Here is a 72,089-nt window from a genome sequence, read left to right as displayed (position 1 = left end):
TTTCAAAATTCCATGTCTAATGCGAATAGGTCTTCTCTTTCCATTGTAGACACTATTCTTTGCAGTACCAATGGCTGCCTGTGAATCACAATGCATCGAAATGGGTGCAGAAGAATTCCCCCACAACGGAACATCTGCTGCTAGAGCTCTCAACCATTCTGCTTCTTGACTAGCCAGTTCAAGGGCTATAAATTCAGATTCCATGGTTGATCGAGCAATACAGGTTTGCTTAGATGATTTCCAAGATACTGCACCACCACCTAAAACAAAAACATACCCACTGGTGGAACTCACCTTATCATTGTTAGATACCCAATTTGCATCAGTATATCCTTCTAAAACAGTAGGAAATTTAGTAAAGTGCAAACAATAATTCATGGTACCTCTTAAGTATTTCAATAAGCGATGAAGTGCACTCCAGTGTTCATTATTTGGACAGTGAGTATATCTACTCAATCTACTAACAGCATAGGCTATGTCTGGTCTGGTGTGATTCATTAGGAACATTACACTGCCTATGATCTTAGCATATTCCTCTTGGGAGATACTATTTCCTCCCTTATTACATGTTAAATTTACACTAGGATCATAAGGAGTTCTAGCTGGAACTACATCAAAACTGTTAAACTTTTTCAACAGTTTTTCAACATAATGTGACTGTCCTAATGAGAACCCATTTTCTGTCTTAGTAATTTTGATGCCGAGAATTACATCCGCTTCTCCCATGTCTTTCATGTCAAAGTGAGAAGAGAGAAAGGATTTTGTGTCATTAACCATATCTAGGCTTGTCCCTAAGATAAGCATGTCATCCACATATAGGCATATAATCACATAATTCGAATCACAAGACTTAGAATAGACACATGTATCTGATCCATTAACCATATACCCATTGGAAAGTAAAACACTGTTAAATTTTTCATACCATTGCTTGGGTGCTTGTTTCAACCCATAGAGTGATTTTTTCAATTTGCACACTTTGTCCTCGTGTCTAGGTATGACGTGTCCTTCTGGTTGCTGTACATAGATCTCCTCTTCTAAATCCCCATTTAGAAAAGCCGTCTTTACATCCATTTGATGTATCACCAAGTTATGAATTGCTGCAATTGCAATAAGAACTCTAATAGTAGAGATTTTAGTAACAGGAGCATAAGTATCAAAATAGTCAATTCCTTTCTTTTGACTATAACCCACTACAACTAATCTAGCCTTAAATTTTTCAATGGATCCATCAGGCCTCAATTTTCGTTTAAATATCCATTTACACCTTATCGGTCTAGAGCCTTTTGGCAGATCAACTAATTCCCATGTATGGTTGGCCATAATGGAATCTATTTCACTCTTAATAGCTTCTTTCCAAAAATCAGCATCTATGGAAGTAACAGCTTCTTTATATGTTTTTGGGTCTTCTTCTATTAGGTAGGCAGACATAATTTCATCAGTAATGTTATCTGGGTTTTCTAATAGAAACGCTGAAATGAAATCTGGTCCAAAGCTGTTTTCTATTCTTCTTCTTCTTTTGCTTCTCCTAGGTTCTAAAGCAACATCATTTTCATTCTCATCCTGAGGTAGAGATGAAGCATGCACAGTTGGAGTAGGAATAGGTAATGAAGTAGAAGCACTAGTTGCATCACATTGTTTGTCTTTCCTTAGGGGAAAGGTGTTTTCAAAGAACACTACATCTCTAGATTCACAAATGCTATAGTCGTTCAGATTCATGAACCTATAAGCAGCACTATTTGAGGCATAACCAATGAAAACACAATCAAAGGTCTTGGGTCCTATGTTTGGTTTTTTAAAGGATGGAAAAGCAACTTTAGCAAGGCAACCCCAAACTCTCAAAAAATTCAAATTGGGTGCAAACCCCTTCCACAATTCATAAGGAGTTTTATCTAATTTTTTATGAGGAACCCTATTCAGAATATAACATGCAGATAAGATAGCTTCCCCCCACATGTTATCAGATAACCCAGAACTAATTAACATGGCATTCATCATCTTTTTGAGAGTTCTATTTTTCCTTTCAGCTATACCGTTTTGTTGAGGTGTATACGGTGCACTAGTCTCATGTACAATCCCATTATTCTCACAAAGGGACTTAAGGAAAAAGGTTCCATACTCTCCTCCCCTATCGGACCTAAGCCTTTTTATTTTCTTGTCTAATTGATTCTCTACCTCTGATTTAAATTTAATAAACATATGCTCAGCCTCATCTTTTGATTTTAATAAATATACTTTGGTATATCTAGAGAAGTCATCAGCAAATGTAATGTAATATCTTTTGCCACCTTTGCTACCAGAGTTTTTAAAATCAGCCAAATCAGAGTGAATTAAACCAAGCAGTTCTGTACTTCTACTCTCAACAGGTAAGAAAGGTTTCTTTGCAAATTTTGCTTCCACACATATAGAACATTTTGGAATTAATTTCAGAGTTAGTGACATTTATAACATGCATATTTCCCAATTTTTTAATGGAAGTAAAATTTACATGTCCTAATCTACCATGCCACAAATTAATGGATTCACTCAAGTAAACAGAAGCAGATGTAGTTGCATTAATTCCAACAGAATTCACATGGACAGTGTTCAAAATAAAGAGGCCATCAGCTAGGTACCCTTTTCCCACAAAAGTCCCATTCCTAGTGAGAATAACCTTATCAGGCTCAAAAATAATTTTTAAACCAGCTGTTAGACGAGGTGCCGCGGCCTAATCTCCCGGGCGGACCGGGGGGTGGACAACCTCATGGCGACATAAGCGGTGATTGGCGCCGAAAGCAACCAATCGCGGAATCAAGCTGCTCGGCAGGACCGGAGCTCAGAGATATGGAAGAGTCGCCACCCACGAATGGGAAAATGAACACCGATCCCTTACGGAAGACCGGTGTGGGTTCGGGAAACTTAGGTACGAGCCGAGAAGGCTAGCTCCTTTCAGGAGAAAGGCTACTAGGCACCCCGACATCGCCCGATTATGAACCACCGGTCTCCTACTCAGCATGTTAGGCGATAACGGACTAATCGTATACTTCTTTAAGTTTAAAATTCATTTGAAACCCTTTTCTTTCTCTTTTTGGAAACCATTTTGAGCGTATGATATTGAAAAGCCACATCAGTAAAGAATCACCCATTTATGTTTATACATACACAGAGATGTTTATTACATGGTTCGCACCTTAATCGCCGTTGGAACGATTTAGGTGCGTTTTAAAACCCCGTTTGATGAAGCTTACCCGAATCGCCGTTGGAACGACTCGAGTAATTGAAAACGTTAAAGTAAAAGCCTTTTAATAAGAAAACGTGGTTAAACATACAAGTCAATTTTATTTTGTACAAATTCATTAAGAAAGCGATTCAAAATCTCCATTATTAACAAAGAAAACGATTTTGATTACAATGTTCGCTTAATCCGTCGTTGGAACGGACTAAGGTTTTAAAACGTGGTGTTTTGAAGACGATTTGAAATATCAACCAAAATGACTCTATTTATCTACATTAGAGATCTAAGAAAGCTCATTAGCTTAAATAATTTAATTGAAAACTCTCTTTTTGTGACTTATTCTCCCCACTTATTTAAAGGACTCTCTAACTATTATAATTACATCAATAAACACATTTAGGCCCAAAAATTAATTTTTCCAAGTGAAGCCCATTTGAAACATGGACTTATAAATGACCAAAAGAAATAAAGAAAATAATATAGATATATATTTATACATTTTAGCCCAAAAGACATAAAATAAGAGTAAAAGAAAATATACTATCTAATACATATATAAGAAAGAATAATGAAAATAATATATTTATACTTTAAACATAAGAAAATAGTGAATGAAATTCATAAATAAGAAAATAGCATTTATCACTCAAAATAATTTTATTTAACAATAATTAAGATAACCCAAATATACCCCAAAACTATATATATACATAACTAATATAATCCTAATGTCAAAAAGACTATATGTTCATCCCCCCAATATCTACTAATTATCTCCCAAAATGCCCAAGTAAATAACATTTAAAATAGAATTTAATGTGATTTAAATGAATAATAATAAAAAAGAAAGCAATATGTACATATATAAAAAAATTAGAATAAAAATAGAATACCAATCTCCTAAAATAATTATATATGTTAAAGTTTTAAAACAATTTGAAAAGAATATATTACATAATTACATATATATATACTAAGGATTAAAAGTCTAAAAGTTAAGAAAAAGGGACCGAAATGGCATTTTTTAAATTTTGGTAGATTTACCGACGGAAAATCCGTCGGTAAACAGCATTTAGTGACAGATTGGCAAATTACAACAGCACTCCAATATTTTCCAGATTTATTCAAAAGCTTTAAATTAAATCTAATTCAATCGTTTTGGACTTCCGAACTACCAAAGATGGATCATAGTCGAACACGGAAGTTCCTAAAACGATGTTTTTATTTCAAAACGTTATTTGGAAACCTCTTTTAAATAAAAAAACTTATAATTACAACATTTTCGATACCCGAACTACCTTTTTATTGGATCACGGTTCGTATTGGGATATCCAAAACGAGGTTTTTATTTTAAAACAAAACCGAGTTTTATTTAACACGAAACGAAAATTAAATAAATACGTTAATTAAATAAAACGTGACAAAATAAATAATTAACTAAAGGAATAAAAACTATAGCATAAAAAAAAATAAATAGAAGGAGAGAATAAATTAAATAAAATAAAGAGTCTAGTCCTCGGATAATACCTTTAATTCGGTATCTGACAGTCGAAGCCGATTGATTCCACGAACCGCGAGCTCCCGTTTTTTATGAAAAATTTAGTAAAAATTGAACTTAGGAAATTTAGAGATTTTCAATTTTAGGAAAAAAAAATGTTTTTTTCCCAAAAAATCCACTTCCTCTCTCTAGAAAAATATCTAGTGTGAGAAAGCTCTCCTCCCAAAATCCTCCTCTTTTCACCTTGGGATCCGTGCCCTTATATAGGGAAACGGATCCCGGAACAATGGGCGACGCCCAAAAAAAATTGGGCGTCGCCCATTGTGGTTGGGCGGCCGCCCGGCGACCCTCGGGGCGTGCCCCGCGCCGTCGGACGCTCGCACGTCGCGGCCGCCGAACGCGCTCCCCACGCTGCCAGGCACGTGTGCTCAACGGCCCACGAGGGCGCGCATCGCCAGCGGTCCCAGGCATTGCTCGGGCGTCGAGAGCGTGCCGCTCGCGGTGCGTCCGACGGACGCCGCGCGCCCGTCTCGAGCCGTCAAGCGGGCATTCGACCATCGTCGTCCGCGTGCGGGATGCCGTTGTGTGCCCGCGCCGTGCCGTTAATTTTCCTCAGCTTATTATTCTTTATATATTTTTCAAAACTTCCGGAATCAATCGCTTCGACCGTCTTGTTTCAGGTTTTCGTCACAGGTCCTCCGACTCGGTGTCTACAGTTGCCCCTACTTTTCTATTTTGACAGTGATGTGTGTGGTTCGAAAACGTTTTTGCTAACGTAACACATGCAATGTAAAACATATAAAAGTAAAAGACACGTAAGGAGTAGGAGGAAACATACCTGACCTTTGCGCTGCGCGCTCCGGCGTTGCTCTCTGACTGCATCAGACTCTGCTTCGGGCTGCACCCTAGTTCACGACCGCGGGTATAATGGCTAAATAGCTACCCTAGTTTACGACCACGGGGATAATGGCTAAACAGCTACCCTATTTCAAGATTGCGGGGATAATGGCTAAATAGCTACCCTGATTTACGACTGCTGGGATAATGGCTAAACAGCTACCCTATTTCAAGATCGCGGGGATAATGGCTAAAAAACTACCCTATTTCAAGATCGCGGGGATGATGGCTAAACAGCTACCCTGGTTTACGACTGCGGGGATGATGGCTAAACAGCTACCCTGGTTTACGACTGCGGGGATAATGGCTAAACAGCTACCCTATTTCAAGATTGCGGGGATAATGGCTAAATAGCTACCCTGATTTACGACTGCGGGGATAATGGCTAAATAGCTACCCCATTTCAAGGTTGCGGGGATAATGGCTAAACAGCTACCCTATTTCAAGATCACGGGGATAATGGCTAAACAGCTACCCTATTTCAAGATCGCGGGGATAATGGCTAAACAGCTACCCTATTTTAAGATCGCGGGGATGATGGCTAAACAGCTACCCTGGTTTACGACTGCGGGGATGATGGCTAAACAGCTACCCTGGTTTACGACTGCGGGGATAATGGCTAAATAGCTACCCCATTTCAAGGTTGCGGGGATAATGGCTAAACAGCTACCCTATTTCAAGATTGCGGGGATAATGGCTAAACAGCTACCCTATTTCAAGATTGCGGGGATAATGGCTAAACAGCTACCCCATTTCAAGATCGCGGGGATAATGGCTAAACAGCTACCCTAGTCTACGATCTTAGGTAAATATGGCTCAAAAGCAACTCCGGTCTGCGACCATGAGTCAGATGGCTCAAAAGCAACTCCGATCTGCGACCGTGAGTCAGATGGCTCAAAAGCAACTCCGGTCTGCGACCATGAGTCAAATGGCTCAAAAGCAACTCCGGTCTGCGACCGTGAGTCAGATGGCTCAAAAGCAACTCCGGTCTGCGACCGTGAGTCAGATGGCTCAAAAGCAACTCCGGTCTGCGACCGAGAGTCAAATGGCTCAAAAGCAACTCCGGTCTGCGACCGTGAGTCAAATGGCTAAAAAGCAACTTCGGTCTGCGACCGTGAGTCAAATGGCAAAAAAGCGGGTTCTGTTTCTGGATTTTCTTACCACACTATTGTCTGTATTTTCTCACTGGAGTTATCATCTTGACGATTCAATGGGCACATGTCTTAGTCCGAAATGACATAGACTACTGATTGTTTTTCTGTTGACTGTCATCTGTATTTTGACTGGTGTCACTGTTCTGTAAAAATTAGCTGTTGTCTGGAATTGATGTTTTGACAATGTTAATCACTGTCTGGGAGAAATGCAGGCTGAAACGTACTGCAAATCGGAGGTCTGTGCACCTGGTAATTAATTATTTACTTTTTACCTTTATGTCAAATCGTACTTTTTTCACTATTTACGGGAATGCCATTCCCTTTTCCTATATAAGGTGGTGGGGTTTCATTTCAACCCCACACCTTCTCTCTCATCTTTCTCTCACTAGACTTCAATTTGGATTATTCTCGGGATGGATTTAGACGAATGAGATGGCACCCGAGGCATGGACGAGGTTTATGTAAACCTGGATAGAGTGGATACCTTCCACGACCCTACGACTCACTTGAGCAGGACACGCTGCAACGAGGTAAGTGGTTTCTCACTTTTATTTGATTTGAACTCTAGGATTTAGCACTCCTATACGAACATGATTTGCATGCTAACTCTTAGACTACCTTAGCTAGAAAACGTGAATTCCTTTATTTACACGTAACACCTGTTTGTTTTTGTAAGAATGCGCGCTATATGCATGTGAATAGTACACTACGAATTTATGCATGTTAACAGTAAAAACGATGTGAATAGTAAAAACGTGAATAGTGCACGTGAATAGTAAAACGTGAATAGTGCACGTGAATAGTAAAAACTTAGCTAACACATGTGAATAGTAAAAACGTTAATAGTACACGTGAATAGTAAAAACTTAGCTAATGCACGTGAATAGTAAAACGTGAATAGTGACAACGTGAATAGTAAAAACTTAGCTAATGCACGTGAATAGTAAAAATGTGAATAGTGCACGTTAATAGTGACAACGTGAATAGTGCACGTGAATAGTAAAAACGTGAATAGTAAAAACTTAGCTAATGCACATAAATAGTGAAAACGACGTGAATAGTAAAAACTTACCTAATGCCCGTTAACGTACGTGAATAGTAAAACCTAATCTACGCTCCTCGTCACCGCAGACGAGAGTGGATCAAAGAATTGACTCAACCTTACGTGAAGGATCCTACATGAGAGATTTTTTTTACAGCAAATTGGTCCTAACTGACCGGATGCCTCTAGGTTAGATAATGAAAGAATACCTGTTCTTGATGCGTTCTTATCAAATGCATGCTTTAGGAGCCGTATTTAAATTTTCTTGTCTTGTTCTTTTTAGTTCATTGAGATTTCGGGGACCACCGCCGAGATTCACTCATGGTACGATAGGCTAGGCGCCGCGGCGAGAGCCCGCGTGCGCGAGTTGGGCTTCAAGCCCTTTATTGCAGCGCTGCCCCGCACCAACGGGGTATGCGATCCTTTTGGCCTACGGGCCTTATGCGAGTGGTGGGCTGACTCGACCCACACCTTCCACATTTCCTTTGGGGAGATGACCATCTCGCCTCGAGATTTTTCGCTGTTGACAGGATTGCGAGGGAGCAACACTCCCGTCCCTTTCCACTTTGGCATGATGCGACCACGGGTCGACCCTGCTAGGCTTGCTACTTTGATTGGACCGGGAGTTCGTCTATGCGCCAAGTCTACTCCGGCGAAGTTTGTCTCTACCGCGAGCCTCTTGAGTAGACGTGATTTCTGCGAGACTGACGCTACCGACCTAGCGGTTCGTAGTTTCTTAGTATATGCTCTGAGTGAGACGATTTTCCGCATGAAAGGCGGGAAGGTACACGCAGGTCTCATTCAGGCACTTAGCGATCTGGATGCAGCGGCTTCTTATGATTGGGCAAGGGCAGGCTTAGCCTTTCTTTACAAGTTCTTGGATCTGACTTGCCGGAAGCGCAAGGACTTCGGCGGTTATACCTTTGCCCTGCTGGTACGTGACGCCTTCTTGACTTATCCGTCTTATCTTTTTCGCATTTTTCACACTCCTAGTCCTTGTTTTTACCGCAGGTGTGGGTATACGAGAGACACATCCTTCCTAGCCGGTCTCGACCTCGACCGAGAGTGCCGAGGCCGCCATTTATGACTCGATGGAGGGACTTCGACTTGAGCGCTGAGAGGAGTCGGACAGTGTCGCGGCTTCTGGATCGGATCGACTCGCTGACCCTGAGTCAGGTAGATTTTGCCCCATCGTGCCAGATTTTGGTTTGAGCCATTCTGACTTTCTCTTTGTGTATTTCGCTTTAGATTCAGTTCAGGTGGGATGACCTCGACTTCGGCCCTGAGTATGCATACGTGTCGATGATCCAGGAGCAGCAGTGTGTGCTCACCGGCCCCTGCGTGCGGGCGTGGTATCTAGGGGATCGAGGCATTACCGGGGTTAGAGACGCTCATTGGACGCCGGGTGAGATCCCCATCTCTATGTTCGCGGTACGGACTCTGCCCTTATCGACCATTCGTCGAGATCTGACCCGTCATTTTGTCGGTAGAGTGGTCTGGATTCATGCCGGGGGCCGCGAGCCTTATTTGTCTACTTTACTGAGCGCGAGGGATGCCCCGGCGGCAGCGATGGAGGTAGATCCGGTGGCGGACGTGTTTTCGAGAGAGGCGGTCGAGGCCGTCTTTGGTCAGGCGGAGGTTCCGGTAAGTGATTCCGCCCTCGTTTCATTTTATTCATGATATGCTCGGAGGTTTTATTGTGTGTTTTTTTTTGCAGGAGGGATCTTGGAGGAGTGCCCACTTATCTGATTTTTTTGATGGCACTCAGACTCAGACACCAGCGCGCGAGCAGCCCTACTTCATCGGTGAGTCCTCCAGCGCAGCCCGACCGGAGAGATCGTCCATAGGCGTGCCTATACCAGGCTACGGGAGGGATTATGCTACGATCCGCTATGACGAGTCTGGGACACCTTATGCGGGATTTGAGGCGGCCCCTCCTATCTTCTCCTCGAGGGTCCCGTTTGATCCTTCGGACGCTTCACTGACCACTAGGGAGACCTGTACCGACTACGTGGATCTATCCGGCTTCCTACGAGATTGCCTTAGCTTGCGCTGCACCGACCACCTGGTATGTATCATTACTGTACTTTAGTGTAGTGAAATGTATGCATGTATGTATGATTTATGTTTTTGCCTATGCTGCCTCTTATCTGTTTTTTTTTCTTTTTTTTTGTAGAGTGATCTTCATGCCCATGAGCGGAGTCAGAGTGAGCTAGTGCGGGAAGCTGATGCCCGAGTTGGTCATGTGTATCAAGAGAGGAACGACCACTGGTCGGGGGTGATGCGGCGGGAGACTGAGGGTCGCCTTGCCGTCGAGGAGAGGGCGCGTGATGAGTCGATCAGACGCCTTGCTGCAGAGGAGAGAGCACGAGCTGCTGATGAGAGAGCACGAGTTTCTGATGAGAGAGCACGAGTTTCTGATGAGAGAGCGCGTGCTGCCGAGGAGACACTATCTGCGGAGCGGGCATCTCACCTGAGAGATTTTGAGAAGTATTGGGACTTCCCTCCGTATTAGGCTCATCATGTATTGCTTTGTAGCTTTCATTATTGCTTTGTAGCTTTTAGTAGGGTTTCTCCGATGTATAGCTGATGTATAGGGAGTGGGGTGGATAGTAGGTAGGCTTTTTGTGAAAAGTGGGATAGGAAATGTATAACTCGCGATTCATATTACCATGCATTCAGTAGATTATGATGATTCCAATCATTCTCGTCAAATATATTCATGCCTTTATTTATTTACAAACAACAGAAATACTTAGTCTCTTATACATTGTTTTTGTAATTGCTCAAGTTATAACTATTGTTACCAGGACCCGCCTTTCGGTTTTCGGATCCCGGCGATTTTTCTCCTCTCCTTTTACTATCCCGGAATTTTAAATGAGTGCCCTTTCGGGTTTTCACCCATTGGGATTTCCCTTATTGTTGCATAGGTCTCCCTTTGCGGGTTTTCAACCTATCGGGAATTTTCTTTATTTTTTTTTTTTTTTTTTTTTTTACGAAAAGTATTTCTTAAGCCTATCCAGATTGGTAGGTTCGGAGAATTCCATGCCGTCCATTGTGGTTAACTTCACCGCTCCTTTGCTTAGTATCTTCTTCACGACGAATGGTCCTTCCCAGTTAGGCCTGAACTCCCCCTCGGGTCGGTGTGCGTCACACAGATCTGTTTCAGCACCAAATCTCCTTCTTTGATAGGGCTGGTCTTGACTTTTTTTATTGAAAGCCCGAGCCATCCTTCTTTGATATAACTGTACATGGTAAAGGGCTTCCATCCTTTTCTCATCAACTAAAGCCAACTGCTCGCATCGCCTCTTTACCCATTCCGCCTCGGGAATTTCTGCTTCCACTGCGATTCTCAACGATCGCTTTTCAATCTCAATCGACAAAACTGCTTCTGTGCCATACACCAAAGAGAATGGTGTTGCCCCAGTCGAGGTTCTGACTGTCGTGCGATAAGCCCACAACGCGAGAGGGAGGTGCTCATGCCAGTTCCGATGTGATTCTACCATCTTTACGAGGATCCTTTTAAGGTTCTTATTAGCTGCTTCTACTGCCCCATTAGCCTGCGGACGGTACGGAGAAGACCTGTGATGTTCAATGCCATATTCTCGGAAAAGATTCCTTACTTCCCCCTGAAACTGGACTCCATTATCCGTGATCATGTGATGAGGCACTCCGAACCTGGTGATCAAGTGTTTTTCAATGAACTTTCTCATCTGCTTGGATCCCAGTTTGCTAAACGACTCTGCTTCTACCCACTTGGTGAAATAATCGATGGCGACTGCAATAAACTTATGTCCATTTGAAGCATTAGGCCTTACTTCGCCAATGATGTCAATGCCCCAAGCAGCGAATGGCCAAATAGGTGCTAGCACGTGTAATTCCATGGCCGGAAGATGACTGCAATCGCCGTGGATTTGACAATCGTGACATTTCTTCGCATACTCGTTACAATCCCTTTCCATGGTGAGCCAATAGAAGCCTTGCCTAATAATTTTCTTAGCGAGTACTGCTCCTCCCATATGGGCTCCACAAATTCCCGAATGTACTGATTCCATCGCTTCGCGGGCTTCACCCGCATCCAAGCATCTTAGTTGTAATCCGTCAATGTGCCTTTTGTAAAGCAAGTCGTTGTGGATGACGAACTGACGAGCTAGCCTTCTAATCACAGCTTGATCCCTAGGTTCTGACTCTGCCGGATATGTTCCATTTTTCATGAAGTTCTTGATATCGAAATACCACGGTTTTTCATCTGCCCATAACAGCATTACGTCTTCGTAGCACGGTTTGTGAGATCTTCTCAATACCAATGGTTTCGAAGCAAGGTTCCGGGGGTTGTCCCAAACTGACACCAAAGTGGCCAAGGCATCCGCGGCCTGATTCTGAGCTCGAGGAATGTGATAGAAGCGACATTCTTGGAATCTCAATGCCAACCCTTCTAGCTGATCTAGATACGGATGTAGCCTTTCTTCTCTCACTTCCCAGTTTCCTTGTGCCTGTTCGATGATCAACTTGGAGTCACCCCAAATTTCGACATATGACGCTCCCAGTGCTGCTAATGACTCCAAACCATAAATGCATGCCTCGTATTCGGCCATATTGTTGGTAAGGGGGAAAGATAACTTCTTCGCCATCGGGATTCTTTCTCCTTCCGGGGAGATAAGTAGTACTCCTACTCCGGCTCCATTCGAATTAACTGCTCCATCGAAGAACATTTTCCATGGTATAACTTCGATTGCATTCAAATGTTCATCGGGGAAATCATAGCTTATCTCTTCTTCTTTTGTATTCAGGGGTTGATTAGCCAAAAATTCTGCCACGGCTCTTCCTTTGATAACCTTCTTCGTCACATATTCAATGTCAAACTCGGACAAAAGCAACAACCATCTGGCTAACTTCCCCGTCAAGGATGGAGTTCGGTATAGATACTTCACGGGATCCATCCGAGAAATAATGATCACTTTATACGATTGGAAATAGTGCCGCAGTTTCTTCGTCAACCACACCACTGCCACACATGTCTTTTCGATCATGTTGTATTTGAGCTCATACTCTAGGAACTTCTTACTCAAATAATACACCGCGTGTTCCACACCGGTGTCTCCCTCTTGAGCTAACATTGCTCCGATAGATCGCTCCTCAATTGCTACATAGAGGAGAAGTGGCTTTCCCAGTTTAGGCGGTCTCAACACTGGCGGATTAGACAAGTAGCTCCGGACGCTCTCCAACGCTTGCTGACATTTATCGTTCCAAACAGCGGGTTGGTCTTTCCTTAACAACTTAAAGATTGGCTCGCAGATTGTGGTAAGTCTTGCTATGAACCGACTGATATACTGAACTTGCCCCAGAAACCCCCTCACTTCCTTCTCATTTCTCGGCGCTGGCATTTCCTTTATAGCCTTCACTTTATCGGGATCCACCTCAATTCCCTTATTTCCGATTACATAGCCTAAGATTTTCCCCGACGAAACGCCGAAAAAGCACTTCTTCGGGTTTAACCTTAGCTTGAATTCTGCAATTCGGGCCAAAAACTTCTCGAGTGCGGCAAAATGCCCTTCTCTTGTCTCTGATTTGACCATCATGTCATCCACGTAGACTTCTACTTCCTTGTGTATCATGTCATGGAACAGGGCTGTGGCCATTCGCTGGTAGGTTGCCCCGGCATTTTTCAAACCAAATGGCATCACTCTGTAACTGTATGTTCCCCACTCTGTTGTGAACGAGGTTTTCGCTTTGTGCTTTTCGGCCATCTGAACTTGCATGTAGCCCATGAAACCATCCACATTTGTGTGTAAGACGCTTGATGCTGCGCTGTCGATCAATACATCGATATGAGGCAAGGCGAACTCATCCTTAGGGCATGCCTTGTTAAGATCTCTGTAATCCACGCACATCCTCACTTTGCCATCCTTTTTCGCGATGGGCACTACATTTGCGACCCAAGGGGGATAGTCGATCACTTCGATGAATCCTACTTCTAACTGCTTCTTCACCTCCTCTCTGATCTTATCTGCCCATTCGGGTCTCATACGTCGGAGCTTCTGCTTTACGGGCCTCGCCTCGGGATATGTTGGAATACGGTGAGTTACGATTGAGTAATCGATTCCAGGCATGTCTTCGTATGTCCACGCGAATACAATTTCGTATTTTTTAATTATTCTCTCAAATTCTTTTCTCTCTTCAATAGTTAATTCTTGAGCAATTTGTATAAGTTTAGGATTTTCATCCGTACCAAGATTGAAAGTTGACATTTCTATTGTATTGATTTCAAATGTAGGCATGTTATATGAATGAGAATGCATGGAATGATCATGATCAACATCAAGCAAGTAAGCAAAATCAGAATTCATTTCATTGATAGCGTGGGTGATTACATCATCAGACTCAAACAAAGCAGTAATACAATTTTCATCCTCAATATCTTCGGACTTCTCATATACTCTCGAGGTACTAGGCTCAATTTCAGCTCCTGTAGCCGCTTCAATGGTAATGACCTGCTCCTCGGCATTCAAATCCAGCATCATAATCTCCTCGACAAAGCAGCTTGCCTTTCCTTTGCCCCAGTCGGCGACATCATTGAAGATTTCAAACCCTGGCAGAATCTTTCCTTCCGTGCTAGTCCACGACTCGGAGGTTCCCGAATATGGCTTTCCATGCCCCTCGCTTACAAAATGCTTCCTCAAGCCTATTTTTCCTTCTGCACTCATGTTGGATGGACTCCCCTGCTCATATCCCAAACCCCTCCGGGTTTTCTGACTTTTAAAATCCGGAAACTCCGACAACCCTTAATGGTGTGCTCCTAATCCCATTCCCGGGATGAAACCTCCTTTCATCATCTTCACCACATCGGTGGTCATGCTCGACTCGTAAATCCCAGAGACTTGGAATCCGGAGAAGAGTTGAGGCTCAATTCCCAATGCTGCCACCGAGCTCAGTTTCTCAGCTCTAATTGTTACTATCTCCTCCCCGAAGGGGAACTTAATCATTTGGTGGAGCGTGGAGGGCACACCTCCCAGCTTGTGGAACCAGGGGCGTCCCAACAACACAGTAAAAGTTACCGGGATGTCCAACACTGTGAATTCAGTCTCTTCCTCATGCGGCCCTACTTTCAATTTGGCCTTGAAGACTCCTTCGATATGCCTACGGCTGTCATCGTATGCTCTGATCACTGTTTCAGAAGCTGTCAAGTCTCCTCTCTCCACTCCCAACTTCGACAAGAGTTTCAACGGACAAACATTAATGGCCGATCCATCATCGACCATCACACAGCTAGTCTTCTTCCCGTTAATTTCCGCTCGGATATACAATGGCTTGTTGTGAGCCTTCCCCTCTTCTGGGAGATCCTCGTCGGTAAACGTGATCTCAGTCTTCTTTCGGGCCATTATTGCCCCTACTAGCGCTGCCGTCTCAGTGTCGGTGGAGATCACCAAATTCTGCAACTCCTTCATCAGGTTCTCACGATGGTACTTAGAGTGGCATAAAACTTCCCAGACCGTAGACTTAGCTTGCGTCTTCTTCAACTGTTCAAGAACTTGGTCATCGGGCTTAGGAGCCGAACCTTCTCCAATCTCAGTCTCTACCATTGGTGCCTTTCCCTCGGCCACACGACCTGATCTCGTCATCACCGCAACTTTCGGCTCGTCATCCGACTCGTCCCAGATGTTAATAGGAACCCTTCGATTAGCATCCTCCTCGTCTGAGGAACTCGCCCAAATGTCTACGACCATTCAATCCATGACGTGAGGAACACTCGGATTCAGGAAAAAGGGATCCACCGATCCATACAAGGCCCAACCTATCAACTCATCATAGTCACGGAGGGACACTCTACTCATCCTTCTTGCGACCAACGGAATAGCGCCTCGTTGTATGCACGTAAGCTGCACCTTATCGCTCATTGTCTCATTACACTGCTCATAACGGTGCCTCCACCTTCTAGCATAATCCACAAAATGTTCCTCGGGGAATTGCCTAATCCTGTCCAGATCATCCAGGGATCCCGTCCATGGAATGTACATTTCATATCTCGCCACAAAGGCATTTCGGAGCGGTATCCAATGGCACATCTCTTCCTCTGACAGACCCTGATGCCACAATAAGGCTTCTCCCATCAAGGTTTCCGAAAAATGTTCATGCAACTCACACTGTGGGAATCCAGCGTTATACATATGATCGCGGAATATCCTCGCATGCTCTACAGGATCCTGGTATCCACCATACCTAGGCATCGCTAACACCGCATCAGGTGTTTGGTAAGACGGGGAATCAGGAGTTTGCTCTGCTAGCATCCATACCGTATATTCCTTGATAAATCTCTTCGTCATAGCTGCCCAATCGGTCTTAACATACATCGGCAGCGACATGTACCACATCAGCGGTTCACCCATCAATGAATTACAAAACAAGCTAGTGATCTCTTCCTCTTTGAAACCCAAGGCTGTCATAGCCGACAAATAGAAGTGAAGGTGCTCCATAGGGTCCTTATTGTCGTTATACTTGCTCACCCTTGGCAATGGACGCTTGATGGGTCCAATCTGCATTGCAAAGTGCTCCGCGGTTCTATCCTTAGCTCTCTGATATTTTTCAAGAAACAAATCCGACAACCGATCCCAATCGTGCTTGCAAGAGTCGGGCAATGAATGGAACCATTGCAAAGGCTCACCTACCAGTGAATGGTGGAACCACTGAGCAATTTCATCTACCCCGAAGGATTCAATAAACATGTCGTGCATATACTCACGCAAGTGCACTTCGGGATCCCTTCCTCCACTGAACAAACCCAAATTTGGCACGATAGTCCGAGACGCCCCTTCACCGGTTTCTTCGGCACTATCCTCGTCATATGGTGCTCCACCATCTGATCCTTCCTCCATTGGTTCATCCTCTTGTTCCTCACCCAAGAAGGACACATACAGACCATTTCCTACATTGCTTCTTTCGACGGAGTCCAACAACTCCTCTACATCTTCCTCAAAAGATTCCATCACTACAGTTTCCGTCAAACCGACTCCGATCATGCTCACCCTATGATTAGGCAATGGATTGCGCCTAACGGAAGGGTTTGCTGATGAAGGATCAGCTATCTTCTTTTCCTCAATCAAATCTTGGATTTCGTGTTTCAGCCTCTCGCAATTCTCAATCGTATGTCCATAACTGCTGTGGAATTCACAATACTCTCTAGCCTGAATCTGTGGAGTAGGTTGAGCTTTGTTATACGGGGTAAGGGCTTTCAACAACCCCTTCTTCTGCAGACGTTCAAAAACTTTCGCATAGGTCTGATCGAACTTGGCGAACCGCCTCTTTTCGATAGCATTAAGATCAACCACTTTCACTGTCGCAGATTCCGTACTCGCGCTAGGCCCTCCGGCACTATATCCAGACTTCGTCCACTTGGTATAAGCTTTCTTCGGCTCCCCATCGCCTTCGACAGTCAAGGCACAACTATACATCTGATTGAAATCTGTGAACGGAATATATCTCAACTCATTCTTAATATATGGCAACGTATTGCCAATCACCATTCGGATCTGATCTTGCTCAAGCGGCTTCTGTTTCATGACCGCGGCCTTAGCCCTCTATCTCTTCACGAAGTCTGAAAGGGATTCCCCAGTCTGCTGCTTAGTGCTCTCTAACTCTTTCAAAGTGACTTCCAACATGGTGTTAAAACTATACTGAGCGATGAATGACTTCGCCAACTCCTTCCAATCCTTCTTTGTCACCATTGGCAGCGCATGGAACCATGTGAGGGCAGCCCCCTCCAGGTAAGTGTTAAACAGCCCCAAGACTTGATCCTCGGTCAGGATCATGTGCTTCATTACCGCAACGTACTGATTCATGTGAGCGGTGGGATCTCCAGTTCCATTGAACTTTTTCATGTCAGGGAGCCGGAATTTCAGAGGCAGAGCTGTTGCTGTCAAGCAATTCTTCAAGTTATAGAAATCTTGACTCCCGGAGCTTCCTCCATGCAAGTCCTGCACTTCCTGTGTGATGTGTTGCCTCCACTCCTCTTCCTTAACTTTCTCCTTCTCTAACTGTTTTCGGACATAATCCTGATAATCCTCCTCATTCCCAAAGCGAGGGCCATTGTTCACCTCATTCTCAGCACGCTTACTACCACTCTTGTTGTCCTTTAGTGCTAACTCAGCTAGCTGGGCCAAGATCGCGGCCAGCTGGTCGTTGATATTATTCACGGAATTCTCCAATTCAGCCACCTTCTCGTCGGTTGCAGACATACTGACGGAAGACTGAGTATACTCGGATGAAGACGATTCAGGAGCCACAACTACTGATTCGGAACTATCTACTCGCAACTGATCAAACTGTCTGACAAGCCGATTACTCTCGCGAAACCACAATGGCTTAATGATGACGTCTGCGCGCATGGTATCCATTAGTATGTATGCATGATTTCATATGCATGATTCGTGGTGTGTGCATTTATTTATTTACGATTATAAGATAAGAAGAACAAACGTTAGTTCTATTTACACGTATCACAACATCTCTCTTCCACCCTTATTCCTCCACACACTCGTTGGTCCAGGTCTCTTTCCTAGGATTTTGGTTTTTTTGGCTCACATTGCGGTCCAGGGGACGCGTGATGCCGTCGATTATTGCGGGAAAATAAATCATTCATCAGACAATACAGTTCGTTTTGACGTATCAACGTTCAATGACTAAGAAATCGACCAAGTTGGATTGTTCTTTCAGAATAACTCGTCTGTTGTCCTTTCGTGAGACGCATTAGTTCGGGTTTTGATTCCCTTTGAGCGCATCTCAGTTTTTAGACGTGGTACGAGTTATTCTTCTAGTCCAATCGTTCGTTATTGTCAATGACTCGTTCCTTTTTGTTCGCGTGGGTTCGTGTCTCGATTTTTGGATTACAACGGGTTCTTTTGGATCTATCGAGAGACGTAACCACGTGTTTATTTAGTGATGGAATGACTTTTGGATTTTATTTTAGAGAACGGACTCATCGCGTAACGTGTTTGTTCTTAGCGTCGAGAATTCGTTTGCTCCTTTTGCTACGTGAAAAGACGGCGAGTCTTATTTTGAGCGCACGATAATCTTTCGGCTAATTACAACTCTTTGTTCGTCCCAATCCACGAGATATATTATCTCAGTGTGGTTATAGAAAATAAACGTTTCGTTGAATCGCGTGTTTATTCGAAGCGAGGATATCACCGTTTTCCTTCCTTTAGGCACGATTTAAGCAAACACGTATATCGGGCCATATTTCTTGCAGTTTTGGTAACGGTCGAAATGATCGAGTCGTTAGTCAAAACCCGCAGTCTCGTCCATATGGCGCAATTATATGGTTTGGCTTAATTCGGCTTCGAGATTTTAAACGGGGTATACACTCGTTCGAGGCACGTATTCAACGGTATTGGTTTATTTTCTTTAACTACTCTCGGGATTGACATATATCGTAGATTTGGAATGATTTTGGTCGTTTAGTTCATTTTTCGCTTTTCTTTTCTTAGTCACCTTTTGCGGACACGTCCATTTCTCTTAAGAATGACACAAGGCATAACGTAAAAGCTCGTCTTTTATTCGGAAGGGACGGGCTACTTGTGCGAAACTTTTCACGTTACAACAAGGTCGTTCGAAACAGAAATGTTCTTCATTTTCGTTTCGTCGTGATCTCGTTTTATCCCAATTTATTTAAAGAATGTGAATAACAGCTACCGTTAATATAGTCTCTTGTATCGAAATATAACTATCCTTAACACCGAACCGATTCATACTAATACGTGCTTACGTCATAACGTATTTCCTGAACACGTGCCTTCGTCGGGACACCGAAAGGGACAAGGCGGGTCGCACATGTTCATTCATATGAGATGACTAAGTCGTCTTTAGTTCAAATCGTTTCGATGTTTTAGGGTAATTAGTATGTCGATTCATGAGTATATATTAACGCATCGTCTCATTTTCTTTACATAGTTTAGGATTAGACACGTATCATGGCGGTTTGAAAACACGAACTGATTCATTTATCACATCAAAAATAGTAACGGGTAATCCTATGGAAACTTCTAAGGCTACTATATGCTGACACGGCTGACCGCGGGACCTCACAGGACCGCACAGATTCGCCCCTAACGAATGGATGGGGACCCTCTGGCGCCTTACTGTAAGGGGGAACTTACGCTATCCTCTTTCGAGCGAAGAATGGACTCTCGCTAGAGGTTTCGCGGAAATTACCCAAAGGGTTTGCAATAATGCTCGTGAATGCATACGAAAAGAAGTAAAACGATCCGTCCCCGTTAAGGGCTTAGTGCATGCCTTCCGGAATCAAATTTCTCGCTTCCCCAGCAGAGTCGCCACTTGTTAGACGAGGTGCCGCGGCCTAATCTCCCGGGCGGACCGGGGGGTGGACAACCTCATGGCGACATAAGCGGTGATTGGCGCCGAAAGCAACCAATCGCGGAATCAAGCTGCTCGGCAGGACCGGAGCTCGGAGATATGGAAGAGTCGCCACCCACGAATGGGAAAATGAACACCGATCCCTTGCGGGAGGCCGGTGTGGGTTCGGGAAACTTAGGTACGAGCCGAGAAGGCTAGCTCCTTTCTGGAGAAAGGCTACTAGGCACCCCGACATCGCCCGGTTATGAACCACCGGCCTCCTACTCAGCATGTTAGGCGATAACGGACTAATCGTATACTTCTTTAAGTTTAAAATTCATTTGAAACCCTTTTCTTTCTCTTTTTGGAAACCATTTTGAGCGTATGATATTGAAAAGCCACATCAGTAAAGAATCACCCATTTATGTTTATACATACACAGAGAGGGGGAAGAAAGAAGTGATTTATTTACAACCGTATTTAAATGTTATGTTGTGTGTCTATTCTACATTAACTTATTTCCCCAAAACGATGTTTATTACATGGTTCGCACCTTAATCGCCGTTGGAACGATTTAGGTGCGTTTTAAAACCCCGTTTGATGAAGCTTACCCGAATCGCCGTTGGAACGACTCGAGTAATTGAAAACGTTAAAGTAAAAGCCTTTTAATAAGAAAACGTGGTTAAACATACAAGTCAATTTTATTTTGTACAAATTCATTAAGAAAGCGATTCAAAATCTCCATTATTAACAAAGAAAACGATTTTGATTACAATGTTCGCTTAATCCGTCGTTGGAACGGACTAAGGTTTTAAAACGTGGTGTTTTGAAGACGATTTGAAATATCACCCAAAATGACTCTATTTATCTACATTAGAGATCTAAGAAAGCTCATTAGCTTAAATAATTTAATTGAAAACTCTCTTTTTGTGACTTATTCTCCCCACTTATTTAATGGACTCTCTAACTATTATAATTACATCAATAAACACATTTAGGCCCAAAATTAATTTTTCCAAGTGAAGCCCATTTGAAACATGGACTTATAAATGACCAAAAGAAATAAAGAAAATAATATAGATATATATTTATACATTTTAGCCAAAAGACATAAAATAAGAGTAAAAGAAAATATACTATCTAATACATATATAAGAAAGAATAATGAAAATAATATATTTATACTTTAAACGTTGTTGCCGTGTGACCAGAGGTCACGGGTTCGAGTCTTAGGAGCGGCCTCTTGCCAATTAAATTGGCAAGGGAAGGCTTGCCCCCAATACACCCTTGTGGTGGGACCCCTCCCCGGACCCTCGCTCAGCGGGGACGCGTAATGCGACCGGGCCGCCCTTTTATACTTTAAACGTAAGAAAATAGTGAATGAAATTCATAAATAAGAAAATAGCATTTATCACTCAAAATAATTTTATTTAACAATAATTAAGATAACCCAAATATACCCCAAAACTATATATATACATAACTAATATAATCCTAATGTCAAAAAGACTATATGTTCATCCCCCAATATCTACTAATTATCTCCCAAAATGCCCAAGTAAATAACATTTAAAATAGAATTTAATGTGATTTAAATGAATAATAATAAAAAAGAAAGTAATATGTACATATATAAAAAAATTAGAATAAAAATAGAATACCAATCTCCTAAAATAATTATATATGTTAAAGTTTTAAAACAATTTGAAAAGAATATATTACATAATTACATATATATATACTAAGTATTAAAAGTCTAAAAGTTAAGAAAAAGGGATCGAAATGGCATTTTTTACATTTTGGCAGATTTACCGACGGAAAATCCGTCGGTAAACAGCATTTAGTGACAGAATTGGCAAATTACAACAGCACTCCAATATTTTCCAGATTTATTCAAAAGCTTTAAATTAAATCTAATTCAATCGTTTTGGACTTCCGAACTACCAAAGATGGATCATAGTCGAACACTGAAGTTCCTAAAACGATGTTTTTATTTCAAAACGTTATTTGGAAACCTCTTTTAAATAAAAAAACTTATAATTACAACATTTTCGATACCCGAACTACCTTTTTATCGGATCACGGTTCGTATTGGGATATCCAAAACGAGGTTTTTATTTTAAAACAAAATCGAGTTTTATTTAACACGAAACGAAAATTAAATAAATACGTTAATTAAATAAAACGTGACAAAATAAATAATTAACTAAAGGAATAAAAACTATAGCATAAAAAAAAATAAATAGAAGGAGAGAATAAATTAAATAAAATAAAAAGTCTAGTCCTCGGATAATACCTTTAATTCGGTATCTGACAGTCGAAGCCGATTGATTCCACGAACCGCGAGCTCCCGTTTTTTATGAAAAATTTAGTAAAAATTGAACTTAGGAAATTTAGAGATTTTCAATTTTAGGAAAAAAAAATGTTTTTTTCCCAAAAAATCCACTTCCTCTCTCTAGAAAAATATCTAGTGTGAGAAAGCTCTCCTCCCAAAATCCTCCTCTTTTCACATTGGGATCCGTGCCCTTATATAGGGAAACGGATCCCGGAACAATGGGCGACGCCCAATAAAAATTGGGCGTCGCCCATTGTGGTTGGGCGGCCGCCCGGCGACCCTCGGGACGTGCCCCGCGCCGTCGGACGCGTCCACTCCGTGGCCGCCGAGCGCGCGTTCCGCACAGCTAGACGCTCGCACGTCGCGGCCGCTGAACGCGCGCCCCGCGCTGCCAGGCACGTGTGCTCAACGGCCCACGAGGGCGCGCACCGCCAGCGGTCCCAGGCATTGCTCGGGCGTCGAGAGCGTGCCGCTCGCGGTGCGTCCGACGGACGCCGCGCACACGTCTCGAGCCTTCAAGCGGGCGTTCGACCATCGTCGTCCGCGTGCGGGATGCCGTTGTGTGCCCGCGCCGTGCCGTTAATTTTCCTCAGCTTATTATTCTTTATATATTTTTCAAAACTTCCGGAATCAATCGCTTCGACCGTCTTGTTTCAGGTTTTCGTCACAGGTCCTCCGACTCGGTGTCTACACCAGCCTTATTTAGCAAGCTACCAGAAATAAGATTCCTACGAAGAGCAGGCACATACAACACATTATTTAAAGACAAGCTTTTTCCAGAAGTTAACTTAATTAAAATTGTTCCTTTACCGACAACACCAGCAGTAGTGGTGTTTCCCATGTAGACGCATTCCCCATCGGTAGCGTCCTCAAAGTGATTAAACAGGTCCTTGTTTGAGCATAAGTGCCTTGTAGCTCCAGTATCTAGAACCCAGTCCGTTTTGTTTTCCACCAAATTGGCTTCAACCACAACAGCAGCAATAATTTCTTCATTTTCCACCAAATTGGATTGTGGAGCAGCTCTGTTGTTTGGATTATGATTGGTGTTATGTTGATTCTTCCTTTGATAGCACTGAAATGCCTTGTGGCCAGGTTTACCACACACAAAGCATTCCACTACTTTCCTCTTCTGAATTCTTCCATTCTTCTTAAAAGGCTTGTTTTGGTTTGAGCCTTTTTGGAATTTGGTTAAAGGTCCTTTGTTCCTGTCTTTTGGTACCACAGCAGATTCAACAATATTAGCATTAATTGAAACAGACTTAGAGGAAAGTTGCTTATCTTTCATACGATTTGCTTCTTCAGTTCTCATGTGGCTGACTATCTCCTGGAGACTGAAGTCTTTTTTCTTATGTTTCAGATGGTTTCTGAAATCACTCCAGGAGGGTGGAAATTTTTCCAGGAGGACATTAGCTTGCAGTAGATCAGACATTGTCATGCCTTCACCCAGAACTTCAGCAACTAGATTCTCATATTCATGAATCTGGTCAATGATTGGTTTTTCATCAACCATTTGATAATTGAGCCATCTTCCAACCACGTATTTACGTTTACCTGCATCATCAGACCCGTATTTTTCTTTGAGGGTATCACTACAAAAAAAGAGGCTTTTAGTGAGAAGAAACATTATCATTAAAAGTCTAAATATTCTCATAAAATAGTTTTTAATGAGAACTATTACTCTCATGGCTCCCTTCATTACAGGGGTCCCTTACTAAAAGTAATTATGAGAATAAAATACCTTCTCATTATTACTATATATAATAAGATTAATTGGCCGCATTATAATTTTTTATAATAATAAAAACTATTCTCATTGAATTGTTTATAATAATTAGAAATAGTCTTACTAATTTTTATATAATAATTAAAAATCTTCTCATTAAATCTTTTATAATGATTCAAAAACCCCTCATTAAAGATTTTATCATGATAAAAAAAATATTTACATTATATAATAATATTCTGGTTATTTAAGAAAAAAGAGCAAATGCATTACATCAACAACACAATAGTTTGGATTTACATATTGGTAAACAATGAGCATCAACATCCTATATAAAAGCTCTACCCGAATGCCTGACTCGAACAAACATGGCATAGCCAAACATTCCAACCGCTGTAGGACAAACAACAACCTACACAATGCAAGCCCAGTAATTAATATACCTAATTAGCAGTACTACAACAACAACAACAACAACAACAACAAAGCCTTAGTCCCGAAATGATTCGGGGTCGGCTAACATGAACCATCATATAAAACCGTGAAAGTCAAGTCGTGTCAGCGACACAGATTCGCTCCCTCCAATCCGTCGTATCCACTACCATATTTTCCTCAATTCCCAGTAAACTCATATCACTCTCGATCACCCTCCTCCAAGTTTGCTTAGGTCTTCCCCTACCCCTCACCACTACATCCCTTTGCCACTCTTCGGTTCTCCTAACCGGCGCATCAAGCGCTCTACGTCTCACATGGCCAAACCACCTTAGTCGGTTTTCTCTCATTTTATTCTCAATAGATGTGACCCCTACTTTTGTCCTAATTATTTCATTACGCACCCGGTCCTTTCTCGTATGACCACACATCCATCTCAACATACGCATCTCCGCCACCGACATCTTATGGATGTGGCAGTGTTTCACTGCCCAACACTCCGTACCATATAACAATGCTGGTCTAATTGCCGTCCGGTAGAATTTTCCCTTCAATCTATTAGGCATGCCGGGATCACAAAGGAAACCCGTAGCACTCTTCCACTTCGACCAACCAGCTTTAATCCTATGAGCAACATCTCCATCTACTTCTCCATCCGTTTGGATAATATACCTAATTAGGAGTACTAGAAAAATAAAAAATTGTGTTCTAATTAAAAAGATCATAAGGCCAATATCAGAAAGAAACCACAAAACAGATGATTATTTCATTTCCGAATATATCTTTAAACCATTGTTCACATGTGTACCTTATCGTAAATCAAGTGTCCCGTACCATCTCCTCAATCTCCCCTATATGCCTCTGAATCTTAGCATGGATCCTATGTTTTATGAGTGTCCAGTACCATCTCCTCAATCTCCCCTAAATTATCCTCAGCTTTCTTCAACCTCTGTTTCAGCCACTGCTGCAGAGACAAAGGCTTAGCCAGGTACAATGGACTAGAGGGAGGTGGTTGGATGAGCGTGATGAAAAATCGAACATTGTAACACAGTTATCGAACATTGTAACACAGTTATCGCAGTTGCTACACATCATTAATATGAAGAATGAAGTTGATCTTCAAACAACTCAAACTGCAAACTAAAGGTAGAGAGAAGAATAAGAATATTAGATGATTCTTCAAGAAATAAGCTATACACAAAATGTTTCATACTAACAAACTAATATCTAGAAACTAGGGGTCATAATGCACAGAAAATATCACAAGGTCAAATACTCCTCTGTGATACTATCTAAACATGCATATATTCAATTATTAATAGACCCAATATCAGGTAGGACATGAAAATAACACATAACAACAAAAAGAAATCTAGCTCATACCATTTCAACTAGTTTGAAAACCATTAATGTTAGGCACATAACACATACAACTTTGAAGGATCAGCTTAGTACTGTTCTTGATCCTTTTCCGAGGTAACTTGGTAACAACTTATGTTAGGCACATCAATCAGAATATAGAATTGGAGGAGACAATACCTCTTGTAGAAAATCTGCAATGCTTTTCCGCAGTGTTGGTCGAAATCTAATGACTCAAAGAACACTAAGTCGTGGAACTATCAAGTCCAGTTGATATTTCATCTATAAACATTGTTTTCCTTGGCCCAACAATCCTCTCTCCTGCATGATTATATACCAGCTATCATCAATTTGATGAAAACAATACAGAGAACCACCACCATAGACCAAATTTTAGTTCAGCAAACTAATAATCAAGCAAAATACATGGTTCTACAACTAGCATGCATCGTTAGCAAGGGTTGGGTTGACAACTTGAGATATAATTTGAAGCTAGAGTTATTTAATCGAGCACCATAAATAAATAGAAGGTCAAAGGAATGTATGTGAAAATATTGTCTCAACAACAGCAATAACACTAAACTTTGGTTCTTAAAAGGTTAAATAATTCCCAAAACCTTAATTGTGGATTCATTCATCAACTTGTGCACCTAGAATAGAAAAAGCTAGAAGGAAAAAGAAGATCTCAAACTATATTTTCAAGTAATTGTGTAGCGAATTTTAGAAACTATTCAATGACATGCATTGTACAGAAAGGAGAGAGAGACCAGTGGCAACCCTTTTCCTCTAACCGCTAGAAATACCTCTCGATATACCATTGCCTACTAGTGCCTCTGAACGTATATCAAGACCAAGCACTCTGAGCACATAGTCCATTGTAACTTGGTTACCAGCAAAAGAAGCATGTTCATTGCAATTATAAAAAATATTAAACCAGGATAACATTAAAGAAGTAGGCATAGACCTGTAAAATTTAGATGATGACTTTCATAAACACATCAATCTCCGGACTGGGCGTATGTTGCTTTCCTCCCCTATACAAACGAGATACTGCATATAGGCTGAAAAAAGCAGTTTATAACAGGACAACCATCAATTAGCAGCATGCCAAGCATCAACTATTTACCTATCTTAAAATAAAGTCTGTAAATAGTTGATTAAATATCAATTTTAGCATTGCTTTGCTATGTTGTTTTCGTTTTGTTTGCTATTTTCTTATTGGATTGTGGACTTAATTCACGGAAGGCCAACCTCATACTCGACAAATATGTTTAAAATTGTACAAGTAGAAATAGGAAATTGGGATGAACACTTGACAGTGATTTAATATCAAGGATTGTTACTCGGAGCTTAAGGAAAACTCATGTGTAAACATTATTAACTAACCTGCAAAGCCATCACTTGCACCTTGTCATCTGGAAACAGAACTAGAAACCAGCTCCCCAGCTCTAGAAACAGAACTGTAACTGGGTTTCGGATTCAGTTTCCCAGTTCTGGAACCCAGTTCTGTTTTCACAACTGGAACTGGGTTTGTAGTTCAGTTTCCCAATTCTGAAAACATAACTGGAACTGGATTACCAGTTCAGTTTCCCAATTCTTGAAACAGAACTTGAACCCAGTTATTTAACAGAACTAGTACCCAGTTCTGTTTTAAAAAATGATAAGAACGAGGTTTGGTGCAAGTGTTGTAGGTGATTCGTCTCAAAGTCAACATGCACTATGACAGCAACACAACAATAAGCAAAGTCACAACAGCACTGTTTTAATGAATTAAACAACAGTATACTGTTCTGTTAAAAAAAGAACAAGAGTAAACTATTATTTCATGAATTGAACAAGAGTATAGTGTTTTGTTAAAAAGAAACAAGAGTATATTGTTACCTTATTATGTTTAGCATTTGTTTTTGTTTTTTCTTTTTGTAAATTATAGTGATTAGTCATTCATCTCAGCAATAATGAGACATCCCAAAGTTCAGTATACCAATCAGGTTATTTTTGTAATGTCAAGCCTTGAAGTTTCTAAAACATTATGTTTTTTAAGAAACCAAAATTAACTCGAGCTGTTTTCACATAAACAATAATTTCTAGAAAGAAAAACACAATAAATTTCACCTCAAATTCATAGAATCCTCACTCTAAAATGAACAGATGACAATACCCAGCCAGAATGAAAATTAACAACAAAGAAAGGTATCCAAACCAAAATTGAAGGGAGGTTTAGATTAACTGAGAAGGAAGAAGGGAATAAGAGAGAAGACAAAGATAGGAAAGAGCAATGAAGAAGTACAGAGAGAGAAGTAGAGTTTTGAAATTGGTGACATTCATTGAAAAATTGCTTCAAGGATTAGATTAGAGTTTTGATATAACATGTTGTCAATCACTATAACACATCACTGCAGAATCATATTCTTATAAACAAATAAAGCAGGATGTCACAAATGTAAACCATAGTAATGTAGAGAACAAATGTCAATCAAGCTATTCTTGTCTCTATATTATAATTTTCTGAAAAACATCATCTGGACCTTTTGACAGTTTCTATCTCTTCATCAAATGGTTATAAGTACTTGAGTAATTGTAAATTACCTTGATTGCTCCAACTAAACAAATATACAAATAACACATTTACCAGCACCAATATAACACAATGATTCACTAAAGGGCGGCCCGGTGCACTACGCGTCCCCGCTAAGCGAGGGTCCGGGAGAGGTCCCACTACAAGGGTGTATTAGAGGCAAGCATTCCCCTGCCATTTGTTTTGGTAAGAGACCACTCCTAATACTCGAATCCGTGACATCTCGGTCACACGGTAACAACATTTACCGTTACGCCAAGGCTCACCTTCAACAAAACATCTAGACTCAGAGTAATATTGCACAATGATTCACTAAAAACAAAATATTGCACAATTCACCAAAAGAGCAAAGAAGAAAGAAATGACAGGAAGACAAGTACTAGTTGCAGCAGCCAAAGTTGCACATGTCAACAAGTGCTATTCCATAAACAGCTAGACTCAGAGTAATCCTAAATGTTAACAAGTGTTATTCCATAATGTTATCCAACTTTAACACATATATTTGCAGTTCTATGTTATTCAATTATTAATGGCAAATGATATTATTGATTTTAATAGGAAACAATATATTCTTCCTACCTCAATAGTACACCATATTGTTCAAATTAACCAACAAACAATCATTAACCCCAAGGCTTAACTCATAATATTTAGCTACAAATGTTAACAGATGAATATGATACAGAAACACAATATTTAGGACAATAACTAGCAAGGGAAACCAAGTGATTGATAAGCACATGGAGATCAACCAAATAACTACAACAACATGTCCAACAAATGAACACCATGTAAATTTCTACTCTAATAAATATGAATTGTTGATGCTTATACCATTAAGAAACAATTGATTAATAATAATCTCAAGGCATAAGCCAAAGTACATATAAAATAACCAAAAACAGAAAAGTCCAATGGTGGTTTAGACCCACTCCATATTATATCAATTATATTTTCTTGTAAATGTATGTTCTTTTCTTTTCTCTCTTTCATTTTTTTCCGTGTTTTTTTTTTTTTTTGGCTTTTGGATTAAATGGTTACTTGATATTATAAAACCGGATCCACAAAAATTGGGAACATGTTTCCACAAAAATTAAGAAGAAAAATAGTTCTAATAAGAATCTCAATAGTAATGCCCAGAAAACTACCTTTAATGGTAGTGCAAACGAAAATAACAGCTTCCATATGTTGGAAATATGCCTTAGTTAATTTATTATGAGATAATGTTTTATTTAATTATTTTGAATTCAGGAGAAGTTATTTAGTTATTGCATAGATTTAGGAGAAGTTATGGAAGTCAGTTGTAACTGATGTCTGTATTTCTGTATAAATTTCCTGAAGTTCAAAAGAAATACATGTTGGTTCCAAACTCTTAAATATTAAATACTACAAATTGGTATCAGAGCAAATTATCTTGAGGGATCTGTGAGAATGGAAGGAGATGCAGTCTCTTTTAATCATGTTACTGCACCAGTTTTTGATGGCCAGAATTATCAAGCTTGGGCTATTAAAATGAAGGTGTATCTTGATGCATTGGATCTTTGGGAGGCTGTAGAAGAAGATTATGAAGTTGCTCCGCTTCCACAAAATCCAACAATGGCACAGATAAAGAATCATAAGGAGAGAAAGACAAGGAAGTCAAAAGCTAAAGTCTGTCTTTTTTCTTCTGTTTCCAACACCATATTTACGAGAATCATGAGTCTGGAATCAGCAAAAGATATATGGGACTACATCAAGAAGGAGTACCAGGGAAATGAAAGAACCAAGAACATGCAGGTTCTCAATTTGATTAGAGAATTTGAGATGCTGAAGATGAGGGAGTCAGAAACAATTAAAGACTATTCTGACAAGATGCTGGGCATTGTTAACAAAGTCAGGCTGCTTGGTAAGGAGTTCTCTGATGAGAGAATTGTCCAAAAAATCCTTGTTACTTTGCCAGAAAAATATGAGTCTAAAATTTCTTCTTTGGAGGAGTCTAAAGATCTGTCAAACATATCTTTGGCAGAATTAGTTAATGCTTTATAGGCTCAAGAGCAAAGGAGAATGATGAGAAAAGAAGAAATGGTAGAGGGTGCTTTCAAGGCCAAAACTGAAAGTTCAGGAGGCAGCACAGACAAAAATTACAAGGAGAAGAAGAATAACAAGTTCAGCAGTGATAACAAAAATGATGTGAGCACACCTTGCCCATATTGCAAGAAGATGAATCATATGGCAAAAAGATGCTGGTGGCGGCCTGACATCAAGTGCAGGAAATGTGGTAATATGGGCCACATGGAAAAGGTTTGCAGATCACAACAAAGTGAAGCCGCAAAAGTTACAGAAGAACAAGATGAAGAGCAACTCTTTGTGGCAACGTGTTTTGCAATTAACAACACCTCCAGTGATGCGTGGTTGATAGATAGTGGTTGCACAAATCACATGACCAACGATCAAACTCTTTTCACAGAAATAGATAAAACTCTCATTTCTAAAGTCAAAATTGGAAATGGTGAGTTTATTTCAGTGAAAGGAAAAGGAACAGTGGGCATTGAAAGCTTAGCAGGTGTAAAACATATTACTGATGTTTTATACGTGCCTGACATTGATAAAAACTTGCTTAGTGTTGGACAACTTGTTGAAAAGGGCTTCAAAGTTATTTTTGAAGACAAGTGGTGCTTTATCAAGGATACAAGGGGCAAAGATGTGTTTAAAGTGAAGATGAAAGCCAAAAGTTTTGCCTTGAATTTGATGGAGGATGAGCAAGCAATACCAGCAAGTCATGTTAGCTATCAACTTACAACACCTTACACACCACAACAGAACGGTGTAAGTGAGAGAAAGAATCAGAATGTCATGAAGATGGCTAGATGCATGCTTCATGAAAAGGAATTGCCAACAGGTCTTTGGGCGGAAGCAACAAATTTGCAGATTCTTGATGAAAAGATCGATGATGTTCCTGTTCATGGCACAAGATCTCTATCTGATATCTATGAAAGTAGTAATGTTGTTGTTTTTGACCCTTCGGAATTTAAAGAAGCCGAGAAGGATGACAAATGGATAGAAGCCATGAAAGAGGAGCTTCGTATGATTGAGAAGAATGACACTTGGGAGCTAGTTGACATGCCTCAAAATAGAAAGAAAATTGGAGTTAAATGGGTTTTCAGAACCAAACTCAATGTTGATGGTTCTGTCAACAAACACAAAGCCAGGCTAGTTGATAAAGGGTACAGTCAAGTTTTTGGGGTGGATTTTTCAGAATCTTTTGCTCCTGTTGCACGCTTGGACACCATCAGAATGTTATTGGCATTGGCTGCACAAAATGGATGGAAGTTTTACCAATTCGATGTTAAATCAGCCTTTCTAAATGGCTATCTTCTTGAAGAAATTTTTGTTGAGCATCCAGAAGGTTTTGTAAATACTAAGGCAAGAAGGAGTTTGTTGGAAATGTGCCTTAGTTAATTTAGTATGAGATAATGTTTTATTTAATTATTTTGAATTCAGGAGAAGTTATTTAGTTATTGCATAGGTTTAGGAGAAGTTATGGAAGTCAGTTGTAACTGATGTCTGTATTTCTGTATAAATTTCCTGAAGTTCAATAGAAATATATGTTGGTTCCAAACTCTTAAATATTAAATACTACACCATATCCATAAAATCGAAAGTGCCACTGCAGCAAGGGTGCTTCGGAGGAATACCTGCTTGAACATTCAAGAAATCAGACAATAAAAGGAAGAGATGAAAGACAAACCAAACGGACCCATTTATTATCCCTAAACTAAAATAGGACACAAAAAATTTAGTATTGCTATAAGTGAAAGAGAAAAGCTTACTAGTGGTAGATAGGCGCAGAAACTTCGTGCTTAACACATCTGCAATTAGAGATGAGTAGTAATTTAGGTTTTCTGTGTCCGAGAAGATGCGGAGAAGATTTGGGAGACGAATAGTGATTTAGGTCAATATGAATTGGAGGTGGTTTGAGTGTAAGGCCGTGGATTGAGGTCGAGATTTGTTTGAACTTTTGGAATAAGGGTTTTCTGTGTCTGTTTGAGCTTTTGTCTTTTGGAATTTGTGCGGGCTTTCAAATTAGGAACGAAAATTGGGGAAAAGATTTTGGAGGGATTATTTGGGATAGATGGGCGGTAACTAAATATTTGGGAGAAGAAAAACTTGACGGTACTTCTAAAATTTTAGGGTAATTATTTGAAGAAAATAATGAGAATAAAATGTATTATTAATATTATAGTCAAACAAAAGAATGAGAATAATAAAAAGTCAAATCTAATAAATTGGTAAGAAATTTGTATTAATGAGAATAAAATTAAATAAATAAATTGTTTTGTGATTAATAATAAAATATATAATTTATTCTCATTAAAGTGATTGAAATTATGTTTCTAATGAGAATAATTTTTATTCTCGTTAACTTTTTCTCATTAATAGTCAATTTTCTTGTAGTGTATCCCAAATTTCTTTGGCAGACTTTTTGTTGACAAAAATATCGAACAGTGGGTTCGACATATGATTTAGGAGATGACCCCTAACTGTTTTGTTGTCTTTTTCGTATTTTGCAGAACGAGTGTCATACTGCTGAACAATTAGAGACATGGCAGGAGCATTTGGGTCAGAGGGTGGATCCTGGACGGCAACATAGTCCAGTTCGAGCTGTTCAAAGAAAATCAGAATTTTCTGCGACCATCTTTTGTAATTAAGACCGTCCAGAGGTTCAAGTTTGGAGAGGTCAGGAAGGGATTTCGCAATTAAAGCAGACATGATTGCGAAACAGAAGATCGCTTTCAAATTGTAAGAAACAAAGAGGGTTACAGAAAAAACCAAATTGAAAGTAAGAGCGGAAATCGAACTATGCCGTGGCGGAGGCCACTGCCTTGAAAGCGATTTCGGCAGACGGAGGTGCAATCTGTAACTCCGGTCGCTCCCCAAGGTTAACACAGAAAAGCTTCGAACCTGTGCACTCAAGGTCGAAGATTGTAGAACAGCAAAAGTGTATTTTTTATTTGCCCAGAAAACGATTGAGGAAAAAGCTATATTTCCAAAGCTGGAAACTGGTTGTATTTATAGCCTTCAGAAATATGAACGTTAGAACGTTCATATACACGTTAGAAGGTGGAGTAAGACTAGGAGAAAAATAAGGTTCAGTTTTGACTGAATAAAAAGTTGAAGAAAAATTAGAAGTTAAAACAGATAAAAAGAAAAATAAAATTCGGGCCCAGTCCAGTCGGGACGGGCGGGCATCGCGCGAACGAACGAGCGAGCGCGCGCGTGTGGTATATTTGCCAAAACCCACTTAACACAATTTAAAGGCTTCTAAAGCTCAACTCTATATATACCCACTCAAACATTTGCAAGTTTCCAATGTGGGATTGTGAAAGTGCTTTTGAAAGCAAAGTCTTTAAAGACAACTATACCCCCCACTTCAAATCCATTTTATTCAATCACCAAAAGCCATTTATTCTAACAATCCCCCACAAATGGCTTTATAAAAAACATTTTAAAAATAGTGTAAAGAAAAATGATTTTCAGGGCAAATAAAAGAAGTAGGATAAGGTTATGTAGAACTTAAGTATCAATGTCTTTCGATTGAATTGATACGTAGTGAGATGAGGCAACAGGGTGACGTTTTAGAAGTGAATTGCTCTTGAACTTCTAAAACCTCATCTAAGACCCCCACAACACGTAAATAACCTTAAAAACTTTTGCTGTTCCGCGATAGTACATTAGAACGCTTTTGAAGACCATGCATACACCTTGGGTCTCATGAGTGCTCTAGAAAGACTGCCTGAGTCTTTCATAGAAGGCGGCCCACCTCCACACTCAAGTAGGTGATCTCGAAATGAGATCATTAAGAGTTTCTCATAACTCAACCTTCAAAACACATCCATCAAGTCCATGATCATGAACCACCTCTTAATCGGGCTATGGATTACACACGCACTATTATTTGCCATAGGAATGGGAGTAGTATAGTGCACAACAAGGACAATACGGCTTTGTTTTGACCACGAATGGTGTCCACCATATTTCCTTTATTCAACAGGCTTTAGTCCCATTCCCCTCGACGACTCAAGTACAACTCTTCTAGGTAACCCTCTGGTAAAAGGATCTGCTAGATTCTTTTCCGACCTCACATAGTCTAGGGCAATTACTCCATTCTTCAAGAGTTGTTTCAAAATTCCATGTCTAATGCGAATAGGTCTTCTCTTTCCATTGTAGACACTATTCTTTACAGTACCAATGGCTGCCTGTGAATCACAATGCATCGAAATGGGTGCAGAAGAATTCCCCCACAACGGAACATCTGCTACTAGAGCTCTCAACCATTCTGCTTCTTGACTAGCCAGTTCAAGGGCTATAAATTCAGATTCCATGGTTGATCGAGCAATACAGGTTTGCTTGGATGATTTCCAAGATACTGCACCACCACCTAAAACAAAAACATACCCACTGGTGGAACTCACCTTATCATTGTTAGATACCAAATTTGCATCAGTATATCCTTCTAAAACAGCAGGAAATTTAGTAAAGTGCAAACAATAATTCATGGTACCTCTTAAGTATTTCAATAAGCGATGAAGTGCACTCCAGTGTTCATTATTTGGACAGTGAGTATATCTACTCAATCTACTAATAGCATAGGCTATGTCTGGTCTGGTGTGATTCATTAGGAACATTACACTGCCTATGATCTTAGCATATTCCTCTTGGGAGATACTATTTCCTCCCTTATTACATGTTAAATTTACACTAGGATCATAAGGAGTTCTAGCTGGAACTACATCAAAACTGTTAAACTTTTTCAACAGTTTTTCAACATAATGTGACTGTCCTAATGAGAACCCATTTTCTGTCTTAGTAATTTTGATGCCGAGAATTACATCCGCTTCTCCCATGTCTTTCATGTCAAAGTGAGAAGAGAGAAAGGATTTTGTGTCATTAACCATATCTAGGCTTGTCCCTAAGATAAGCATGTCATCCACATATAGGCATATAATCACATAATTCGAATCACAAGACTTAGAATAGACACATATATCTGATCCATTAACCATATACCCATTGGAAAGTAAAACACTGTTAAATTTTTCATACCATTGCTTGGGTGCTTAGTTCAACCCATAAAGTGATTTTTTCAATTTGCACACTTTGTCCTCGTGTCCAGGTGTTAGACGAGGTGCCGCGGCCTAATCTCCCGGGCGGACCGGGGGGTGGACACCTCATGGCGACGTAAGCGGTGATTGGCGCCGAAAGCAACCAATCGTGGAATCAAGCTGCTCGGCAGGACCGGAGCTCGGAGATATGGAAGAGTCGCCACCCATGAATGGGAAAATGAACACCGATCCCTTGCGGGAGACCGGTGTGGGTTCGGGAAACTTAGGTACGAGCCGAGAAGGCTAGCTCCTTTCCGGAGAAAGGCTACTAGGCACCCCGACATCGCCCGGTTATGAACCACCGGCCTCCTACTCAGCATGTTAGGCGATAACGGACTAATCGTATACTTCTTTAAGTTTAAATTCATTTGAAACCTTTTCTTTCTCTTTTTAGAAACCGTTTTGAGCATATATTATTGAAAAGCCACTTTAGTAAAGAATCACCCATTTACATCAATTTGATATACATACAAAGAGAGGGGAGGAAGAAAGAAGTGGTTTATTTACCACGGGATTTACATATCGTGTTGTGTGTTAATTCTATACTAACTCATTTCCCCAAAACGAGTTTATTTACATGGTTCGTACCTTAATCGTCGTTGGAACGATTTAGGTACGTTTCAAAACCCTGTTTGATGAAGTTCACCCGAATCGCCGTTGGAACGACTCAAGTGTTTGAAAACGTTAAGGTAAAAACCTTTAATAAGAAAACGTGGTTAAGCATACAAGTCAATTTATTTTGTATAAATCATTAAGAAAACGATTCGAAAACTCTATTATTCACCATGAAAATGATTTTAATTACAAGGTTCGCTTAATCCGTCGTTGGAACGGACTAAGGTTTTAAAACGTGGTGTTTTGAGAAACAATTTGAAATGTCAAGAAAACACTATTTATTTACATTAGGAACCTCTAAAAATCTATTAGTTTAAATAATTAAATTGAAAATCCTTTTTGTGATTTATTTTCCCCTTTTTACTTAATGGATTCTTTACTTGTCATAATTACAACAATAAACATATTAAATCCAAACTCACTCCCAAATAAAGCCCATTTGAAACATTGACCCATGAATGACCAAAAGAATAAAGAAAATAATATAGGCATATATATATATACATTTTAGCCAAAAAGAAACATGAAATAAAGGTTAATGAAAAGATACTATATAATACATATATGAAAATACTAAATATAATACATTTTTACTTTAAATATGTGAAAATAATAAATAAAACCCCTAAATAAGAAAATATCATTTGTCCCCTAAATAGTTTTATCTAATAATAACTAATATAGCCCAAATAGCCCAAAACTATATATATACATACCTAATGTAATTTAAATGTCAAAATAATATCCATTTATCCACAAAATGTCTACTAATTAATCACTCCCAAAACACCCAAGTAAATATCATTTTAAAATAAAATTCATTACCATTTAAGTAAAGGAAAAAGAAAAGAAAAGATATATATACATATACTTATATTTAAAATAAAATAAAAAATGATATATAAACATTCTAAATAACTATATGTATCAAATGTCTAAAAATAGTTTGAAAATATATATTACATAAATACACATATATATACAAAGGACCAAAAGCTTAAAAGTTAAGAAACAGGGACCAAAACAGCATTTTTACATTCCAGCAGATTTACCGACGGAAAATCCGTCGGTAAACAGCAATTAGTGACAGAAACGGAAAATTACAGCAGCACTCCAATTGTTTCCAGATTTATTCAAAAGCTTTAAATTAAGTCTAATTCAATCGTTTTGGATTTCCGAACTACCAAAAATGGGTCATAGTCAATAACGGAAGTTCCTAAAACGACGTTTTTATTTTAAAACATTATTTGGAAATTTCTTTAAATTAAAAACTTATAATTACAACGTTTTCAATACCCGAACTACCTTTTTATCGGATCACGGTTCGTATTGGGATATCAAAACGAGGTTTTTTATTTTAAAACAAAACCCAATTTTATTCAACATGAGATGAAAATTAAATAAATACCCAAAATTAAATAAAAAGTGATAAAATAAATGAATAAATAAATAAATAAAAACATAACATAAAAATAAATAGAAGAAGGAAATAAATTAAATAAAATAAAAGAGTCTAGTCCTCGGATAATACCTTAAGTTCGGTATTGACGGTTGACGTCGATTGATTCCACGAATCGTGCTTCCCGATGTTTTTGAAAAAATTTTAACTTTTAGGAGATTTGGAATTTTTAGGAAAAAAAATGTTTTTTCCCAAAAAATAAATTTTCTCTCTCTAAAAATGTCTAGAGTGAGAAAATCCTTCCAAAAAAAGCTCCCTTCCTCAATGCATGGGGATCCGTGCCTTTTATAGGCATGGATCCCCGGAGAACTTTGGGCGACGCCCGAGTAAAATCGGGCGTCGCCCAAAGAGGTTGGGCGGCCGCCCAACATTTTGGGCGATCGCCCAAAATTTGTTGGGCAACGTTTTTGGGCGATCGCCCAAAATTTTGGGCGATCGCCCAACGAAAGTCGGGCATCCGCCCAACGAGCGTCGGGGCTCGCCCGACGATGTCGAGCACTCGTCGGACTTTCGTCGGGTGACGCCGTTCGGCGTCGGACTACGCTCGAGGGGGGACGCCCGTCCCTCGACGGGTGACATTCGACGTGTCGGACGAGCACCCGACGTACCGCGCACCGTCCTTTATAGAGCGACCGTCGTCGCTGGGAGCGCCGTTCGTTACCCACCGGCCGATGCTCGGCCTCCGGGGCCCATTTGCTTACTGCCGTAGTAGCGAACGTGCCCGTCCTCACTCAGGAGATGCCGAACTTGTTAGCGGGGCTTTCAAGCGTCGGTTCTCCGAGTTTCCCCATTTTATTATGTTATTATTTTTAAATTTTCTAATCCTTGGAATCAACCGATTTAGCCGTTCATCGTGGGTTTTCGTCACAGGTCCTCCGACTCGGTGTCTACAGTTGCCCCTACTTTTCTATTTTGACAGTGATGTGTGTGTTTTGGAAAACGTTTTTTTGCTAACGCAACACATGCAATGTAAAACATATAAAAGTAAGAGACACGTAAAGAGTAGGAGGAAGAATACATGATCTCCATGCCGCATGCTCCGGCCTGGTCTTCGATCTTTGCCTTGGTTGTCCCGTCCTTGCCTCTGAATCGACTGCAGACGAACGCTCCCTCTGGCGACCCTAGTCTCTAAATCGACCGTAAGTGTATAGCTCTATCTAGCGACCCTAGTCTAAATTGACCGCAGGTACAGTTGCTCTTTCTAGCTACCCTAGTCTCCAAATCAACCGCAGGTAAAATTGCTCTTTCCAGCTACCCTAGTTTCTAAATCAACCGCAGGTAAAATTGCTCTTTCTAGCTACCCTAGTCTCTAGATCAACTGCAGGTAAAATTGCTCTTTCTAGCTACCCTAGTCTCTAAATCGACCGCAGGTAAAATTGCTCTTTCTAGCTACCCTAGTCTTTATCTCGACCGCAGGTAAAATTGCTCTTTCCAGCTACCCTAGTTTCTAAATCAACCGCAGGTAAAATTGCTCTTTCTAGCTACCCTAGTTTCTAAATCAACCGAAGGTAAAATTGCTCTTTCCAGCTACCCTAGTCTTTATCTCGACCGCAGGTAAAGTTGCTCTTTCTAGCGACCCTAGTCTTTATCTGGACCGCAGGTACTCTTTCGTTTTGCATATCTCCAAATTCATCATTCTACCCCAATCTCTACATCGATCGTAGGCGTTTTCTTGTATTGTAGATCTCCAAATCGAACGTTCGACCCTAATCTATACATCGATCGCAGGTGTCCTTTCGTTTGTATATCTCCAAATCAACTATTCGACCCTAATCTATACATCGATTCCGGGCGTCCTCTCGTTTATGATAGCTGGGCTTTATCACTCGTCCGAGAGTTTTTGACCGCAGTCGCTTTGATATTTGGGCTTTATCACTCGTCCTAGAGTTTGTGACCGCAGTCGCTTTGATATTTGGGCTTTATCACTCGTCCGAGAGTTTGTGACCGCAGTCGCTTCTTTTTACCAGGATCGTCTGCGTTTGACCGGAATCGATGATGCCGTAGACCGAAGTCCGTAGCAGGGCCTGTGCCTATTGATGATGCCGTAGATCGCAGTCCGTAGCGGGGCCTGTGCCCATTGATGATGCCGTAGACCGCAGTCCGTAGCAGGGCCTGTGCCCCTTAATCGAATTTTAATTTACCTATCGGAGCCTGCCTAAACTCGCACGGATTTCTTGGAGCTATCCGAGTATTTCTGCATGCGGCTCGACTTGAGTCACGCCCATCACCTGGTGAATATTTTTATGGTATGACCTAGTGTAGTGATATGTATGCACATGATTATGAATGAATATTTTTCTCTTTTTTTTTTTTTTATACATGCTTCCCTCCTATTTACTTTACAGGGAGACCTCCATTCTACTGACCGAAGATTACAAGAGAACGTGGCGGTTGGGCAAGGGGAGTGGCCACTGGATGCTGACGCTTAGATCGGACATCGTTGTCGGGATAGGGAGGATGAGCGCTCCAACTAGGAGGAGCGAGGTCGAGCAGCCGAGGAGAGGGGCCGTGTGGATATAGAAGCCCAGCGAGCTGCTGAGGGGAGTTTGCGGATTGCGGTAGGGAGCCGCCGAGTTGTCGAGGAGCGGGAACCTTACTTCGGAGGCTTTGATTCGTTTGAGGGCTTTTGGGACTTTGGGATTCCTTCTCATTGATAGTCCCGTCATTATTTCGGTTTACAACTTTATTAGTACTACCGTGATGTATGGCGGGTATATGTGAGAAAGATATTTGGGTAGGCTTTTTATTTGGTGGTGGGGAAAAAGAAGTGTGTAACTCATGACTTACAATACCATGCATTCAGTCGATCATAATAATTCCAATCATTCTCTTCAAATATGTTCATGCCTTTATTTATTTACAAACAACAGAAATACTTAGCCGCTTATACATTATTTTTATAATTGCTCAAGATACAACTACTGTTACCAGGACCCGCCTTTTTTCGGTTTTCAGATCCCAGCGATTTTTCAACTCTCCTTTTATTATCCCGGAATTTTCAAATGAGCGCCCTTTCGGGTTTTCACCTATTGGGATGTCCCTTATTGTTGCATAGGTCGCCCTTTGCGGGTTTTCGACCTATCGGGAATTTTTATTTCTTTCTTTTTTTTTTACGAAAAGTGTTTCTTAAGCCTATGCAGATGGGTAGGTTCGGAGAACTCCATGCCGTCCATAGTAGTTAGCTTCACCGCCCTTTTGCTTAGGATTTTCTTCACGAGGAATGGTCCTTCCCAGTTTGGCTTAAATTTGCCCCTAGGGTCGGTGTGCGTCACACGGATCTGTTTCAGCACCATGTCCCCCTCTTTGATAGGGTTGGCCTTGACCTTTTTGTTGAAGGCTCGGGCCATCCTTCTCTGATATAGCTGCACATGGTAAAGGGCTTCCATCCTTTTCTCGTCAACCAAAGCCAACTGCTCATATCGCTTCTTCACCCATTCCGTCTCGGGAATCTCTGCTTCCACTGCGATTCTCAACGATCGCTTTTTGATCTCAATCGGCAGGACTGCTTCTGCCCCATACACTAAGGAGAACGGCGTTGCCCCCGTTGACGTCCTAACCGTCGTGCGATAAGCCCATAACGCGAGTGGGAGCTGCTCGTGCCAATTCCGATGTGATTCCACCGTTTTTATGAGAATTCTCTTAAGGTTCTTATTGGCGGTCTCCACCGCACTGTTAGCTTGCGGGCAATATGGAGAAGGCCTATGATGCTCGATCTCGTATTCTTGGAGGAGACTTCTCACTTCCGCCTGAAACTGGACCCCATTATCCGTAATCACGTGGTGAGGCACTCCGAACTTGGTGATTAGGTGATTTTCCATGAACTTCCTCATCTGCTTAGATCCCAACTTGCTAAACGATTCTGCCTCTACCCACTTGGTGAAGTAATCAATGGCGACCGCGATGAATTTGTGCCCATTGGATGCATTAGGCCTCACTTCTCCGATGATATCAATGCCCCAAGCTGCGGACGGCCAAACTGGTGCCAACACGTGCAGTTCCATAGCTGGAAAGTGATTATAATCTCCGTGGATTTGACAATCATGGCATTTCTTCGCATATTCGTTACAATCTCTTTCCATGGTGAGCCAATAGAAGCCTTGTCTTACGATTTTCTTTGCTAACACTGCTCCTCCTATATGGGCTCCACAAATTCCCGAGTGTACTGACTCCATTGCCTCCCGAGCTTCTCCCTCATCTAAGCACTTCAGTTGTAAACCATCGGCGTGCCTTTTGTAAAGCAAGTCATTGTGGATGACAAATTGCTGAGCTAACCTTCTGATCACAGCCTGATCCCTAAGTTTTGATTCTGTCGGGTACGTCTCACTTTTCATGAAGTTTACGATATCGAAATACCAAGGCTTTTCATCTGCTCCCAACAGCATTACGTCTTCATAGCACGGTTTGTGGGACCTTCTCAGCACCAAAGGCTTCGAGGCAAGGTTCCGAGGATTATCCCATACTGACACCAAAGTGGCCAAAGCATCCGCTGCTTGGTTCTGTGCTTGGGGAATGTGATAAAAACGACACTCGCTGAATCTCTGCGCCAATCCCTCCAACTGTTCTAGGTACGGACGCCACCTTTCTTCCCTTACTTCCCAGCTTCCCTGCGCTTGTTCGATAATCAGTTTTGAGTTGCCCCAAATTTCAACACATGATGCTCCCAGCGCTGCTAATGACTCCAACCCATAGATGGACGCTTCCTATTCGGCCATATTATTGATGAGAAGGAAGGATAACTTCTTTGCCATTGGGATCCTTTCCCTTTTCGGTGAGATAAGTAGCACTCCTACCCCGGTTCCATTCGAGGTAACCACTCCATCAAAGAACACTTTCCACCGTATAACTTCTATGGCGTTCAAGTGCTCAGCGGGAAAATCATAGCTTATCTCCTCTTTTTCTGCGTTCATAGGCTGATTGGCTAAAAATTCTGCTATGGCTCTCCCTTTAATAACTTTCTTTGTTACATATTCGATATCAAATTCGGACAAAAGCAACAACCATCGGGCTAGCTTCCCTGTTAGAGATGGAGTTCGGTACAGATACTTCACCGGATCCATTCGGGAAATAATGATTACTTTGTAAGATTGAAAATAGTGTCATAGTTTCTTTGTTAACCATACTACCGCCACGCACGTCTTTTCGATCATGTCATACTTAAGCTCGTATTCCAAGAACCTCTTACTCAGATAGTACACCGCGTGCTCCACACCGGTGTCCCCTTCTTGGGCCAGCTTTGCCCTAATAGATCGCTCCTCGATCGCTACATAGAGGAGAAGCGGTTTTTTTTTCAAGTTTAGGCGGTCTCAAAACTGGTGGATTAGACAAGTAGTCCCGGACCTTCTCTAGGGCTTGTTGACACTTATCATTCCAAATCGTGGGTTGATCTTTCCGTAGCAGCTTAAAGATCGGCTCGCAGATCGCAGTGAGTCTTGCTATGAACTGACTAATATACTAAACCTGCCCCAGGAACCCTCTCGTCTCCTTCTCATTCTTTGGTGCAGGCATTTCCCGTATGGCCTTCACTTCTTTGGGTTCAACCTTAGCTTGAATTCTGCAATTCGGGCCAAAAACTTCTCAAGTGCAGCGAAATGCCCCTCTCTCTTCTCCGACTTGACCATCATGTCGTCCATCTAAACTTCCACCTCCTTGTGTATCATATCCTGGAACAGTGCCGTGGCCATTCGTTGATAAGTTGCCCCGGCATTCTTTAAACCAAACGGCATTACCCTATAGCAGTAGGTTCCCCACTCAGTTGTGAATGAGGTTCTTGCCTTGTGCTTTTCTGCCATTTGAACCTGCATGTAGCCCATGAAGCCGTCAACATTTGTGTGCAGGACGCTCGATGCTGTACTATCGATTAATACGTCGATGTGAGGCAATGCGAATTCATCTTTGGGGCATGCCTTGTTGAGATCCCTATAATCGACGCACATTCTCACTTTACCGTCCTTCTTCGCGATTGGCACTACATTTACGACCCAAGGGGGATAGTCGATTACTTCGATGAACCCCACTTCTAACTGTTTCTTCACTTCCTCTCTGATCTTATCTGCCCATTCTGGCCTCATGCGTTAGAGTTTCTATTTTACGGGCTTAGCATCGGAGTACGTTGGAATACGGTGAGTTACGATTGATCGATCGATTCCTGGCATGTCTTCGTATGTCCAAGCAAACACTATTTCGTATTTTTTTTTTAATTATTCTCTCAAATTCTTTCCTCTCTTCAGTAGTTAATTCTTGAGCAATTTGTATAAGTTTAGGATTTTCATCCGTGCCAAGATTTAAAGTTGACATTTCTATTGCATTGATTTCAAATGTAGGCATGTTATATGAATGCGAATGCATGGAATGATCAGAATCAATATTAAGCAAGTAAGCAAAATCAGAATTCATTTCATTGATAGTATTGGTGAGTACATCATCAGATTCAAACAAAGCGGTAATCTAGTTGTCATCGACAGGGTTCTCGGGTTTCTCATAAGTCTTGGAGGTACCGGGCTCATCCACCGCTCCCACAGTGGCCTCAATAGTGATCACCTGCTCCTCGACATTAAGATCTAACATCATGATCTCCTCGATGAAACAGCTTGCTTCTCCTTTGCCCCAGTCGGTAACATCATTGAAGATCTCAAAACCTAGCAGAACCTTTCCTTCGGTGCTAGCAGCCATTTCCGACTCATCATCAGACTCATCCCAGATGTTGATCGGAACCCTCTGATTGATACCTTCCTCGTCGGAGGAACTTCCCCAAATGTCCACGACCATCAAATCTATTATGTGAGGGACATTCGGATTTATGTAGGAAGGGTCCGACGATCCATACCTAGCCCAGCCTATCAGTTCTTCATAGTCCTTGAGGAACACTCCATTCATTCTTCTAGCCACGAGTGGAATAGCCCCCTTCCGGATGCACATGAGTTGCTCCTGATCACTCAAGGTGACCCGACATGAGGCATACTTGAACCTCCATCTTTTAGCATAATCCACGAATGCTTCCTCGGGAAATTGCTTGATCCTTTCTAAATCTTCCAACGACCCAGTCCACGGGATGTACATCTCATATCTCTGCACGAAAGGCTCCATGAGGGACCCCCAGTCCCCTTTTGCCTTTGCCGAGAGCATTCGGTGCCACATCAAAGCTTCTCCTACGAGTGTCTTTGGAAAGTGCTGAACCAACTCACTTCGATAGAGTCCTGCGTCAAACATGTAGGCACGGAAACCGTTTATGTGGTCGATGGGGTTCTCACCTCCTTTGTACTTAGCCATGGTTAACACCGCCTTAGGTGTCTCCTCATCGGGTGACTCAGGCATTTCCTCGGGATGTCCCCATGCGGTGTATTTCTTGATGAACCTCTTAGTCATTTCTGCCCAATTCACTTTTACTTTCATCGGAAGAGACATATACCACATTAGTGACTCTCCCACCAACGAGTTGCAAAACAAACTCGTGATTTCGTCCTCTTTGAAGCCCAAAGGACCCATAGCGGATAGGTAAAAATGCAAGTGCTCCATGGGGTCCTTGCCTTCATTATACTTGCCGACAATCGGAAACGGACGTTTGATAGGCCCAATTTGCATCACGCTATGTTCCCATGCCTATATTTTATCTCTTCGATACTTCATCAAAAACAAGCTTGACATCAGTGACCAATCCTGCTTAGTCGAGTCAGGTAGCGATTGAAACCACTTCAACAGTTCACCCACCAGCGAAAGATAGAACCATGGAGCGACTTTTTCCACTTTGTATGGCTCTCCAAACATAGCATACACATAGCCATACAAATGAGCTTCGGGGTCTTCTACCCCACTAAACAATTTCAACATAGGCATGATCCTCCGAGATGATACTTCCTCGGTTTCCTCAGTTTTAGTTCTATCATCCATCACTTTTTCTGTTGGCAGTTCCTCCAAAACAGACACGTATAAGCCATCTCCCACATTCCTTCTCTCATTGGAGTCCAACAGCTCCTCCTTAAATTCGCAGAATGACTCCACCACAAAGCTCTCTTCCAACCCAGATCCAATTGCGCTCACCCTATGACTAGGCGATGGATAGCACCTAAGGGGAGAGTTTGCTGATGATGGGTCGACTATTTTCTTTTTATCAATCAGATCCTGGATCTCATGCTTTAGCCTCTCACAATTTTCAATGGTGTGCCCGTAGTTACTATGGAACTCGCAATACCCCCTGGTCATCATCCGTGGTGTGGGCCCTGTCTTGTTTTTGGGAGTAAGGGCTTTCAGCAACTCCTTTTTCTGCAATCGTTCGAAAACTTTTGCATAGGTCAGATCAAATTGGGCGAACTGCCTTTTCCCGATAGCGTTAAGTTCAAGCACTTTCACTGCGGTCGGTTCTATATTAGTACTTAGCCCTCCGGCACTATACCCCGACTTCGTACATTTAGTATAAGCTTTTTTCGGCTCTCCATCCCCCTCAACTGTCAAAGCATAGCCATACATCTGATTAAAATCGGTGAAAGGCATACACCGCAGCTCATTCCTAATAAACGGCAAAGTATTACCGATTACCGCTCGGATCTGGTCCTGCTTCGACGGCTTCTGTTCCATAATTGTCGCCTTAGCTCTCCACCTACTCATAAAGTCGGACAAAGACTCCCCAGCCTGCTGCTTGGTGCTCTCTAGCTCCCTCAAAGTGACCTCAAACATAGTGTTGAAGCTATATTGGGCGATGAATGACTTCACTAACTCCTTCCAATCCCTCTTTATCACCAGCGGCAACGCATGAAACCATACGAGGGCACCCCCCTCCAGATAAGCACTGAACAGCCCCAAGTTCTGTTCCTCAATCAGAATTGTGTGCTCCATTGCTGCCACATATTGGTTCACATGGGCGGTAGGATCTCCAGTTCCATCAAACTTCTTTATGTCAGGAATCCGGAACTTCAAAGGCAAAGCCGTTGCCGACGAATAGTTTTTCAGATTATAAAAGTCTTGACCTTCAGAGCTTACCCCACGTAGATCATGCACTTCCTGAGTGATGTGCTGTTTCCATTCCTCTTCCCTTTGCTTTCTCTTCCCCAAACTGCTTGTTACGCAATCCTGATAGTTATCTCCAAAACGGGGACCCGTGCTCATAATGTTCTCAGCTGGTTTACTGCTACTCTTGTTACTCTTAATTGCAAGCTCGTCCAGCTGGACTAAAATTGCGGTTAACTGATCGTTGAGGTTGTTTACCACTCTTTCTAACCTTGATATTCTCTCATCTGGCGTAGACATACTGACCGAATACTGAGCTGATTCGGACAACGATGATTCGGACGTCACAACTACTGATTCGGAACTGTCAACCCGTAGCTGATCAGACTGCCTGGCTAGTCGATTACTCTCGCGAAACCACAACCGCTTAATGATGAAGTCTGTGTGGACGGTCGTCCATTAATATGTATGCATGATTTTATATGTATGATTCGTGGTGTGTGCGTTCATTTATTTATGGATATATAAGATAAGAAGAACAAACGTTAGTCTAGTTACACGTATCATAGCATCTCTCTTCCACCCTTATTCCTCCACGCACTCGATGGTCCCAGTCTCTTCCCTAGGATTTTGGTTTGGGGCTCACATTGCGGTCCAGGGGACGCGTGATGCCGTCGATTATTGCGGAAAATTAAATCATTCATCATACAATACAGTTCGTTTTTGACGCATCAGCATTTAGTGACTACGAAATCGTCCAAGTTGGATTGTCCTTTCGGAATAACTCGTCTTTTGTCCTTTCGCGAGATGCATTAGTTCGGGTTTTGACTCCCTTTGAGCGCATCTCGGTTTTTAGACGTGGTACGAGTTATTCTTCTAGTCCAATCGTTCGTTATTGACGATGACCCGTTCCCTTTTATTTGCGTGAGTTCGTGTCTCGATTTTTGGATTACAACAAGATCTTTTGGATCTATCGAGAGACGCAGCCACGTGTTTATTTAGTGATGAAATCACTTTTGGATTTTATTTTAGGGAACGGACTCATCGCGTAACGCGTTTGTTCTTAGCGTCGAGGATCCGTTTGCTCATTTTAGCTACGTGAAAAGACGGCGAGTCTTATTTTGAGCGCACGATAATCTTTCGGCTAGCAACAATTCATTGTTCTTCCCAATCCACGGGATATATCATCTTAGTGTGGTTATAGAAAATCAACGTTTCGTTGAATCGCGTGTTTGTTCGAAGCGAGGATATCACCGTTTTCTTTCCTTTAGGCGTGAATTAAGCAAACACGTACATCGGGCCATATTTCTTGCAGTTTTGGTAACGGTCGAAATGATCGAGTCGTTAGTCAAAACCCGCAGTCTCGTCCATATGGCGCAATTATGCGGTTTGGCTTAATTCGGCTTCGAGATTTTAAACGGGGTATACACTCGTTCGAGGCACGTATTCAACGGCATTGGTTTATTTTCTTTAACTACTCTCGGGATTGACATATATCGTAGATTCGGAATGATTTTGGTCGTTTAGTTCATTTTTCTCTTTTCTTTTCTTAGTCACTTCTGCGGACACGTCCATTTCTCTTAAGAACGACATGGGGCATAACGTAAAAGCTCGTCTTTTATTCGGAAGGGACGGGCTACTTGTGCGAAACTTTTCACGTTATGACAGGGTCGTTCAAAACAGAAATGTTCTTCGTTTTCGTTTCGTTATGATCTCGTTTTATCCCAATTTATTTAAAGAATGTGAATAACGGCTACTGTTAATATAGTCTTTTGTATCGGAATGTAACTATCCTTAACACCAAACCGATTCATACTAATACGTGCTTACGTCATAACGTATTTCCTGAACGTGTGCCTTCGTCGGGACACAGAAAGGGACAAGGCGGGCCGCACATGTTCATTCATACGAGATGGCTAAGTCGTCTTTAGTTCAAATCGTTTCGATGTTTTAGGGTAATTAGTACACCGATTCAAGAGTATATATTAACGCATCGTCTCATTTTCTTTATATACTTTAGGATTTAGACACGTATCATGGCGATTTGAAAACACGAACTGATTCATTTATCACACCAAAAATAGTAACGGATAATCCTATGGCAACTTCTAAGGCTACTATATGCTGACACGGCTGAGCGCGGGACCTCACAGGACCGCATAAATTCGCCCCTAACGAATGGATGGGGACCCTTTGGCGCCTTACTGTAAGGGGGAACTTACACTAGCCTCTTTCGAGCGACGAATGGACTCTCGCTAGAGGTTTCGTGGAAATTACCCAAAAGGTTTGCAATAATGCACATGAATGCATACGAAAAGAAATAATACGATCCGTCCCCGTTAAGGGCTTAATACACGCCTTCCAGAATCAAATTTCTCGCTTCCCCAGCAGAGTCTCCACTTGTTAGACGAGGTGCCGCGGCCTAATCTCCCGGGCGGACCGGGGGGTGGACACCTCATGGCGACGTAAGCGGTGATTGGCGCCGAAAGCAACCAATCGTGGAATCAAGCTGCTCGGCAGGACCAGAGCTCGGAGATATGGAAGAGTCGCCACCCATGAATGAGAAAATGAACACCGATCCCTTGCGGGAGACCGGTGTGGGTTCGAGAAACTTAGGTACGAGCCGAGAAGGCTAGCTCCTTTCCGGAGAAAGGCTACTAGGCACCCCGATATCGCCCGGTTATGAACCACCGGCCTCCTACTCAGCATGTTAGGCGATAACGGACTAATCGTATACTTCTTTAAGTTTAAAATTCATTTGAAACCTTTTCTTTCTCTTTTTAGAAACCGTTTTGAGCATATATTATTGAAAAGCCACTTTAGTAAAGAATCACCCATTTACATCAATTTGATATACATACAAAGAGAGGGGAGGAAGAAAGAAGTGGTTTATTTACCACGGGATTTACATGTCGTGTTGCGTGTTAATTCTATACTAACTCATTTCCCCAAAACGAGTTTATTTACATGGTTCGTACCTTAATCGCCGTTGGAACGATTTAGGTACGTTTCAAAACCCTGTTTGATGAAGTTCACCCGAATCGCCGTTGGAACGACTCAAGTGTTTGAAAACGTTAAGGTAAAAACCTTTAATAAGAAAACGTGGTTAAGCATACAAGTCAATTTATTTTGTATAAATCATTAAGAAACCGATTCGAAAACTCTATTATTCACCATGAAAATGATTTTAATTACAAGGTTCGCTTAATCCGTCGTTGGAACGGACTAAGGTTTTAAAACATGGTGTTTTGAGAAACAATTTGAAATGTCAAGAAAACACTATTTATTTACATTAGGAACCTCTAAAAATCTATTAGTTTAAATAATTAAATTGAAAATCCTTTTTGTGATTTATTTTCCCCTTTTTACTTAATGGATTCTTTACTTGTCATAATTACAACAATAAACATATTAAATCCAAACTCACTCCCAAATAAAGTCCATTTGAAACATGGACCCATGAATGACCAAAAGAATAAAGAAAATAATATAGGCATATATATATATACATTTTAGCCAAAAAGAAACATGAAATAAAGGTTAATGAAAAGATACTATATAATACATATATGAAAATACTAAATATAATACATTTTTACTTTAAATATGTGAAAATAATAAATAAAACCCCTAAATAAGAAAATATCATTTGTCGCCTAAATAGTTTTATCTAATAATAACTAATATAGCCCAAATAGCCCAAAACTATATATATACATACCTAATGTAATTTAAATGTCAAAATAATATCCATTTATCCACAAAATGTCTACTAATTAATCACTCCCAAAACACCCAAGTAAATATCATTTTAAAATAAAATTCATTACCATTTAAGTAAAGGAAAAAGAAAAGAAAATATATATATACATATACTTATATTTAAAATAAAATAAAAAATGATATATAAACATTCTAAATAACTATATGTATCAAATGTCTAAAAATAGTTTGAAAATATATATTACATAAATACACATATATATACAAAGGACCAAAAGCTTAAAAGTTAAGAAACAGGGACCAAAACAGCATTTTTACATTCCAGCAGATTTACCGACGGAAAATCCGTCGGTAAACAGCAATTACTGACAGAAACGGAAAATTAAGTCTAATTCAATCGTTTTGGATTTTCGAACTACCAAAAATGGGTCATAGTCAATAACGGAAGTTCCTAAAACGACGTTTTTATTTTAAAACATTATTTGGAAATTTCTTTAAATTAAAAACTTATAATTACAACGTTTTCAATACCCGAACTACCTTTTTATCGGATCACGGTTCGTATTGGGATATCAAAACGAGGTTTTTTATTTTAAAACAAAACCCAATTTTATTCAACATGAGATGAAAATTAAATAAATACCCAAAATTAAATAAAAAGTGATAAAATAAATGAATAAATAAATAAATAAAAACATAACATAAAAATAAATAGAAGAAGGAAATAAATTAAATAAAATAAAAGAGTCTAGTCCTCGGATAATACCTTAAGTTCGGTATTGACGGTTGACGTCGATTGATTCCACGAATCGTGCTTCCCGATGTTTTTGAAAAAATTTTAACTTTTAGGAGATTTGGAATTTTTAGGAAAAAAAATGTTTTTTCCCAAAAAATAAATTTTCTCTCTCTAAAAATGTCTAGAGTGAGAAAATCCTTCCAAAAAAAGCTCCCTTCCTCAATGCATGGGGATCCGTGCCTTTTATAGGCATGGATCCCCGGAGAACTTTGGGCGACGCCCGAGTAAAATCGGGCGTTGCCCAAAGAGGTTGGGCGGTCGCCCAACATTTTGGGCGATCGCCCAAAATTTGTTCGGCGATCGCCCATCGTTGTTGGGCGATCGCCCAAAATTTTGGGCGATCGCCCAATGAAAGTCGGGCATCCGCCCAACGAGCGTCGGGGCTCGCCCGACGATGTCGAGCCTCGCCCGAAGCGGTCCAGAACTCGTCGGACTTTGGTCGGGTGACGCCGTCCGGGCGTCGGACCACGCTCGAGGGGGGACGCCCGCCCCTCGACGGGTGACGTTCGACGTGTCGGACGAGCACCCGACGTGCCGCGCACCGTCCTTTATAGAGCGACCGTCGTCACTGGGAGCGCCGTTTGTTACCCACCGACCGATGCTCGGCCTCCGGGGCCCATTTGCTTACGGTCGTAGTAGCGAACGTGCCCGTCCTCACTCAGGAGATGCCGAACTTGTTAGCGGGGCTTTCAAGCGTCGGTTCTCCGAGTTTCCCCATTTTATTATGTTATTATTTTTAAATTTTCTAATCCTTGGAATCAACCGATTTAGCCGTTCATCGTGGGTTTTCGTCACAGGTCCTCCGACTCGGTGTCTACACCAGGTATGACGTGTCCTTCTGGTTGCTGTACGTAGATCTCCTCTTATAAATTCCCATTTAGAAAAGCCGTCTTTACATCCATTTGATGTATCACCAAGTTATGAATTGCTGCAATTGCAATAAGAACTCTAATAGTAGAGATTTTAGTAACAGGAGAATAAGTATCAAAATAGTCAATTCCTTTCTTTTGACTATAACCCACTACAACTAATCTAGCCTTAAGTTTTTCAATGGATCCATCAGGCCTCAATTTTCGTTTAAATATCCATTTACACCTTATCGGTCTAGAGCCTTTCGGCAGATCAACTAATTCCCATGTATGGTTGGCCATAATGGAATCTATTTCACTCTTAATAGCTTCTTTCCAAAAATCAGCATCTATGGAAGTAACAGCTTCTTTATATGTTTTTGGGTCTTCTTCTATTAGGTAGGCAGACATAATTTCATCAGTAATGTTATCTGGGTTTTCTAATAGAAACGCTGAAATGAAATCTGGTCCAAAGCTGTTTTCTATTCTTCTTCTTTTGCTTCTCCTAGGTTCTAAAGCAACATCATTTTCATTCTCATCCTGAGGTAGAGATGAAGCATGCACAGTTGGAGTAGGAATAGGTAATGAAGTAGAAGCACTAGTTGCATCACATTGTTTGTCTTTCCTTAGGGGAAAGGTGTTTTCAAAGAACACTACATCTCTAGATTCACAAATGCTATAGTCGTTCAGATTCATGAACCTATAAGCAGCACTATTTGAGGCATAACCAATGAAAACACAATCAAAGGTCTTGGGTCCTATGTTTGGTTTTTTAAAGGATGGAAAAGCAACTTTAGCAAGACAACCTCAAACTCTAAAAAAATTCAAATTGGGTGCAAACCCCTTCCACAATTCATAAGGAGTTTTATCTAATTTTTTATGAGGAACCCTATTCAGAATATAACATGCAGATAAGACAGCTTCCCCCCACATGTTATCAGATAACCCAGAACTAATTAACATGGCATTCATCATCTCTTTGAGAGTTCTATTTTTCCTTTCAGCTATATCGTTTTGTTGAGGTGTATACGGTGCACTAGTCTCATGTACAATCCCATTATTCTCACAAAAGGACTTAAGGAAAAAGGTTCCATACTCTCCTCCCCTATCGGACCTAAGCCTTTTTATTTTCTTGTCTAATTGATTCTCTACCTCTGATTTAAATTTAATAAACATATGCTCAGCCTCATCTTTTGATTTTAATAAATATACTTTGGTATATCTAGAGAACTCATCAACAAAAGTAATGTAATATCTTTTGCCACCTTTGCTAACAGAGTTTTTAAAATCAGCCAAATCAGAGTGAATTAAACCAAGCAGTTCTGTACTTCTACTCTCAACAGGTAAGAAAGGTTTCTTTGCAAATTTTGCTTCCACACATATAGAACATTTGGAATTAATTTCAGAGTTAGTGACATTTATAACATGCATGTTTCCCAATTTTTTAATGGAAGCAAAATTTACATGTCCTAATCTACCATGCCACAAATTAATGGATTCACTCAAGTAAACAGAAGCAGATGTAGTTGCATTAATTCCAACAGAATTCACATGGACAGTGTTCAAAATAAAGAGGCCATCAGCTAGGTACCCTTTTCCCACAAAAGTCCCATTCCTAGTGAGAATAACCTTATCAGCCTCAAAAATAATTTTTAAACCAGCCTTATTTAGCAAGCTACCAGAAATAAGATTCCTACGAAGAGCAGGCACATACATCACATTATTTAAAGACAAGCTTTTTCCAGAAGTTAACTTAATTAAAATTGTTCCTTTACCGACAACACCAGCAGTAGTGGTGTTTCCCATGTAGACGTATTCCCCATCGGCAGCGTCCTCAAAGTGATTAAACAGGTCCTTGTTTGAGCATAAGTGCCTTGTAGCTCCAGTATCTAGAACCCAGTCCGTTTTGTTTTCCACCAAATTGGCTTCAACCACAACAGCAGTAATAATTTCTTCATTTTCCACCATATTGGATTGTGAAGCAGCTCTGTTGTTTGGATTATGATTGGTGTTCTGTTGGTTCTTCCTTTGGTAGCACTGAAATGCCTTGTGGCCAGGTTTACCACACACAAAGCATTCCACTACTTTCCTCTTCTGAATTCTTCCATTCTTCTTAAAAGGCTTGTTTTGGTTTGAGCCTTTTTGGAATTTGGTTGAAGGTCCTTTGTTCCTGTCTTTTGGTACCACAGCAGATTCAACAATATTAGCATTAATTGAAACAGACTTAGAGGAAAGTTGCTTATCTTTCATACGATTTGCTTCTTCAGTTCTCATGTGGCTGACTAGCTCCTGGAGACTGAAGTCTTTTTTCTTATGTTTCAGATGGTTTCTGAAATCACTCCAGGAGGGTGGAAATTTTTCCAGGAGGACATTAGCTTGCAGTAGATCAGACATTGTCATGCCTTCACCCAGAACTTCAGCAACTAGATTCTCATATTCATGAATCTGGTCAATGATTGGTTTTTCATCAACCATTTGATAATTGAGCCATCTTCCAACCACGTATTTACGTTTACCTGCATCATCAGACCCGTATTTTTCTTTGAGGGTATCCCAAATTTCTTTGACAGACTTTTTGTTGATAAAAATATCGAACAGTGGGTTCGACATATGATTTAGGAGATGACCCCTAACTGTTTTGTTGTCTTTTTCGTATTTTGCAGAACGAGTGTCGTACTGCTGAACAATTAGAGATATGGCAGGAGCATTTGGGTCAGAGGGTGGATCTTGGACGACAACATAGTCCAGTTCGAGCTGTTCAAAGAAAATCAGAATTTTCTGCGACCATCTTTTGTAATTAAGACCGTCCAGAGGTTCAAGTTTGGAGAGGTCAGGAAGGGATTTCGCAATTAAAGCAGACATGATTGCGAAACAGAAGATCGCTTTCAAATTGTAAGAAACAAAGAGGGTTACAGAAAAAACCGAATTGAAAGTAAGAGCGGAAATCGAACTGTGTCGTGGCGGAGGCCACTGCCTTGAAAGCGATTTCGGCAGACGGAGGTGCAATCTGTAACTCCGGTCGCTCTCCAAAGTTAAGGAGAAACTGTGTAAGTTCAAGAGGTGAGTTGAATTTTTTTTTGCCAGGTTCACAGGCCAACATACGTATTAAGCCTAAAAAGTTTATATATATATATAATATTATATCTACGTGTTATGATTATTGCCTCGTAGTTAATTCTTATTTACTACATTTTGTAAATCTAAAAGAACGATATAGTTACGTATAAAGTTGAATCTAAAAGCCAAAAGCCAAAAAGTAATAATGGAAGCAAATCTCGGGACTTATGCTTAAAAAAGTTGAAGGGAAATATTAATAGCCAACAGATATGTTTGGTTCGGCTATTAGCTAATAGTTGTTTACTGTTGCAGTTAACTATTTACTGTTATTGTTAGCTATTTATTATTAGTTGATTAATTATTAGTGTTTGATAAAATTGTGATTAACGTTTTTGGTGAAGTGCAAATTTTGCTCTAACGTACAAAATGCTCCAAATTTAACTCCAACGTTTCCAAGTAAGGTCAATTTTAGCATACGTTATCGAAAATTTACAACAATTGAATCAACTATTACTTAACTGTTACATTGGACCTTCCAAACATCAACAAGGTCGGTCCTGACAATTTATGGGCCCTTGGCGAAATAGGACATAAGGGCCTTTTTAATAAAAAAAAAGTTATATGTAAAAATTTAAAATATATTCTAATAAATTAATAATTGTACAGTACGTATTATTACGTTCACCAAATATATTTTTATTTATCCAAAATGAAAACGATGTTTCACAAATTTTTTAAATTAACTCTTAACCAATATTCAAAAAACTAATTGAGTCCTTTTGAAATCTAAAATGTCAATTATTTGGATCTTTTAAAACCTAAATATAGTATTAATATATTTATATATATAAAAAAAGTACTTCATATATTTATAGATTTAAAAAAAATTTGGGCCCCCTAGAGCCTTTGGCCCTAGGCCGCCGCACTCCTGGCCTAAGTCCAGGGGCAGCCCTGAACATCAATTATGTCTAACATATTTAATGTGTTACTAACATAATTACAAAAAAAAAAAAAACGGTTAAAATCACAACAACCTGTCACATATAAATTAATAAAAAAAAAATTTTGTCAACATGTGTAACATGTTTACCGTGTTACTAATATAGTTACAAAAACCAACAAAAATGTATGAAACTGCTTCAGTTTATCGACAAACTTGTTTGAAATGTATAATGTGATAGTTAAATAACAATTAAACCGGTTTTTTCAAATTTTCAGTAACGTAAAGTTAAAATTGATATTGCTTGAAAATATTAAGATTAAATTTATACTATTTCATACGTGTACATTGTTTGAAAAACGTTGGTGTAAATATCCTAGATTGTTTGTTGGGTAAATATTGATTAATGAAGCTAATTCTAGTATAGGTTATGATATGATACAGATATAGATCTATTCACGATTTTGAATATTCCTCAAACCTATATAAATATTAAATGGATTTAGATTAGACTTGGGATTAAAAAATTTAAATGTAAATCCGTTCAACAGGTCTAATTATTGAAAAATTACCTCTTTATCCCTTAAATAGAGGTGGCAATTAATCGATGTATGTCGAGTTCGTATCTTGTCAATTTTAGGTTAGTGTCAAAATTACTCAACTTAGTTCAATTCAAAAAGTTTCGTATCATAATCATGTTAATTTAATTGGGTCAATATCGATTCCGTATCGTGTTTTCAGATCACATATATTTATATTAACGATGACTTTTAAAAACATAAAAGAATATTACATTACCTTTTAATATTTCATATATTTTTGGATTAATATAAATCATCTAAAAATCCGCTAATATCATATTGATGTCAGCTATTAATATGAAGTGGACTTTGGTTACACTGGCTCTGATACCATGTCATGAAACCGTTTTAGTTAAAAGCTCAAGCTCGTAGTTAAAGGTCCACTTCATATTAATAGCTGTCATGAAACCGATTGAACTAAAAGCTCGAGCTGATAGTTAAGACTCAATCATATATCTTATATTAATCTTTGGCACACCCCCAAACGCAAATGCCCCTTGGGCTTGCAGCGTGCACAACACAGGCTCATCTCGCCATGTGTTTTAATTCCACAAATTAATGAGGTTGCCAGGACTTGAACCCTCGACCGTTTGGTCCTCGAGGCTATGATACCATGTCAGGGAACCGATTGAACCAAAAACTCGAACTAATAGTTAATACCCAATTATATATCTTATATTAATATGTGACACACCTCCACACGCAAATGCCCATTGGGCTTGCAGCGTGCACAACACAGGCCCATCCCACCATGTGTTTTAATTCCACAAATTAATGAGGTTGTCAGGACTCGAACCCTCAACCGTTTGATCCTAGAGGCTCTGATACCATGTCATGAAATCGATTGAACTAAAAGCTCAAACTGATAGTTAAGGCCCAATCATATATGACAATTGATAGGTCATGTAATATATTTATAATAACATAGAAGGTTCGAGTCGTATTTATATGTAATAATTATAATTTTATTATCTTTATTAAGAAAGATGAGATGTGTAAATATGAAAAAATATAACAATAATTTTAAATATTCGTGTCGTTTTTGGATTAACATGTCAATCCTAACCTAACAAAAAATTTGTGTATTAATTTCATATCAATAAAAAAAATGATACTTTACCTACTAGTTTAAACTCAAACACTAAAATTACATTGCGATTTTGTATTATGTAATCAGATTACGTGTAGATTGGTGCCAAAACTATTAAAGATGAACCTTAGATATTGGTACGAATGTTATAAATAATTGGGGCCAATTTTGATAAAAGTTAATACAACAGAAATGGGCATATATGGAAGGTAGTCCTTTGCATTGGTGTTCAATTATTGTTTTTTAGAACTCGTTTGGTCTACTTGTTATTTAATGTTACAGTTAACGTTAGAAAAATATGTTTTTTCAAAAAATAGATATCTCTTCTTTTATAAAAAAAAAGATACTTTTTATGTATAAAAAAGTAAATAGGATATTCCTAACCGGACCTCCAAAACTCTTCTTTTTAATATGAAAAGACAAATATAAGGAGAAAAGAGAATAAACAAACACCCTCTTAATCTCAAAAATTATTTACGTGTTAAATGTTAAAAAGTAAAAAGTTGTCTAATTGCATATTTGATCTCTTGGTCAATTTATTTTTTTATTAATTAAACACTTAATTTTTCAAATGGATACATTAAACCATTAATTAATTATTGTTAAACACATTAAGTCCTTGATCTTCTGAATGAATATGCTAAGCACTTTATCAATTAAAGTCATTCAATTGGTACAGTAGCTTAGCACTTGATCAATATACTTAGGGTCAGTTTGGTATTGTTAGGGGGTGGCAATGAGGGAAGGATTCCTCGAAAATCATGTAAAAGTTTGGTAAACTAGTGTATTAATTATGTTCATGAAATTGAATGGTGAATAACTCATTAATTATTTTCATTAATTATATTGATTTGAAATTTCTTTAATACAAAACTGCATAGTTTTGAAATCTACAAAAGTACGTTGTTTTATATTTTATCCTTTATAGAAATATTATTATTAAAAAATAATCAAACAAGTTTACTCACGAGCATGTTCATGAACATTATAATCGAGCTTGCTCCTGAGCTTATTCATTAACCTATAGTCGAATCTGCTCGCGTGTTTTCTCAAACTCGACTCGTTTATAAATCAAACATAATACGATCGAGTTTTTATCGAGCCGAATACCGAACCGCTCATAAGCGGCTCGGTTCATTTACTTACATCCTATATGTACATCAATAGTTTTCACATGGTCAGTGACTGATCAAGTGAATTTGGACCGTCACCGTTAGATCTAGAAGGTGTAAATCTAAATCATATGATTATTTTAATCTCCACCATATGATTTTAACAAATCTAGATCTAACGGTGACTGATCAAATTTACTTGATGAATCACTGAGCGGCTGAAAATCACTGATATGCACATAACTTGCTTTACATAAACTCAATTTGATAAATTTTACCAAAACGTCCTTCAAGTAGAGTGATAGAAGAAATTGAGGGTGGTGGGGCTTTATTTGGATAAATGATATTTTCAATTAATTATTGTACAAATTTGTGTGTGGTGGACCCTCTACTTTATATCATTTCTTCATTTAGTTAATACCTTTTTTAATATAACTTATAGATTAGATGACACTCAAACATGTACTTATTATTATTATTATTATTATTATTATTATTATTATTATTATTATTAGTCTTTATCACGAATTCATCTTGACATATAAATATTAATAAAATTATAATTTAATAATTATAATTAATGATATAAAGTTGTTATTTAAATTAAAAAATTTATTATTTTTTTTACATTTAATTTAAATAATTTTTTATTAATAAATATAATAATATAGTTAAAAATTAATATATTATATATCGATATCATATTTTTTATCAGTAAAAAAAGAAGGAAGTGACACCTCGGTTCCATCACTACTATTTTATATTATATATAGATAAATACGCAGAGAATTAGAGAAAATTTAGGAGAAAATTTAGGAATCAATCTAAATTATGTAGAGCTTTTAGATATAATACATAAAATAATCTTGTTTATAGATAAATATAATAATATAATTAAAATTAATATATTATATTATTTTATATTTTTTATCAGTGAGAAAGTGACACATCAATTCCATCGTTACTGTTTTATATTATATATAGATTATAAGTTGGAAATGTACTATTATATTCTTATATAGAATGGTTGCATTGTCTCAGCATTTGCTCTAGGATGAACATTCTTTTTTCACACATCTTTAGGGAATGAAATAGAGTTGCTGATGCACTGGCAAAGTTTGGAGTCTCTCATTCAGTGATCAATTGGTGGCCTTCAGCTCCTGCTTTTTGCCACAGGTTTATCAATGATGACATTTGTAGTATTTCTCACTTGCGTTTTTCTTGACTTTCCTAAACTTTTTCTCCTCCCCCTTCTTTTTGTTTTTTCTCCTTCCTCTTCTCTTGTTCAAATACTCATTTTTCGTTTATTAATATATTGTAGATTTGTCAGTTCTTGGGCCACGGGTGCTCACTCCACCCAATTCTGTCTTGTCCCAATTTCTATAAAAAAAAATAATGTTAATAATTTGAGAAGAAACATATATTTTACTTTTTGTTTTCAATAAAATTTACCTTTAGCCTTTATTTATAATTGCATGAAATCATATATTTGCTTTATAAAGCTTTTTCCTAATAATTTATATACTTTTTCAGATATAAATGAGTGGATTATATAATTCTTTTTTAACATATTCACTTAATTATATTCAAAGAATCATATCTACTTGCAGTATATCTAATCCCTCAAGTCTTAAATTTATTTATGAAATAAGATATTAGAATGATATCTAAGATATTTTTTTGGAAGTGCTAATTTATTCTTAAGTGTACAAAATATTATCATTTTATTCTAAATGTTCATAAAATAGTACTGATTTAATTCTACATAACGGAATTTGATGTCTCAATGTTTATGAAATAATACAAATTTAGTCTCCAGTTTCGTTACTTATGACCAAATTGGTACTCTTTTACAAATATTAATACTAAAATGACACTATTTTATACTTTAAAGTTAAATCGACACTTATCGAAAAACTTTGAGATTAGTTTGATACCCTATCCTTTAATTATTAATATATGTAAAAAGTTTAATTGAGAAACAAGCAACTCTAATGAAAAATAAATTATTTAACTGCTTGATTTCATACGTTTATTAAGAAAGAATTCTAGAGTAGAATTAAGATTTTTTTGGTTCAGTTGTTAGATAATAGTTGTTGCTATTGCTTTTAACTGGTTGCAGTTACAGTAAGCTGTTTGCTGTTACTGTTAGCTATTTATTATTAGATATTTAATTATTAGTGTTTTGTAAAATTATTTTGAATGGTTGCTGTTAGTATTTAAAATGTCTAATATACACATGTTTTAAATTAATCAATAAATAAATTATAAAATAAAAAATATATTACATAAATTAATAAAAATAGTCTAAATAAAAAAAATTAAATAAAATTTTTTATTGAATGTAATAAAACTTTGTTATTTCGGTAATTATGTTATAAAAATAGAAATAATATTAAAGTAAGTGTTTGTTTTAACTTTTCGGATAAGCGTTTAGCGTTTCACTCCAAACCGCAGGAAATATAACATTTGGTTAGTCTTATATAACCGCAGCATTTAGCATTTTTTTCTGAAAACTGCAGCGTTTTGGAGCTTTTCACGAAAAGCTCATATTTGAAGCTTTTCACGAAAAGCTCCTATTTGAAGCTTTTCATAAACAATTGTTTGTATATTTGTTATTAATAAAATTATCCTTCTTATTTTCACAAAAATATGTTTCTTCTTTAACATTATTTATATTTATACAACATAATTTACCGGAAGAATAAAGCTTTCTTGCGTTCAATAAATTTTTTATTTTTATTTTTTTATTTTTTATATAGATTTTTTTTATTAATTTGTGTAACACATTTTTATTTCATAATAGGATAAGGTGTAAAAATATTCTTAACGTTTATAACTAGGAGCAATTTTACTCTTAACGTCTAAAATGTTGCAATTATACCCTTAACATTGGCAGCCACGAGCAATTTTACTCCTAACATTGACAAGTTGGGTCAATTTGAAAAATAATTCATCAAACTGTCTTCTTAGTCATGAATATTGCCATCTACACTTCACATGTGCATCATTTTATCATCATTAGTAACAGATCACAAACATATGATTAGATGTGAAATTTAAAAAAAGTTAAAAAAAATATATATATTGTCTTTTGTACGAGTTGGACAAAAAAATTTAAATATTTCACCAAATTTATAAATATTGATTTTCAATTTTATTATTAAATCACAAAAAAAATGAAATCTCTTTTTTAGAACTAATTGATATGTGCAATTAGTGTAGAATAAAAAATAAAATATTTGTGTTTTATAATATTGTCTAAAATTGACCCAACTTGTCAACGTTAGGGGTAAAATTGCTCTTAACTGCCAACATAATGAGTAAAATTGCACCATTTTAGAATTTAAGAGTAAAATTGCTCCTAGTTGTAAACATTATCGGTATTTTTTCACCTTATCCCTTTTATAATTTATTTGTTGTTAATTTAAAATATGTCTATATTAGACATTTTAAATCCGAACAACAACAGTTCAATATAATTTTACCAAACACTAATAATTATACAACTAACAGCTTACTGCAACTGCAAACAACTAACAACATTTTCTACCGGAAAAAATGTTAAACAGTGCGGTTATATAAATCTAACTAAACTTTACATTTCATGCGGTTTGAAATAAAACGATAAAAGTTCTTCCGAAAAAAACTGAAACAAACACCCAAAGATAGTTTATCTTTTTAGAGTAATTATGTTTCTTTTTTTTTGGTAGGAAAGGGAAAAAAGACAAAAACAACTAAAAAAAACTAGCATGGGATTAGCCTAGGAAAGCTAACCTCCACCCGGTCATCAGACAGCATCGAAACAAGAAAGTCCGGATTAGAAGAGTAATTATGTTTCTAGATTAATTGGAAATTAAAGAAACTTCTTTTGGATTTTGTCTTGTAGTGATAGGTGGTTTTGTCTACGTAATTTGGGTGTGCTAAGATTTGGAGATTTTATCCATAATGATATTGTCATATGTCAATTCTAAATAATTCTGATTCAAATTGAGTTGATGTTTTTTTGACATGTATAACTTTTCTATTAAATTTAAAAAAAATCCTATAAAAAAAAACGATGAACTGATGATTTTTTAGTTTAATCCTAAAAAAAATATTTACAAAATGAAAATTTCAAAAATTAAATTATTTTAGTCAAATTTAAGTCTTAAATTTTTTATTTTAAGATCATTGAGGTGTTGTTTTGTGATGAGAGATAATGTGAATATTTATAATGTGAATATTTATAGAGAAAAACTCTAAAAATATTAGTACGGCCCCATATGACAATGACCATAGCACACTCTAATTACAAAAGCTTTGCAATTACAAGGATGAAGACGTGTTACACTTAAATACTCTAGACACTATTGGATGATGATTAACTTTGACAAAGTAAGCTCATCCAATGGTAGAAAAAACATAGTAAAACTTACTTTGTCAAAAACAAAGTAAGCATAAAAGGCACCATATATTATTTTTTTGGTAGGAACAGAAAAGAAAAAAACAAAAACCAAAAACCTAACCCGGGATTAGCCTAGGGAAGCTAACCCCGACTACATCTTCCAAAAGAAGAGAAGATAAATAATCAGAAGGAGAAGAGAAGGTTGTGACGCCCAACATCCTCTCATGCCCAGCAACCGTCAAACGATCCGCTACCCGGTTTTGCTCTCTGAAGACATGGCTGAAATTGATGAGTCAAAGGAAGAACAAAACCTATGGAAAGCACCATATATAATTGGTTTAAGGCATTATGTGGCCCTTCACCCTTTAAAATATTATTTTTATAATTGATTTATTATTTAATAACATTTGACTCCTAATATATTTAACATGTTCTAGATCTATTATTTGGTAACATTTTTTTTCTTTGCAATCTATTCAAAATTCGTACAGATGGTTGAGATTTTGGATTGACAGAACACAAATGTTTCCAAGTAATAGTTCAAGAGGCAAGTGCTGGACCAATAAATAAATTGATTAAGACCCACCACTCAACCAATTATATAAATGGAATCAAGAAACCCAAAAATCAAGAAACACAAACTCAACCAATTCTTGAATTCCCAAAATGTCTTCTTCTCTCTTCTTTCTTGCTCAAGCCATAATTCTAATCCTAACCCAATTCAAGACAGTCCAATCCAATCCCCAAACAATCTCTCAAACATGTAAACAAACACCATACTATAATCTCTGCCTGAACCATCTCACCGCCGATCCAAGAAGCTCCACCGCGGATGTCAAAGGACTGGCACTTATAATGGTTGATTTATTGAAGGGGAAAACTACAAGATCAGCCCAATTTATCAAACAGATTGCTGGAAAAAGACCTGAATTGCAGAAATTGTTGAAAGAATGTGCCAGGAAATATGACGTTATTTTAACCGCGAATATTCCCGTCGCCATTGAAGCTCTGGAGAAAGGCGATCCTAAGTTCGCTGAAGGCGGGATGAATGATGCTGCGATTGAAGTTAATTCGTGTGAAAGTAGTTTCCGCGGGACGAAATCCCCTCTTTCGAGTTATAATAAATTGTTGCATGATACTTCTCTTGTTGCGTCGGCTATTGCCCGGCAACTTCTGTGAGTTTCAGTGACGAAACAGAGGGTTCGGGGACACCATGGTGGGTCTAGTGACGTTATATTATGCTATCGAAATTTCAAGTGGATATCTTGGAATTAACAATTAACGGGATGCTCTATTTGAGGAAGTCTCGTAATAAGATAAGTGAGGTCTACTTAAATGTATTGTGGGACCCACTTAAATAGAGTATCTTTGTTGGTTGTTAGTTCCAGATAGGATACTTCCTTGGAACTATCACGGTTTAGATAAAGAAAAATTAATTAGCGACGGATATTTTCATGCTAATGTATAGTTCTTTTCCGTAGTTTCAATATATTATATTATATTATGAATATGTAATGAATTTGGTATAGTGGCGTAATCGGCGGCGGAAATATCTGTCGTTGATGCTCAGTTCCGTAAAAGCTATACTTTTTTGTTATATATATATATTCGTCTATTGATTCGCGGAATGTTTTGTTGTAACTGTTATTGTATATATGTATTACTAATAGTTTCTTCATTTCTTGATGAAAAATAAATAAAAAGATTGTTTTGTATCATGGTTTAGTTGTTCGATGTTTGTTGTTTGATGTTGCTGAGAGAATAGTTTTAATTTTTACAAAATACTTCTTATCTTTTGCTTAGAATTAAAAAAAAAATAGTTCCGAAAAATGAAAATGGACGGACTTTTAATTTGTTTCTCATGTAAATAGTGATTAATGAAGCTACTTCTATTTTATAAGTTAAGATATTAATATAAGGCCTATCCACGACCCCAAGGCGTTGGGTCTAAAGACATCCCAATCGCGAAATGCTAAATTTAGATCTTTTATACACACATTTTAAAATTTTAAACATCGAAAATAAAGATGAAACTAAAAAAACAAAATATATGAATCTAAAGAAGAAATTTCGGTTATTTTAAAATTTTGACATTAGAGTGAAGGAGAGGAGGTGGAAGTAAAAATTTATACATTGCCTTCAAAATCAGTAATTAAATTTGCCCTTACTGTTTCGAGGGAATTGCATATTTACATCTATCGTATGAAAATTATAAAATTTTGCTTCTAATATTTTGAAGCAGTATAAATTTTACTCCTGCCTGATTGAAAATTTAAAACATATTGATTTGTTCATTATTTGACTGTCACATCAGATTTTGAAATAAGTTTATCGATAAATTGAAGTAGTTTCGTGCATTTTGCCAAGTCGTTTGTACCTATGTTAATTACGTAATAAATATTTTATATAGTTTTTTTTGTGATTTTTTTTTTTGTAAGAAGTTTTTTTTTGTGATTAATTTACACATTGTAAGCTTAGTTTTTGACATTTTTAGGAGATATTTTTTTTTGTAACTATTTACCACACAATAAATATTTTAGACATAATTTGTATTAATAAAATCTGATGTAACAGTTAAATAGTGAGTTAAATTACAGTAAATGAGTTTGTTCAAATTTTATGCCCGATAAGAATAAAACTGATCATGTTTAGAAACGTTAGAGCATCTCCGATAGAGATGCCTGAAAGAGTGTTTAGTGATGTGATAATTATTTTGGCAACTTTTAAATGGTTTGGAATATAAAAAATGATTTACTTCATTACTATTAGTGCATATTTTTGAAGATTCTCTTTCTTTTCACTATTAGTTGACAATATTTATAATTAAAATAAATCATATATAAAGTAAGGATTAAGATGTAAAAATATCCCTAACGTTTTGGGTTAGGAGCAATTTTACGCCTAACGTCTAAAATGATACAATTTTATCATTAACGTTGATAAATTGGATCAATTTGAGAAATAATTCATCAAACTGTCTTCTCGGTCACGGATCTTATCATCTACACTTCACAAGTGCATCGTTTTATCAATAACAAATCGCAAATATATGTTGAGATGTGAAAAAAAATAAAAAAATATATTGTCTTTTGTACAAATTGGACAAAAAATTCACCGAATTTATAAATATTAATCTTCAATTCTATTATTAAATTATAAAAAATATGAATTTTTTTTTAGAACTAACTGATATGTAATTTTTACAGAATAATGAATAAAAGATTTGTGTTTTATAATAGTGCCTAAAACTGCTCTTGACTACCAACATTAGGGGTAAAATTGCTACTTGCCCAAAATGTTATGGGTATTTTTACACCTTAACCCATAAAGTCATGATTTGTAGAGTCATTGAGATAACTTTTAAAGTTGCTTATTATTAAAACATATTTTAGCAAAAATTACCAAATGTAATATAGATAATTAAATTAATAAAATATTATATTTTAGTTCGATAGGTTAAGTTTTGACACTTTTTAAAACAATATCTCGATTTGAGATGTTTTTAGGGGCCAAAATTCTAAAATTAGTGTAGATCCGCAAGTTTGGTCCATGAACCTGTCTTAACTATTAGCAAATTACCTTTTTATCCTTCAAAACTATTAAAGATCAACATTAAATATTGGTGAGATTGCTATAAATAAATGGGCCCTATTTTGATTACAAAATAAGTACTATTCATAAATGGGCCCTTTTTATTTTCAAGTTTGGTCCATGAACCGGTCTTAACGAGCTATTCAGTAGTACGGACATAGACCACAAAAATTCTAATAAGGACAAAATTCGATCCTAAAACAAGATTAATTTTAATCCTAAATTACTAAAATTCGAAAGGATGAGTTTTACTATTATTTAACTGTCACATTAAACATTTTAATTAAATTTATCGATAACTAAAATAATTTCTTACATTTTTTTATTAGTCATTTATAAATATATTAGTAACACAGTAAACATTTGATGCATTAGAAATGTTAGAACAGAAATTGGAAAAGCATCAAAATTAACGGAACACAATAATGAGATGAGTCGTGGAGTATGTCGCTTTCTTTAAGACGTTCATGGAACTGTCAGAAAGTGCAAGCAGGTCAAAATCTGGTCACCTCTAAGATAAAACAGCTCACTCGTAATACGAGTTCTATTACACAGTATGAATCCGGTTCTGTCTACACTCTAATTGCTCAGTTCCAAATTTACAGAAAGTATTGTTTTCAGTGTCTTTAAAATGAAAATCACAATATGTATTTATAGAGTAAAATAGAGTTGTTGTCCTCTGATTTGGTGGAGAAGAAAGAGGAAGAGAAATCAGGAAATGGGGAACTGGAATGACTGGTTCAGAAAGATCAAATCAAAAGAGATGTTTAAGAAATAAGATATTTAATTAATTGAAAAATTAATTCCGAAATTAATAAAATAATAATAAAAATTATCATTATTATTTTTCAATAAAAAATATAGAGTTTATACCACACTACACCAACCCGGCTTGGACGGACGGACGATGCGTGTGTGGTGGTCAAGCATCAAATAAGATCCTCACCCTTTCACAAAAGTGGAGTACCACTTGGGGCACACCCAAGTGTATAAAGACATTATTTATAAATATCAGCACAATGTGATTTCTAAGCAACGTGAGATGTCTTACTCTTCTAAATCTCTTTGAAGACAAACATTTGAGTTTTTTTGTGAGGGTAATTAATTTATTAGTCTCTATATTTTAACAAAACACATTGTTTAGTCCCTGTATTTTAAAAAACACACGGTAAAGTCCCTAACCTTTTTCTCGATGAACTGTTTAGTCCCTAACATTTTTCTCGGTAAACTGTTTAGTCCCTGTCGTTAGACTCTCATGAAGATTCTGTTAGTCAATTTGGAGATTCAATGCATCTCAAGGTTTAAATTTAATAACCCTAAATCTAATGGTGATTGACCAAATTAATTTGTTTATTCAAAGTTCCGGTGAACACTACTATGTATTACTAATAATTTCTTTCATTTCTTGATGAAAATAAATAAAAAGGTTGTTCTGTATTATGGTTTAGAGTTTGTTTGATTTAGTTATTGTTGTTAGCAGGAATGGCTACAATATGCGGGTAACTGGTCCCATTTACACTTAAAAAAGTAGTTTAATACATCAAAGCTTTTCAATTTGGTCTAAAAAAATTGATTGGTTCTTTGAATTTACAGAGTATTTCGTTAACTATCTGAACTTGTTTAAAGTGACTTATTATCCACCTAAATTTGTTTAATATTGTCCCTCCCCTGAACTTGTTTACAATTATTTACTGCACTTCTAAACTTGCTTAAAGCGATACATATTTAAAATTTTTGATGCTTTGCTATGCGGAATTAGGAAATTAATTGTGTCATTTTAAACAAAGTTTAGAAAGTTAAGGAGAAACGGTGTAAGTTCAAGAGGTCAGTTGAATTTTTTTTTTTGACAGGTTCACAGGCCAACATACGTATTAAGCCTAAAAAGTTTATATATATTTAATATTATATCTAAGTGTTATGATTATTGCCTCGTAGTTAATTCTTATTTACTACATTTTGTAAATCTAAAAGAACGATATAGTTACGTATAAAGTTGAATCTAAAAGCCAAAAAGTAATGGAATTGAAGCAAATCTCGGGACTTTGCTTAAAAAAGATGAAGGGAAATTTCAATTCATATTAATAGCCAAAATACATGTTTGGTTCGGCTATTAGCTAATAGTTGCATGCAGTTAACTATTTACTGTTATTGTTAGCTATTTATTATTAGTTAACTGATTATTAGTGTTTGATAAAATTGTGATTAACGTTTTCGGTGAAGTGCAGATTTTGCTCTAACATACTAAATGGTCCAAATTTAACTCCAACGTTTCCAAATAAGATCAATTTTGATCATACATTCTCAAAAATTTAAAACAATTGGTCTTATTATTACTTAACTGTTACATTAGACATTCCAAACATCAATTATGTCTAAAATATTTAATGTGTTACTAACATAATTAAAAAAAACTGTGAAAATCACAACAAGCTGTAACATATAAGTTAATAACAAATTTTTTTTGTCAATATGTCTAACATGTTTACCGTGTTACTAATATAGTTACAAAAATATAAAAAAACTGCTTCAGTTTATCGACAAACTTGTTTGAGATGTATGATGTGATAGTTAAATAACAATTAAATCGGGTTTTTCAAATTTTCAGTAACGTAAAAGTTAAAATTGATATTGTTTAAAAATATTAGGATTAAATTTATAATACGTCTACATTGTTTCAAAACGTTGGTGTAAATATCCTAGATTGTTTGTCGTGTAAATATTGATTAATGAAGGTGATTCCAGTATAGGTTATGATATGATATAGCTATAGATCTATTCACGATTTTGAATATTCCTCAAACCTATATAAATATTAATTGGATTTAGATTAGACTTGGGATTAAAAAATTTAAATGTAAATCCGTTAAATAGAGGTGGCAATTAATTGATCTATATCGAGTTCGTATCTTGTCAATTTTAGGTTAGTGTTAAAATTAGTCAACTTAGCTCAATTCAAAAAGTTTTGTATCGTAATCATGTTAACTTAATTGGGTCAATATCAATTCCATATCGTGTTTTCAGATCACATGTATTTATATTAATGACGACTTTTAAAAATATAGGAGAATATTATATTATCTTTTAATATTTCATATCATTTTTGGATTAATATATTAATATTAATCATCTAAAAATCCGCTAATATCATATTGATAGGTCATGTAATATATTTATAATAATATAGAAGGTTCGAGTCGTATTTATATGTAATAATTATAATTTTATTACCTTCGTTAAGAAAGATGACATGTAAAAATATGAAACAATATAACAATAATTTTAAATATTCGTGTCGCTTTTGGATTAACATGTCAATCCTAACCTAACAAAAAATTTACGTGTTAATTTCATATCAATAAAAAAAATGATACTTTACCTACTAATTTAAACTCAAACACTAAAATTACATTGCGATTTTATATCGTGTAATCAGATTACGTGTAGATTGGTGCCAAAACTATTAAAGATGAACCTTAGATATTGGTACGAATGTTATAAATAATTGGGGCCAATTTTGATAAAATTAATACAACACAAATGGGTAGGTCACCAAAAGGCCCATAGATGGGCATATATGGAAGGTAGTCCTTTGCATAGGGCCTCTAAAAATAGAAGGTTCGAGCTGGTTTGGTTTTACAGTTTGGTTTTTTAATGTTAGAAAAAAATGTTTTCCAAAAAAGTAGATATCTCTTCTTTTTTTATAAAAAAGTAAATAAGATATTTCTAACCGAACCTCCAAATCTCTTCTTTTTAATATGAAAAGACAAATATGAGGAGAAAAGAGAATAAACAAACACCCTCTTAATCTCAAAAATTGTTTACGTGTTAAATGTTAAAAAGTAAAAAGTTGTCTAAATGCATATTTGATCTCTTGGTCAATTTATTTTTTTATTAATTAAACACTTAATTTTTCAAATGGATACATTAAACCATTGATCAATTATTGTTAAACACATCAGGGGAGTAGATGAGGGTGTGCAAGGAGCCCTTCCGCACAGGGCCTCAAAATTATAAGGGCCCCAAAATTTAAGATGTGCTTATATTAGCTTAAATTGAAAAAATAAAAATATAATATAATAAGATCTATTTACACTATTTCACTGTATCGAGCGCATATATGATTCAAATATTCAACGATTCAAAATTCACAATTTTACCATTCATTCATTTCTTTTTATATTTTTCTTAATACAAAATTCTATTAAATATTAACGGTTTGATAATAATTTAGCACAGATGTCCCAAAAAGTTTAAGACGGCCCTGAAACACATTAAGTCATTGATCTTCTGAATGAATATGATAAGCACTGTATCAATTACGTCATTCAATTGGTACAGTAGCTTAGCACTTGATCAATATACTTAGGGTCAGTTTGGTACTGTTAGGGGTGGCAATGAGGGAAGGATTCCTCGAAAATCATGTAAAAGTTTGATAAACTAGTGTATTAATTATGTTCATGAAATTCAATGATGAATAACTCATTAATTATTTTCATTAATTATATTAAATTGAAATTTCTTTAATACAAAACTGCATAGTTTTGAAATCTACAAAAATACGTTGTTTTATATTTTCCCCTTTATAGAAATATTATTATTAAAAAATAATCAAACAAGTTTACTTACGAGCATGTTCATGAATATTATAATCGAGCTTGCTCCTGAGCTTATTCATTAACCTATAGTCGAATCTGCTCGCGTGTTTTCTCAAACTCAACTCGTTTATAAATCAAACATAATACGATCGAGTTTTTATCGAGCCGAACACCGAACCGCTCATAAGCGGCTCAGCTCATTTACTTACATCCTATATGTACATCAGTAGTTTTCACCTGGTCAGTGACTGACCAAGTGAATTTGGACCGTCACCGTTAGATCTAGGAGGTGTAAATCTAAGACATATGATTATTTTAATCTCCACCATATGATTTTAACAAATCTAGATCTAACGAAGATTGACTAAATTCACTTGATCAATCACTGACCTGGTGAAAATCACTGAAATGCACATAACTTGCTTTACATAAACTCAATTTGATAAATTTTTACCAAAACGTCCTTCAAGTAGAGTGATAGAAGAAATTGAGGATGGTGGGGTTTATTTGGATAAATGATATTTTCAATTAATTATTGTACAAATTTGTGTGTGGTGGACCCTCTACTTTATATCATTTCTTCATTTTCTAATATTAGTTAATACCCTTTTTAATATAATTTATAGATTAGATGACACTCAA

At 38.0% G+C, this 72,089-nt stretch overlaps 1 protein-coding gene and 1 long non-coding RNA gene across 3 annotated transcripts; one reads left to right on the top strand and one right to left on the bottom strand.

Annotated features, from left to right (window-relative positions):
• Window positions 1–24,542: 24,542 nt before the first annotated feature.
• Window positions 24,543–27,028, bottom strand: LOC136217055 (uncharacterized). 2 transcript variants are annotated; one of them, XR_010683433.1, is made up of 4 exons: window positions 26,964–27,028; window positions 26,180–26,320; window positions 25,449–25,780; window positions 24,543–24,620 (listed from the first exon to the last, which is right to left on the bottom strand). It is a non-coding gene; the product is annotated as an uncharacterized lncRNA (long non-coding RNA). The 2 variants fall into 2 exon arrangements; XR_010683434.1 differs by lacking the exon at window positions 24,543–24,620 and adding an exon at window positions 25,057–25,312.
• A 36,851-nt stretch (window positions 27,029–63,879) lies between these two features.
• On the top strand, window positions 63,880–64,979 carry LOC136220090 (cell wall / vacuolar inhibitor of fructosidase 1-like). The gene has a single exon (XM_066007782.1). It carries the CDS (start codon window positions 63,928–63,930, stop codon window positions 64,438–64,440), a length of 513 nt encoding a protein of 170 aa, XP_065863854.1. The 5' UTR covers window positions 63,880–63,927; the 3' UTR covers window positions 64,441–64,979.
• The last annotated feature ends 7,110 nt before the right edge of the window (window positions 64,980–72,089 follow it).

This window comes from Euphorbia lathyris, chromosome 2 (genome assembly GCF_963576675.1).
Source record: "Euphorbia lathyris chromosome 2, ddEupLath1.1, whole genome shotgun sequence".
In the NCBI taxonomy this organism is placed as follows: Eukaryota; Viridiplantae; Streptophyta; class Magnoliopsida; order Malpighiales; family Euphorbiaceae; genus Euphorbia; species Euphorbia lathyris.
Note: the sequence above shows the minus strand (reverse complement) of the source record. Positions and strands in the feature narration are given on the sequence as shown.

What these genes read in the sequence shown, in the direction of transcription:
- LOC136220090 (XM_066007782.1), top strand. Translation starts at nt 63,928, where the DNA reads ATGTCTTCTTCTCTCTTCTTTCTTGCTCAAGCCATAATTCTAATCCTA.